At 39.3% G+C, this 72,089-nt stretch overlaps 1 protein-coding gene across 1 annotated transcript; it reads right to left on the reverse strand.

Moving 5' to 3' along the window:
* Positions 1–35,575: 35,575 nt before the first annotated feature.
* LOC113327590 (pentatricopeptide repeat-containing protein At5g66520-like) lies at positions 35,576–36,575 on the reverse strand. Its single transcript, XM_026574767.1, has 2 exons — positions 36,551–36,575; positions 35,576–36,456 (listed from the first exon to the last, which is right to left on the reverse strand). The coding sequence occupies exons 1-2, from the start codon at positions 36,573–36,575 to the stop codon at positions 35,576–35,578; spliced, it is 906 nt and encodes a 301-aa protein (XP_026430552.1).
* Positions 36,576–72,089: the final 35,514 nt, after the last annotated feature.

Below are 72,089 nucleotides of genomic sequence, written 5' to 3' on the forward strand. Positions count from 1 at the left end.
AAAGTCATGAATGTTTCAATCACTTTGAAAATTTCTTTGACGAGAAATAGTGTGACAACTATATAACGTCCCCTAAGAATGTTTCAATGATTGGAATGAGAGTTTAGATTACATAACCAATGTATTCCTTGAACCGAAGTTTTCGAACTTTGTTGATCAAGAAAACCGGAAGTATGGCAAGTGCCAAGTCCGCGAACTCAGTCCGCGAACTGCCGAAGTTCTCAATCCCGAGAATTTCTGCTGGAGTTGACAAACTACTTGCGTGAGCCAAGTCCGCGAACCCAGTCCGCGAACCGGCGTAGTTCTCGAACCCGAGTATTTCTGCTGGAGTTTGTAAACTCTATCCGGTGTCTTAAGTCCGCGAACCTAGTTTGCGAACTTGAGAAGGTTATATATCCAAAGATGATTTCTGAACTTAATCTTAAAAGACTAAGGAATGCTTTTTTTTTTTTGATAAGTCAAAAATTGTATTGAAAATAAAAATATTTACAAGATAGTTAGTGAGAAAAGAGGTCACAGCAACCCCAAAAACTCACAAAACTATTTAAATCGAAAATAAGATACATTTGGTAATTCAATTGAATTTAGAAAAACTGGACGGCGACATAATTTATCCTTACACCGTAGTCCAATAAACATCCACTCTTCGCCATTTTATCAGTTGCAAAATTTGCTTCACGATAAGTGTGCACAAACATAATAGAATCGTAAAGAATCTTGGCATCAACCCATCTTTGTTGCGCAAACCAGGGCACCTTATCTTCCTCCAATACTATTATCACACTAGACGAATCAGACCGAATCAAAATATTTCTATAACCCCATTGAACTGCCCATTCGATCCCAAGAAGGATCCCATACAACTCTACCATATAATTTGAAATAACTCCAAGACCAATGCACATCACGCCAACCACTTCACAATTTGCATTCCTAGCAACAACTCCTGCCCCTTCCACCCCCGGATTACCCCTGGAAGCACCGTCGCAGCACAACAAAAGTTGATTATGCACAGGAGGATACTAGAGGCACTCCACAGGTTCCACAAAATTCACTCTTCGGCATTTAACTCTGAAAAAATTCAGAATCTAGAAATCCTCAGCAGTATTGAACATAAACCCCTTCATTCTTGACGAGTAATCATGGATGAGATTGAAAACTCGCTTCTTGAAAAAAATTCCATCACGCCTTTTTCTTCTCATACACCATCTTGTTTCGTTGATACCATAATTCAGAACGCAACACCAAAATTGAAACCAACCACAGGTCCTTAACCATTCTACTACATCCTTTCGCTGCCTTGTTAGCAGCAAATAAATTATAATGCAGAGTAAGATTGAATATACCTGCCAGCCACTCCCAAGCTTTTTTCGCAAAACTACAGCCCCAAAGAACATGCTTCAAAGACTCATCCTCAGTTTGGCAGACGCTGCACCTAGACGCCAAAGCTATTTTGAATCTGCTCCTTACTTTGTCCAGAGTTGCACATGCTCCCCGGACAAACTTCCAATTTTGAGCCGCCAAAGAAGGGTGAACAACTCTCTTCCACAACAACCTAGCCTCCTCCAGAATCGGGTATTTAGCTCTCACAATATCCCTTGCAGACTTGACAGAAAACGAACCTTTGAAATCTGGCATCCAGATCTTCTTATCACTGACATTACGTCGTCTTGCCAGTTCCTCCAGCACAACACCATCATTCGTTAGGTCTTGCAATTGAACACCCTCCAACTGCCACTGTTCCTGCACAATAATATCACTAACTCTTGCATTTCTGTCAAGGTCAGTGCGGTTCAAAACTTCCGCCGACGCTTCAGTTCCATACCAAACATCATAAAAAAGTGAAGTCGCTCTCCCATCCCCCATCAAAGATTTGGTATTGAGAATCACATCTTGGTGCACCCAACGAATTCCAAGAAGAATCGAAGATTTAACTCCAGCCAATTTAAGCCGGCCATCTCTGTAAGTGAATTTCGATTCCAAGAACCTAGCCCATTTCTTCTTTGAAGCTTTAATACTCCACCACAACTTCATGATCAGCGCCTTGTTCATAGTACTTAAGCTAGTAAGCCCAAGACCACCTTCCAGCACCGGACTGCAAATCTTGTCATACCCGACCACAAAGCTCTAGACAAGTTTGAATCTCCCGACCAAAGGAAATTCCGAATCACTCGTTCACATTGTTTAACAAATTTAACAGGCCATTTATACACAACCATGTTATGAATCGCATAGCTCGAAAGAACAGTTTTAACAAGAACCACACGATCTTGAAAGGAAATCATCTTACCTTTAAAAACCGACAATGATCCTTAATTTTGTCCACAACATTACTTATATGACTATACTTCACCACTCCAGGCATCACCTTAACCCCCAAATAACGATCCGGGAAATAAGTAACTCCCATCCTAAGAAATCCACAATTGTTTGACGTCTATGCAAAGACCCACCTCCAAAGTAAATTTTGCTCTTCTCCATACATATACTGAGCAGAAGCATGTTGATAATCCTCCAGCAGCTTCACCAAGTTTGTCAGACTCTTCATATTTCCCTTGCAAAAGATCATAATATCATCAGCAAAAAATAAATGAGTTGGAGCAATACCATTACGCTTCACCATATGAGTCATGCATTTATTTTGAAGATCTTAGTGATGTTTCTACTTAGAACATCCTCTATCAAAACAAATATAAGAGGAGAAAGAGGATCCCCCTGACGCAAACCCCTATTAATCTTGAAGAAACCCTCTGGACTCCCATTAAGAAGAATATAAATTCTAGCAGATTTCAGAATATTGTGAATCCAAGTACACCAATCCTCCGAAAAACCATACCTTCTAAACACCTCCAAAACAAAAGACCAACTGACTGTATCAAAAGCCTGAGAAATATCAAGTTTAAGACCCAGATTACCATCTTTCCTTTTAATGTGCAGCTCATTCACCATCTCCGAAGCCAAACTAATGTTTTCATGAATATTCCTCCCCTTCATAAAAGCCACTTGTTCCTCCGAGACCAAATTATCCAAGACTTTACCAAGTCTAGTATCCAAGATTTTCGTAATAATTTTGAAGAAAAAATTACTTAGACCAATAGGTCTATATTTCCTTAAACTATCCGCACCTCTGACCTTATCCAGTAAAAGAATGAGACTAGAATTAGCCCCATTAGGAATAGATTTGTTATTCCAGCAAAAAATAATAGCCTTAGTTAGATCTTGATGAATTAAATCCCAACAGTGTCTATAAAAACACCCCGAGAAACCATCCGGACCTGGATCATTATCCGCACCCAAATCAAAAACTGCCACCTTAATTTCCTCCATAGAAGGAACTGAATCCAACATCTGCCTTTCCTCTAAAGATATAGAATTATGTTCATAATCAAACAAGTGATCATCGATCTGAGAATCTTCCCCATTAAATTTGTTCTCATAATAAAAAACAACATGGTCTCTTAATTGGTCCGGCTCATTGATAAGAGACCCATCATCTGCCACCAACTCCGAAATAGTATTGGCGCTTCTACGGGTATTGATAGTACTGTGGAAGTAAGAAGTATTACTAGAACCCTCCAAAATCCATTTATTGCGAGACTTTTGCTTTAACATAATATGATGTTGCATACGCACTTCATGGACAGCCACCAGCGCATCTTTCATCACATTCTGTTTAGAAGTATCAAAAGGATCCTCATCCGAATTTCTACTAGCCACTTCAAATTTCAGTTGAGCCTGTTTAATCCGTGCATTCACATTGCCAAACACCTGTTGATTCCACAACTTCATATCTACCTTCAATCTTTTCAGTTTGAAAGGAAAAATAAAATCAGGATTACCAAACACCGGAGCATTCCAAGAAGCCTCAACCATCCTCAAAAAACCAGGATGCGAAAACCACATTTTCTGAATTCTGAAAGAAGCACGTCTCGGCCTAGGAGAAACAAAAGGATAACCAATAAGGGTCGAATGATCATAAACTTCCCTAGGAAGAGCTTTACAACGCCAATTCGAAAATTTAGTTAACCAAGGTTCATTAATAATAACACGATCCAATAGACTATTCTCCTCCATCCAATCACTGAATTTCATTAATACTAGAAGTAAGAACTCCTCTACCCCCTTTCTTCTCATCATTGCGAAGAATACAGTTAAAATCACCAATTACCAACCATGGAGTTGTAGAATCCACCGCATATAATTGACCCCATAATCTTCTTCTAAAAACTTGGATATAACTGGCATGAACAAAAGAAATATGAACCCCTTCAGTTCTCACCGTAATGGCCTGCCTTCTCACATTTAACACCACTGGTTCTTCAATATCCTCACTCCAAAATATCCAAAGATTACCAATAGAATTTGAAGAAGAATTATGAATTGCCTTCTTTACATAACCAGCTAAATTAAGCCTTAACATAACACCATCTGAGTAAGGAATTTTCGGCTCAGCTATACAAAGAATAATTGTCTTAAAAACTCTAACTAACTCCCGTAACTTCAAACCAGCCTCCACCTTCGCCACCCCATTAACATTCCAACAGAGTACCCACATTAGGAAATAATTTTTTTTGGTTTAATAGTTAACTTTGGATTCTTGATCAGAATCCTTTTTTCAATAACTGGAGAAAAACCTTTGCGTACACGGATTCCCAACTCATTAACCTCAGAGTCCGAGTCAGACTTAGATGTTGTACTTTGTTGAGAATCACTCTGAGAAGCATGTTGTTGTGCGCTAGACATACGCACACGACCAGGCTTTCTGGTCTGTTATGGAACCTCTTTCTCCACTGGTATCTCACACCATTTAGAGCCCTTGACGCCTGAAACTGCTTTCTCTGGCATGAGTTCTTCATCCGAACTTTCACCCTCCTGGTTGCTAATCCCAGCTCAGCATTCAAGACATCAAATTTATTTGGCTAAATAACCATAATAGTTTCATTTAAAGCATTGTAGATTGGGGTATCCACAATATTATCAACCACCGTATCTTGAATCCGGGTCGTAGTTTCAACGGGAGCAGAAGAAGAATTAACATAGTTCTTATCATTACTAGAGTGATTAGTTCTTGCCAATTCACCACTCGTTCCTGACTTAGCTTCAGTTGTAGTTTCACCCACTAACAACCTGTTAGCTAATGCTCTTTTCGTAGCTAACGCATGTTTAACTGTCTCAACAGCCTCAGACGCTGCACGAAGTTGAGCTTCAGAAGCATCTAATTCAACCTCAAGCTGCCTGGTATCCTCACCAACAACATTCTCCCCAACATCATTCTCTCCAACCGCATTCACACCAACAACATTCTCCCCAATATCAGCTGGCACACTGACATTGTTACCCGTACCAGTGTTTGCAGCAACTTCAGCATCACCTGACTTGTCAACGCCACTAGTACCTTCCTGAGTGCTATTCTTCTTACGATTTCGAGATCGCTTCTTACCCTTTGATGCCTGCCATTCTTGATTAGCGTCATTCTTCGCTTCATTCTCCTTGACAGGATCATCATCCTTGGGTTTCCGTTTACACTCCTTAACAGTATGACCAATAATATTGCAGTGCAAACACAATTTAGGATGCTTAGGTATATCCAAAGTTTGCCAGAAAGTACGACCACCAGCAGTAAGCAGAATCCTTCTAGGAATGTGTTTTGCGAAATCCACATCTACAAGCACTGAAGCAAAGATTCCAAACTCCAGATTTAGGGTTCGCTGGTCTACTACTATCGGATTACCAACTGCTTTACCAATCGAAAACAACGATCTCTCTGTCCATAACTCTGCATGAAGACCTGGTAAATGCACCCATACAGCTGCATGGGAAGTATTTTGTCTTTCAGGATCGAAACCAGGATACCAACCCATCAAACGCAGCTCTTGTTGATTAACATACCACTTCTTGTTACGGATTCTGGCCTTTGTTTGTTCATCACGAAACATAAAAACAAAGAAACCCTTACTCATGGACATAAGCCTAACAAAATTAGGTTTTAGCTGCCATTGAGTAACTAGGCTATTCTTCACTTCCACAAACTTCAAACCCGTGAAGTTAAGTCTCGCAATAAAACTAAATTCAAAAGGTTTACAACCTTCCTGGTAAAAATCAGCAAGGATTACCAAAGATGGTTCTCCATTGATTAACGTAGGATTTGGTAAACTACTCACATCAACAGCCGTAGGCTGTACAGTTTGACGCACTTTCACTTTTCCCGCAAAGGATTGAATATTTAAACCATTCGTAATAAGTAACACAGATTCTTCAGCCATCATTAATCCAAAGATTAATCAATAATTGAAGAAAATTTGAAAAAAACGCACAAAAACCTAAGAAAATCGCCAGACTTTCTCTCTCCTCATCTTTTATTTTCTCGTGAAGTTTTCACGAAAAAAAACACTAAGGAATGCATTTGCAAACTGTGGCTATTAAAGTTCATGAACCGATTCGAGTGAATCAAATCATCTTTGCTTCAATTGTGTCTTGTGTAGTTACATAAGATTTCCTTGCAATTGAACAACTCTCTTAACTAGTTCATTTGAGTCAATTGAACTAGTTATGGTGAAGAAGAACATGGTTGATATGAAACGCTCATATGGTTAACCTCTTTGGGTAGACTATTGTTGAACCAACAATGTGCACGTTTGGGTGCGGTTAACAAACCTAGAAGGGTACAGTCATTTGTGTATGACAAGCTAAGTTTTCGATCTAACGGTTGAGAAATATTAGCTTGAATCTAAATCAGGTTTTCATCTAACGGTGGATATTGATTTCTTTGTAATTAAGGAAAAACCCTGATTTGAAAGGCTATATAAAGGAGACATTTAGCATTGAGAAAACTAATCCCCACACGTCCGTGTGATACTAGTTCCTCTGCTAGAGTCGCTTCTCCTTTAACCTTTGGTTTTCTTATTCTAAAACCAGGTTAACGACTTAAAGACTTCATTGGGATTGTGAAGCCAGACCGATACTACTTTTATCGTAGTTGTGTGATCTGATCTTGCATCTTCTATCGTCACAGTACAATCATATTGATTGGCTTGAGATCGTGAGAGTTCTCCGATAGGCAAGATATAAAAAGTAATCACAAACACCTTCGTCTCATCGTTTGTGATTCCACGACATCTTGTTTCGCTACCATACAATTAAGATTGTTGTGAGGTGATTGATTAATCTAGGCTGTTCTTCGGGAATATAAGACCGGATTATCAATTGGTTTCTGTTCACCTTGATTATTATCAAAAGACGGAACAAAAACTTTTAGGGTTTTTCTGTGGGAGACAGATTGATCCTTTGATAGACTTGTCTGTGTGAGATAGATTTGTTTATTGTTAAAGCCTGCGATTTTGGGTCGTATCAACTCTTAGTTGTGGGTGAGATCAGCTAAGGGAATCAAGTGCGCAGTATCCTGTTGGGATCAGAGGTGTAGGGAGTACAAATGTACCTTGGATCAGTGGGAGACTGATTGGGGTTCAACTATAGTCCAGTCCGAAGTTAGCTTGGAGTAGGCTAGTGTCTGTAGCGGCTTAATACAATGTGTATTCAATCTGGACTAGGTCCTGGGGTTTTTCTGCATATGCGGTTTCCTCGTTAACAAAATTCTGGTGTCTGTGTTATTTCTATTTCCGCATTATATTTGTTTATATAATTGAAATAATACAGGTTGTGTGTTTGAATCAATCAATTGGGAATCCAACATTTGGTTGTTGAGTGATATTGATTGATCCTTGGACATTGGTCTTTGGTACCGTCTAAGTTATTCCTTGTGTTTGATTATAGACTCGCTGATTTCTATTAGCCTGAGTGAATCAAAACAAGAGAGATATATTAACTCCTTGAGATACTTTTACCTAGATTGAGTCTGGTTGTCTAGTTGATTCTCTAGTAAGTGTTTCGGAGTTAGTCCATACAGATTGCTAATCGAAATATTGGGTGGTGTTGTTAGACCCCCGCTTTTTCAATCAAAATTTGATGCGTGTCGTAAGTGCAATCAAATGAATAATCCTATTTCCACACAATTAACTGGTAATATAATGGAAGTAAGGATCGTTCCCACGAAGAGCAGTGAGTTTTAGTTGTCAAAGTGTCACAAAGGGGGTTTTGTTTTAGATTGTGATCAAAGTAAATAATCAAAGCAAATAAAATTGTATTGTAATCAATAAAGAGAGATATGATCGAGGAATCCTTCTTCGTATATAAACCGTCAATGAGTTATTATAATTTCCTACTCGTCGTTAATCATAGATTATCACCAACCGTAGAATAACAGCTAGATCAGTGTTATCCCCTAAACTCCTTATATCACTGGATACAGAAGTTCTCGCCTACCAGATTCTATTCAACAAACCACCAAGTAGTAGATCATTTAAGGTGTAATCCAATCGAATTCTTTATATTTTGTGAATTTATAGATTGATCCTAATAGTTAGACTCTTAGATCAAGGTCCACTTTTTAGTGTTGTTTATACACACAATCGCTCCACAGAATCCCTCTGCAAGGTTTTGTGTTCTCTACTTGTGTACAAGTTATTCGACGATTACTTATCTCCTAACTCAATACTAGCAATAGATTGAATCAACAAATCAATTTATTTGGCCACCTAAACAATCTATCAATCAATCATAAATATTAATTGGTATAAACAAACGATAATCATATGAAGAACTTCAAAGTAGATTAATATAATAACTCAAATCTTGTTTACAACTTAGAATTCATCCTCGATCAATAGGTGTTTAGCTACTCATGGATGTAGAAACATCCATGATATACATATGAGAAAAGTAAAGAGATGACGTTACGATTGATAATCGCTCCGTGTGATATTTCTTCTCTCCACACCCTAACAATTTCCTGACTTATGATGTGATATGATTTCATATAACCTAATACCTTTTTATAGGTTTTACATTGCTTGGCGTTCACGTATTGGGTTCGGTTCAAGAACCCGACCCAAAATGACGAATTAACGTTCCCAGACGTGCCCTTAGGCCTTCCAAGATGTGAATACACGTTTCCCATTTGATAAGTTCGCGTACCCAGTCCGCAAACTTCAAATTCCAACAGAAATTTTCGGAAATAAGTCTGCGAACTCGGTTCGCAAACCCAGTTCGCGGACTTCACTGTCTTCGGTATTCAATAAAAACTGTTTTGTCCACAACTTCTTCATCCGAACTCGGAATGACCTCATTCTTTTTGAATTATTTTTATATTTCAATTCTCTTGAAGATGATGATGAGAAATACTTAATTTGAATGAGTTAAGCTTGGTCTTTGTCCTGAGTCTTGATTTTGAGCGTTTTGCTCCTTTTCGTCGCACTTCTTCCACTTCTCTTGGACTTGGGAAATTGGATACTTAAAATACTTCTCTTACTAGATATTTTCATAACTTTATAGCTCCTTTGTGGATGATTCACCTATTATAGGCAAACAAGAGAAAACAAGAGTAATAATACGAAAATATGCAAGAATAATAGCTAAAACAAGTATGGAATGGACACTAAAATCATATGAATTATGCACTTATCAAATTCCCCCACAATTATCTTTTGCTAGTCCTCGAGCAAACTAAATAAAACTAATCCTAAATACAACAACTCCATGTCGTGAGGATACAGTTACTCTTAGCATGAATAACATGCCTTTAAACCCCTAGGTGTCCCTAGTGGACGAATTATAGTCTCGTGAGGGTGTACAAGAGGTATACCCACAAAACCTACTCCAATTTCTCTCCTTGGAAGAACCGCTAAGGATAGACACAAAGTAGAAAGCCATATAATTATCTTGCATATGTTCTTTAGCTACAAACATCCCACATACATTCCAATCATCACACAAGAAATTACTTGCGTGTGACATTCAACCTGCTTGCAAAACTCTACTAAGATAGTCATCGTACTTGTTGCAACGTTTATCACAACACTCGCATACTGAAATCACATGGATAGATAAGAAAATGAAAATAGAAAAGTGAAGTGTGCAAATGTTGACTTCAGTGAAAGATGTTACCCACAATACTTGTATGAATGTCGTCAAAGGATATATATTTATAGCGCACTAGTTGAGAGAAGCACCCATTTAACCCGACCTCATGATTAGATATTCTAAGCGCATGTTCCTTTTCAGCAAGTATGTGATAGTTTCCTTGGATCCTGCACTCCACGCTTGCTTAGGCGACGGAGACATAGAAAACGTTTCACACATACTGCTATCCAAGTGTCAAGAACCTCATCAATAATCTTTTGACTTGCTATATAATGATGATATGGTTTTTGTTTTCATCGACTATGATTATCCGCGATTCCGAACCTATCATTTATTAATGTCAATAAAAGAAGAGGAGTTTTTTTTTTCCGGCTCACTCTTTACACTTTAAGAGTGTAAGAAAATTATGTTATGGGAATTTTATATACTCAACCAATGATTACCTTGATACAACATCCATGGCAGTATTAGGATCCCACCAAATCACTTTAGAGAAACATAAACTGCAAAAATAAAGAGAAAGTGATTCAGTAATGATTGCGAGGATGACTACTTCAAATTACTACCATAGTTTAGTTTCACATTCAATTATAAACATATATATTTAAGGATTGAAATAAATGGAACTTAATCTATAGCCGTAAGAACTGTAAGAGGTGTAGAGTGTCATCCTAAATAGCTCATAATTAACTCGAAAAGAAAAGTTTCAAGGATGCAAGAAATCAAAGAGTATTATTTGTTATGTCCATATGCAAATAGTATGATACTAAATGCTCCCCCACACTTAAACTCAACATTGTCCTCAATGTTCAAAACCGAAAATTCTGAAATATGACGTAACAACAAATTAAACTCGAAAACTGTACCAATGGGTAGGGAATTAGGAAAAACATCCTAAACGAAAGTTGTTCGCCTACATCTTTTCTATAAAGTTTCAAAAGGGCACAATTTTCGATAAAAGGTCTGACTTTGATGGCCTCCGGACTGACTGTCATGCAATCTGAAAAAGTTCTGGAAAAATACTGAAACTCAAATGTCCAGGCCTATCTCACCAACTTAACAGACTTTGAATTCAGATTTTCTTTTTGGAAAATAAAGGTGAGTCTGTCATCTTTAAAATTTGGGGTCAACCACTCAAATCGGACTTCGTATGAAGTCTCGAGAGCTATTTTCGTGACAACTGCGCAGTCAAAATTTTCTGACGAGAATTCGTCAAAAACTTTCATTATAGATATAGGACTTGTAAAATCCAAGATGGGAATGCAAGATATGATATGCAAAACTAAGAAAATTAAAAACAAAAGGGATAGAGATACAAAACCGATGGGTTTCCTCCCATTTAGCGCTTAGTTTAATGTCCTCAACCCGACTTGGTATTCCGTCAATTACTCCTCCAGAGGGAGATAATCATGAAATTCTTGCACATCCATATCCACATAAGCAATGCTTTCATAATATGGCTTCAATCTATGGCCTTTCACCTTTAAATTTGTTCCATCTCTAAGACTAGAAATTTCAACTGCGCCATGAGAATAAACATTAGTAACAAAATATGGTCCAATCCATCTGGACCTTAGCTTACCAGGAAATAATTTAAGACGAGAATAAAATAAAAGAACTTTTTGCCATACAACAAAATTCTTTCGAGAAATCATCTTGTCATGGAAAAGTTTCGTCTTTTCCTTGTATATACGAGAACTCTCGTAAGCATCATTACGTATTTCCTCTAGCTCATTGAGTTGTAACTTCCTTTGTTTCACCGCATTGTCATAATCCATGTTGCACATCTTTATCGCCCTATATGCCTTATGTTCAAGTTCAACCGGAAGATGACAAGCTTTTCCATAAACCAACGATATGGAGACATACCAATCGGTGTTTTGTACGTCGTTCTATATGTACATAATGCATCATTAAGCCTATAACTCCAATCTTTCCGTGTAGTGTTTACGGTTTTCTCAAGAATGGATTTAATCTCACGGTTTGAGATTTCGGCTTGTCCACTAGTCTGTGGGTGGTATGGCGTACCAACCTTGTGTGTTATGTTGTACTTCTTGAGTAGAGCATGAAAGGATTTCTGAAAATGCGAACCTCCGTCACTGATAACCAATATTGGTGTACCATTCTAGAGAAAATATATTCCTTCACAAACTCACAAACAACTTAAGAATCATTAGTAGGGGTGGCTTTAGCTTCCACCCATTTCGAAACATAATCCACAACAAGAAGTATATAAAATTTTCCATTAGAATTGACAAAAGGACCCATAAAATCAATTCCCCACACATCAAATACTTCAACAACAAGAATTGGCGTGAGTGGCATTTGATTTCGAGCACCTAGATTGCTCGTTCTTTGACATCTATCACAAGATTTGCAAAAAATATATGCATGTTCAAATAGGGTAGGCCAATAAAAGCCACTTTCAAGTACTTTAAAAGCGGTACGTTTAGAACCAAAGTGACCACCACATGCATACGTATGACAAAAAGTAAGAATAGAATGAAATTCAGAATTAGGTACGCACCTGCGGATGATTTGATCAGAACCGTATTTCCACAAGTAGGGCTCATCCCATGCATACTGCTTGGCTATTTTCTTAAGCTTAAGCTTTTGAAAATTAGACATTGTACTAGGTACTTGTCTAGTAACCAAGTAGTTCACTATATCCGCGTACCAAGGTGTTGAATCTTCGATTGAGAAAAGTTGTTCGTCTAGAAACCGATCTTGTAAAGGAAGTTCTTCTTCGGAAACAACAAGTCTACTAAGGTGATCAGCAACAGTATTTTCAACACCTCTTTTATCCTTTATTTCATAATCAAATTCTTGCAATAGTAGAATCCACCATATAAGTCTTGGCTTAGCTTCTTTCTTCTTTAGTAGGTACCTAAGTGCTGCATGATCAGAATATAAAACCACTTTTGAACCCACTAAATATGATCTAAATTTTTCTAGTGCAAATACTATAGCCAAAAATTCTTTCTCAGTGGTAGAATAGTTGATTTTTGCATCGTTTAGGGTCCTAGATGCATAATAAATCACATGAGACAGCTTATCTACTCTTTGACCCAAAACGGCTCCAACTGCATAGTCACATGCATCACACATTAATTCAATTTATCAACAATTCTTTCAATTTATCAAAGGCATCCATGCACTCCTTGTTGAAGTCAAAATAACCTCTTTTTGCAATAATCTGCACATCGGCATTGAGATTTTGGAGAAATCCCTGATAAACCTCCTGTAAAAACCTGCATGACCAAGAAAAGAACAAATTTCCCTCACCGAAGTGGGATATTGTAAGTTTATTATTAAGTCTATCTTTGCTTTGTCAACTTCAAGCCCTCGAGAGGACACAATGTGACCAAGCACTATGCCATGGTTTACCATAAAGTGACATTTCTCCCAATTAAGAACAAGATTAGTGTCTATGCATCTTTTAAGCACAAGTTCAAGATTTTGTAAACAAAAATCAAAGGAATCACCATAAACACTAAAATCATCCATAAATACCTCAAAAATGCGCTCCACATAGTCAGAAAATATACTGACCATACACCTCTGAAAAGTTGCAGGTGCATTGCAAAGACCAAACGCATTCGTCTATAGGAAAACGTACCAAAAGGACAAGTAAAAGTAGTCTTCTCCTGATCCTCCGGCGCAATAACAATCTGATTGTAGCTCGAATAACCGTCTAAAAAGCAATAATGTGAGTGTCCAGCTAACCAATCTAACATCTGATCAATGAAAGGCAAAGGAAAGTGATCCTTTCGGGTTGCTGTATTAAGCTTTCTGTAGTCTATGCATACTCTCCATCCTGTTTGAACTCTTGTAGGAACAAGTTCATCATCTTGATTTCTAACAACAGTGGCACCTGATTTCTTAGGCACCACTTGAACCGGGCTAACCCATTTGTTGTCAGAAATCTGGTAAATCATCCCCACACTTAGTAATTTGAGGATCTCTTTCTTAACGACCTCCATCATTGGGGGGTTAAGCCTACGCTGAGCATCACGTACAGGCTTAAATAATCCTCCATTAGGATTCTATGCATGCACATGGATGGACTAATGCCTTTGATGTCAGCAATTTTCCAACCAATAGACGTTTTGTGCTCTTTCAGAACCCTAAGTAGACGTTCTTCTTATATTGGTGTGAGTTTCTTTGCAATAATCACTGGAAGTTCTTATTTATCACCCAAGTATTGGGTGGTCTAACAACACCACCCAATATTGACAACGTTATACCATCCTCTAAGAGCAGTGCTCTAACGTTATACAGTGTTGTAATATAAACTCTCATACGTTATACAACCTTTGGGATCATTGGAGTACTTGGAAGTGACGAAGATTTCGAGGAATGTTGAAGATTAGACATGTGGAATAGGAGCAACTAAAGTTTCATTATCTTTTTTGTATTCCATATGTATTGATAGTTTTATCACTAAAATTGACAAAGGGGGAGATTGTTAGAGCACTGCCCGGTCAAACTCGCATGCGTTTCTATCTCAAGCATGTTTGTAAATGTTAGTGATCAAAACTATAAGTCTTGATTTCTAGTCTCTTATAGCTAAGTCTCGGAGGTTGAGCTCAAGGACTTCATGGTGATTCATCATACAAGTAGAAGATCTACACAAGGAACCGGTGGAACTTCTCGACAAAAAGGTATGTGGAGACTTGAACTTATCTGTCACTCAAAAGTCTATCTATTCTATTTGAAAAAGCGGGGGTCTAACAACACCACCCAATATTTCTCTTAGCAATATGTATGGACTAACTCCGAAATACTTTGTTAGAGAATCAACTAGACAGTCAGACTCAATCCAGATAAAAGTATCTCAAGGAGTTAATATCTCTCTCTTGATTTGATTTTTACTCAAGCTAAAAACAATAGCGAGTCTTTATCAAATATAAGGATTAACTTGGACGGTACCAAAGACCAATGTCCAAGTGTTAACCAATGAAATCAACAACCACAAGGTCGGATCTCTAATCGATTAAACTTTAACGCACAACCTGTATTATTTCAATTATAAAGATAAACAATATAATGCGGAAAATGAAATAACACAGACACCAGAAATTTTGTTAACGAAGAAACCGCAAATGTAGAAAAACCCCGGGACCTAGTCCAGATTGAATACACACTGTATTAAGCCGCTACAGACACTAGCCTACTCCAAGCTAACTTCGGACTGGACTATAGTTGAACCCCAATCAGTCTCCCACTAATTCAAGGTACAATTGTACTCCTGTGCCTCTGATCCCAACAGGATACTGCGCACTTGATTCCCTTAGCTGATCTTACCCACAACCAAGAGTTGCTGCAACCCAAATTCACAGACTTGATAATAAAAAAATCTGTCTCATACAGAAAAGTCTATCAAAGGATAAATTTGTCTCCCACAGAAAAATCCTAGGTTTTTGTTCCGTCTTAAGATATGAAATCAAGGTGAACAAGAACCAATTGATAATCCGGTCTTATATTCCCGAAGAACAGCCTAGATTAATCAATCACCTCTCTACAATCCTTCCTGATTACACATGCGGTTTGTCGAGGAATCACAAACAGTGAGACGAAGATGTTTGTGACTTCTTTATCTTTCCTATCGGAGAACTCTCACGATCTTCAGCCAATCAATAGATTGTACTCTAACGATAGAATATGCAAGATCAGATCACACAACTACGATAAAAGTAGTACCCGTCTGGCTTCACAATCCCAATGAAGTCTTTAATTCGTTAACCTGGTTTTAGAGAAGAAAACCAAAGGTTAGAGGAGAATAGACTCTAGCGAGAGCACTAGTATGACACAGACGTGTGGGGATTAGTTTTTCCCAATGCTAGATGTCTCCTATATAAAGTCTTCAAATCAGGGTTTTTCCTTAGTTACAAAGCAATCTATATTCACCGTTAGATGAAAACCTGATTTAGATTCAAGCTAATATTTCTCAACCGTTAGATCGAAAACTTAGCTTTTCACACACACTTGAGATATACGTTTACTGGGTTTGTGAAAACCGTGCCCAAACGTGTACGTGTATGTTGGTTCAACATAGTAACCCAAAAGGTTAACCATATGAGCATTTCATATTAACCTTGTTCTTCTTCACCATAACTAGTTTAATTGACTCAAATGAACTAGTTAGAGAGTTGTTCAATTGCTATGAGATCTTATGTAACTACACAAGACACAATTGAAACAAAGATGATTCGATTCGATTGAATCGGCTCATGAACTTTATAGCCACGGTTTGCATAAAGCATTCCTTAGTAATTTAAGATTCATGTTCAGAGCACATCTTTAGATCATAACCCACTCAAGTACGCAAGCAAGTTCGCGGACTTAAGGCAACCGGTAGAGTTTCCAAACTCAACAGAAAATCTCGGCAAGGAGACTTCCGCCAGTTTGCGGACTAGGTTCGCGGAATGAGTTCGCGGACTAAACACGCAAACGAGTTTTTGGAAAATCCCAGCAGAAATTCTCGGCAAGAGAACTTCTGTCAGTTCGCGGACTTGGCAAAGCCAATTCCTCCGGTTTCTCTCAATCAACAAAGTTCGCAAACTTCGGATTAAGGAATAAGATTTAAACACATATGTGTTACCACACAGTGCTTATATCCATCATTGGTTATATTGACCTAAACTCTCATTCCAACCATTGAAACATTCTTAGAGGACGTTATATAGTTGTTACACTATTTCTCGTCAAAGTGATTGAAACAATATGACTTTCGTCATTAGGTGAAGATAAACCCGATCAAAGCGAAACGCTTTACCAACACATGATTTCGAGATATAGATAGGCGAGATATACTCGGTTCGAAATATCAAATGTGTATGATCCAGTCTATATAGCATACGACTTTTGTCTCATAAGAAGTAGGAGATAGAAGAGATATACTTTTAAGTGATAGATAAGTTCAAGTTTCCACATACCTTTTTGTTGATGAAGTTCCACGGTTCCTTGATTAGATCTTCGTCGTTGTATGATGAATCGCCATGAAGTCCTTGAGCTCAACTACACTTTTCTATCCTATCCGAGACTTAGCTATGTAGGCTAGAAATCAAGACTCATAGTTTTGATCACTAACATTGAAAAACATGCTTGATATAGCAACGCATGCGAGGTCGACCGAGCTATGCTCTAACAATCTCCCTCTTTGTCAATTTTAGTGACAAAACTATTAATACATATGTAATACAAAAAAGATAAACTTTAGTGGCTCCTATTCCATAGTCTAATCTTCAACATTCCTTGAAATCTTCTTCCTTCCAAGTACTCCAATGATCCCAAAGGTTGTAAGTTTAGCATCACCGTTGTTGAAGATTCGTAGCTATAACTATGAGAGAAATCGATATTCTCGAACATCATTATACAGTGACATAGTATTATTATGTAACATCAAAGTACAATTGCATCACGACTTTAACACTAATACTACGGTGATATGTATCACTCCCCCTTAGTCAATACTCCATCTCACATGGAAACCACTCCCCCCTTACACAATGATCCAAAAACCATATGTATATGTAGTAGAACTACACATTAATTCTCCCCCTTTTTGTCAATAAAATTGGCAAAGGTACAAGAACGGGATCCTAATGAAATTTCCGAGAAGAGACGTTTCATAGACTAAAAGAAAAAATACATACCAACTTAATTTAGATGCAATCATAAAGCCGAAGCTAAATGCATTCATCAAGGAGTTTTAAGATACAAGATAACCCCTATAAAATTCCACAGCCGCACACCCCGCAAGATATTACCATTAAGCACAAGTTCAAAAGAACTCTCCCCCATTTGATGTCATTCCCGAGAGAACAACAAGAGCGACCTTAATTTCTAAAGAAAAGAAGGATTTTTAATTGGACACCAAAAACCATAGGAATGATTTTCTCTATCCAAAACTCAATCAAATTAATCACAAGTAAACCCATGATTAATTTAATTAAAATACACAACTAAATCAAACCACAAAAGTGATCAATTTAATTGAAAGTGCTCAACATAAGTAAACTTACGGAGCTACGACTAAGGTAATCATACGGAGATGACTAACTTAATTGTTCACATACTCAACATAAGGAAAACCTTACGGAATATACGACTACATTAACCAATAGAAAATGATAAGTATAGCCGTTCATATACTCAACACAAGGATTTGTGGAATATATGAAACTCAACTAGACTAATTACAAGAGAACCCATAATTAATCTAATTGGAATACAAACAACCAAACTAATCACGAAAGTAATCAATTTAATTGTCAAAAGATTTGCTCAACAAAAGAAGACTTTCGGTGCAAATAACTAAATAACCAACCAAGATGATTAATTTAGTTCATAATGCTCAACATATAGCATCTTATGGAACAACCAACCAGACAATAAGAAAAATCGACTTAGTTGTATCGTGCTCAACATAGGACACACAATGGAGCCTTCACGGTAATACAAAAAGAATGGATCAATGAAGATCAATACCGTGGATAACATACAAGGATCTATTGTATTTTCCATCATAACGACATAATAGACTTTATCCTTGTCACACAAAAGATTTTATCCTATTTTCCATCAAATACATGATTGAATAGGCAAAACTTTTGTATTTGTCAAAAGTCCATTCGTCCTTTCATCAATACGAATACCAATTCATGAACGACTTTACTTTTGACAACATATGGGACCTTCAAGTTCACGGATGCAAACAATACATTCCCATAATCAAATTGCAATATCACAAAATCATAAAGATCAATATTGCAATAACATCATCCTCCAAATATTTTTAGAATTTAATAACTAATACACCTAAAAAATAACATAAGAAGATGAAAACAAAAATAGCTATGTGTAGTCACAATCATCGCTATTGAAAGCACTAGTTATTTTTCCAACTAAACCAAAAATAAGACATACTAGGAAACAATTCCTTTGAGAAATTATTTATGCCATCGGGACATAAGGTTCACGGAGATAAGTGTCAATACCCATGAACTGTCTTGGCTGAAGAGGTCGAATCAGGGTCCTCTGAATTTCCAAGGATTTAGACACGAAAGTCTTTATTTCATAAATCTCCCTTCTTATTTCCTTGAACTCATCAAGAACATCAGAAAACTTCTGAGAGTTAGAAGGAACAACCCTCGGTTTTCTTGTATTCCTTCTTTTTCTTTTCAGGGACTTAGAAACAGGAGATTTCTCTTTTTCCTTGATTGATGGCTTAACAATCATGTTGACATCCTTTCCATCTGATGACATAGTGCTTTGAGAACAGTTATGAACAACTGGATTTGTGTGATGGAATCACTTAACTCAACAAGCAGTCTTATAAAGGATATCAAACGGAAAAAGGAATGTAGGGTTCGAAACCTATTGACAGGTTTGCATACGCCCAACTCTAAAACCATATAAAGAGTAGAATTGTCGACAATAGCCCTTTTCTTTTATTTGATAGACAAAAATAACAAATCTAAGAAAAGAAGGAAAAAAAACTGTTCTGAAGCCTGGATCAGTACTCAATCTTGTCTCTTTTCGATCACGCACATGAGACAATATTTACCTAACAACACAATCAAGTTGTGTTGCGATGAACAACAATTTGTCCATATTTTTCCTCATGGGAGGAATCCTCTGATCTCTGTCTATCAAATTGATTTGACCATATTTTCTTTTCAAATGGTCTTATTCTATCCCTGGAAACCAACTTCTTAGACGAAGATAAGATCCTACATACCTCGGTGGTCTTCTGAGCAAGTTTCAGCTTTCTTGCTAATCGATCTTCTCTTCGTTGAAGTTTGCTTGCGCGCCTTATTTGGTGCTTTTATTTGTAAAACCTTGATAATTCATGTCCCTTCATCGAAAAACGAGCACGTCAATCTTGGATAGTATTCAGGCATCTGAGATGTGCAAGCAGCTAGACATACTGTTGATCCTAAAACATCACTGATAGGGTTTCTAGCTACCGCATTCAATGAATCTTCCAGCTTGATTGGGTTTCCTTCTTCTCTGAACCCATTGAGGTTGATATATGTATTGTTACAAGTATCAAAATCGATGTTTTCACAAAGAAGCCCAACACTTGATTTTCTATCTTCATCAGAATCATAGGTTTCAGACATTTCATCAAGTGTTACAGCTAGACCTTTGTTCCCAGTGTATTTTCTACGATTTGGGCATTCGTTAGAAAAATGGCCAAAACCTTTACACTTAAAGCACTAAGGCATGTCCTCGTCATCAGCCTCATCAACATCCCTGTTTTTAGGAGGTACGCGACCATGAGGTTTGTCTGATGACTTAAGTTTATCTCTTGAAAATCGTTTACTTCTCTTCTACAGAAGATCCCTAAACTGTCTTGTGATCAAGGAGACTGATTTGTCAAGATCTTCATCCGAAAAATCATCCTCAGACTGATCATCCTCATAGACATGAACACTTTTACATTTGAGAAGTAATTTGGTGTTCTTCTGTGCTTTAAAGGCAACATCCTTACCGACTTTGGATGTATACTCATGGTCAAAGATCTTTAGCTTTCCAACCAAGGTGTTTCTGGAAAGATTATCGAGGTTATTCCCCTCAACGATGGCATGCTTCTTAGACTCGTATCTAGATGGCAGCGATCTGAGAATTTTCATCATAATGTCCTTTTCAGGAATAGTCTTACCCAATGCAAAAGATGCATAAACAATTTCAGACACTTTGTGATTAAACTCATCAAATGACTCTTCATCTGCCATACGAAGGTTTTCCCAATCGGAATTAAGGTTTTGAATTCTAGCTTCCTTTTCACTGGAGTTACCTTCAAATACGCTTTCTAAGATATCCCAAGCATCTTTAGACCTAGTGAAATTAGACACATGGTGTTGAAGACTTGGGGCAATGACATGTATGATAGCATTTAACCCTTCAGAATTCTGCTTTGCAGCAAGAATATCGGCAACATTATATTCACCAATATTCTTGGGAACATTTACGTCTCCAACTGCAACAACAGGCGCATCATAACCATTGACAACATATACCCATGATTGAAAATCACGCGACTGGATGAAGGCTCGCATAACAATTTTCCACCATAAGTAATTAGAGTCATCGAAGACTGGTGGTACGTTAGTAGAGATAACACCTATGTCCATAGAGTCAGATTGCTACAAACACAGACTGATGAGGTCTTAGTATGTTTGCCTGCTCTGATACCAATTGAAAAAGCGGGGGTCTAACAACACCACCCAATATTTCGCTTAGCAATCTGTATGGACTAACTCCGAAATACTTTGCTAGAGAATCAACTAGACAGTCAGACTCAATCTAGATAAAAGTATCTCAAGGAGTTAATATCTCTCTCTTGATTTGATTTTTACTCAAGCTAAAAACAATAGCGAGTCTTTATCAAATACAAGGATTAACTTGGAAGGTACCAAAGACCAATGTCCAAGTGTTAATCAATGAAATCAACAACCACAAGGTCGGATCTCTAATCGATTAAACTTTAACGCCCAACCTGTATTATTTCAATTATAAAGATAAATAATATAATGTGGAAAATGAAATAACACGAACACCAGAAATTTTGTTAACGAGGAAACCGCAAATGCAGAAAAACCCCGGGACCTAGTCCAGATTGAATACACACTGTATTAAGCCGCTACAGACACTAGCCTACTCCAAGCTAACTTCGTACTGGACTATATTTGAACCCCAATCAGTCTCCCACTAATTCAAGGTACAGTTGTACTCCTACGCCTCTGATCCCAGCAGGATACTGCGCACTTGATTCCCTTAGATGATCTTACCCACAACCAAGAGTTGCTGCAACCCAAAATCACAGACTTGATAATAAACAAATATGTCTCACACAGAAAAGTCTATCAAAGGATAAATCTGTCTCCCACAGAAAAACCCTAGGTTTTTGTTCCGTCTTAAGATATGAAATCAAGGTGAACAGGAACCAATTGATAATCCGGTCTTATATTCCCGAAGAACAACCTAGATTAATCAATCACCTCTCTACAATCCTTCCTGACTACACGGGCGGTTTGTCGAGGAATCACAAACACTGAGACGAAGATGTTTGTGACTTCTTTAGCTTGCCTATCGGAGAACTATCATGATCCAATCAATAGATTGTACTCGTACGATAGAAGATGCAAGATCAGATCACACAACTACGATAAAAGTAGTATCGGTCTGCCTTCACAATCCCACTGAAGTCTTTAAGTCGTTAACCTGGTTTTAGAGAAGAAAACCAAAGGTTACAGGAGAATCTAATCTAGCGAGAGCACTAGTATCACACAAACGTGTGGGGATTAGTTTTGCCCAATGCTAGATGTCTCATATATATAGTCTTCAAATCAGGGTTTTGCCTTAGTTACAAAGCAATCCATATTCACCGTTAGATGAAAACCTGATTTAGATTCAAGCTAATATTTCTCAACCGTTAGATCGAAAACTTAGCTTGTCACACACACTTGAGATATACGTTTATTGGGTTTGTGAAAACCGTGCCCAAACGTGTACGTGTATGTTGGTTCAACATAGTAACCCAAAAGGTTAACCATATGAGCATTTCATATTAACCTTGTTCTTCTTCACCATAACTAGTTCAATTGACTCAAATGAACTAGTTAGAGAGTTGTTCAATTGCTATGAGATCTTATGTAACTACACAAGACACAGTTGAAACAAAGATGATTAGATTCGATTGAATCGACTCATGAACTTTATAGCCACGGTTTGCATAAAGCATTCCTTAGTAATTTAAGATTCATGTCAGAGCACATCTTTAGATCATAACCCACTCACGTACGCAAGCAAGTTCACGGACTTAAGGCAACCGGCAGAGTTTTCCAAACTCATCAGAAAATCTCGGCAAGGAGACTTCCGCCAGTTCGCGGACTAGGTTTGCGGACTGAGTTCGCGGACTAGGTTTGCGGACTGAGTTCGCGGACTAAACGCAAACGAGTTTTTGGAAAATCCCAGCAGAAATTCTCGACAAGAGAACTTCCATCAGTTCGCGGACTGAGTTCGCAAACTGAGTTCACGGACTTGGCAAAGCCAATTCCTCCGGTTTCTCTCAATCAACAAAGTTCGCAAACTTCGGATTAGGGAATAGGACTTATGCACATATGTGTTACCACATAATGCTTGTATCCATCATTGGTTATATTGACCTAAACTCTCATTCCAACCATTGAAACATTCTTAGAGGACGTTATATAGTTGTTACACTATTTCTCGTCAAAGCGATTTTCAAAGTGATTAAAACAATATGACTTTCGTCATTAGGTGAAGATAAACCCGATCAAAGCGAAACGCTTTACCAACACATGATTTCGAGATATAGATAGGCGAGATATACTCGGTTCAAAATATCAAATGTGTATGATCTAGTCTATATATCATACGACTTTTGTCTCATAAGAAGTAGGAGATAAAAGAGATAGAATTTTGAGTGATAGATAAGTTCAAGTCTCCACATACCTTTTTGTTGATGAAGTTCCACGGTTCCTTGAGTAGATCTTCGTCGTTGTATGATGCATCGTCGTGAAGTCCTTGAGATCAACTATACTTTTCTATCCTAGTCCGAGACTTAGCTGTGTAGGCTAGAAATCAAGACTCATAGTTTTGATCACTAACATTGATAAACGTGCTTGATATAGCAATGCATGCGAGGTCGACTGAGCTATGCTCTAACACTATCTCCTACTCTTTGAGACAAAAGTCGTATGCTATATACATAGACTAGATCATACACATTTGGTATTTCGAGCCGAGTATACCTCGCCCATCTATATCTCGAAATATGTTATGGTAAGATTTTCGCTTCGACCAAGTTTATCTTTACCTAGTGATGAAAGTCATGAATGTTTCAGTCACTTTGAAAATTGCTTTGACGAGAAATAGTGTGACAATTATATAACGTCCTCTAAGAATGTTTCAATGATTGGAATGAGAGTTTAGATTACATAACCAATGGATTCCTTAAACCGAAGTTTTCGAACTTTGTTGATCAAGAGAACCGGAAGTATGGCAAGTGCCAAGTCCGCGAACTCAGTCCGCGAACTGCCGAAGTTCTCAAACCCGAGAATTTCTGCTGGAGTTGACAAACTACTTGCGTGAGCCAAGTCCGCGAACCCAGTCCGCGAACCGGCGTAGTTCTCGAACCCGAGAATTTCTGCTAGAGTTTGTAAACTGTATCCGATGTCTTAAGTCCGCGAACCTAGTCTGCGAACTTGAGAAGGTTATATATCTAAAGATGATTTCTGAACTTAATCTTAAAAGACTAAGGAATGCATTTGCAAACCATGGCTATTAAAGTTCATGAACCGATTCGAGTGAATCAAATCATCTTTGCTTCAATTGTGTCTTGTGTAGTTACATAAGATTTCCTTGCAATTGAACAACTCTCTTAACTAGTTCATTTGAGTCAATTGAACTAGTTATGGTGAAGAAGAACATGGTTGATATGAAACGCTCATATGGTTAACCTCTTTGGGTAGACTATTATTGAACCAACAATGTACACGTTTGGGTGCGGTTAACAAACCTAGAAAGCGTACAGTCAATTGTGTATGACAAGTTAAGTTTTCGATCTAACAGTTGAGAAATATTAGCTTGAATCTAAATCAGGTTTTCATCTAACGGTGAATATTGATTGCTTTGTAACTAAGGCAAAACCCTGATTTGAAAGGCTACATAAAAGAGACATTTAGCATTGAGAAAACTAATCCCCACACGTCCGTGTGATACTAGTTTCTCTGCTAGAGTCGATTCTCCTTTAACCTTTGGTTTTCTTCTTCTAAAACCAGGTTAACGACTTAAAGACTTCATTGGGAATGTGAAGCCAGACCGATATTACTTTTATCGTATTTATGTGATCTGATCTTGCATCTTCTATCATCACAGTACAATCATATTGATTGGCTTGAGATCGTGAGAGTTCTCCGATAGGCAAGATATAAAAACTAATCACAAACACCTTCGTCTCATCGTTTGTGATTCCACAACATCTTGTTTCGCTACCATACGATTAAGATTGAGGTGATTGATTAATCTAGGCTGTTCTCCGGGACTATACGACCGGATTATCAATTGGTTCCTGTTCACCTTGATTATTATCAAAAGACGGAACAAAAACTTTAGGGTTTTTCTGTGGGAGACAGATTTTTTTATTATTAAAGCCTGCGATTTTAGGTCGTAGCAACTCTTAGTTGTGGGTGAGATCAGCTAAGGGAATCAAATGCACAGTATCCTGCTGGGATCAGAGGCGTAGGGAGTACAACTGTACTTTGGATCAGTGGGAGACTCATTGGGGTTCAACTATAGTCCAGTCCGAAGTTAGCTTGGAGTAGGCTAGTGTCTGTAGCGGCTTAATACAGTGTGTATTCAATCTGGACTAGGTCCCGGGGTTTTTCTGCATTTGCGGTTTCCTCATTAACAAAATTCTGGAGTCTGTGTTATTTCTATTTCCGCATTATATTTGTTTATATAATTGAAATAATACAGGTTGTGCGTTTGAATCAATCAATTGGAAATCCGACCTTTGGTTGTTGATTGATATTGATTGATCCTTGGACATTGGTCTTTGGTAGCATCCAAGTTATTCCTTGTGTTTGATTATAGACTCTCTGATTTCTATTAGCTTGAGTAAATCAAAACAAGAGAGAGATATTATCTCCTTGAGATACTTTTACCTAGATTGAGTCTGACTGTCTAGTTGATTCTCTAGAAAGTGTTTCAGATTTAGTCCATACAGATTGCTAAGCGAAATATTGGGTGGTGTTGTTAGACCCCCCGCTTTTTCAGAGATATAACTCTTTGATATACTTTTTCTTAAGATTGACTCTGACTGTCTAGTTGATGCTCTTGAAAGTATATTGGAGTTGTTAGAGCATTGTTCGGTCGAACTCGCATGCGTTGCTATCTCAAGCATGTTTGTCAAGTTTAGTTGTCAAAACTATATGTCTTGATTTCTAGACTACTTATAGCTAAGTCTCGGTTTATGAAAGTTTAGTGTAGTTGAGCTCCAGACTCCATGGCGATCATCTTACGAAGACGAAGAACTACTCAAGGAACCAGTGGAACTTCATCCGACTAAAATTTATGTGGAGACTTGAACTTATCTATCACTCAAAAGTCTATCTACTCTATCTCCTACTCTTGAGACAAAGTCGTATAAGTATGAAAGTTTTCATACATACACATTTGCTATTTCGAGCCGAGTTTACTCGCCTATCGTTTTATCGAAATATGTGTTGGTAGGCTTTCGCTTTAACCACTTTTCATCTTTACCCGTGATGAAAGTCATGATGACGTTTCAATCTTGAAAATATCTTTGATGACGATAGTTGTGAATAACGACTGTTATAACATTATAGAAGAATGTTTCAGTGATTGAAATATAAAGTTGAGATTACGTAACCAACTATGGATATAAGCATATATAGTGTGTTCGCACATTAGTGTATAAATCCATGTGCTGGAAACCAAGTGTGTGCATATGTGTGCATACGGTATTGGTGAAGGAGACAGGTTGGTTCCAAAACTTCCGGTGGGTTTGTAAGTTTACAAACTGTTAAACCAGTCACCTTAGGTACGCGTACCCACGGAAGTTTTCGACCGAAAATTTCTGCTGAGTTTGTAAACTCAAATCCGGTAGATATGGTACACGTACACGTACACGTACCCGTACGCGTACCCAAGCTGGTTATATTTCTCAAATCGGAAGATCATGAACTTAAACAATAAATCAATAAGGAATTCAATCTTTGCAAACCGTGGCTATATTGTAGATGAATTGATTCAATTGCATCAAACCGATTTTGTTTCAATTGTGTGTATTCATAAAGACCTAAGCAATTGAACAACTCTTCAACTAGTTCTTATGAGTCACTTGAACTAGTTATGTGAAGAAAATGAATACGGTTAATATGGAAGTGTTCATATGGCTAACCATTGGTTAACTATTTGTGAACCAACTAAGTGTACACTTTTAGGTACGATTACTCAAACCTAAATGAAATACATTTCATTTGTGTGTGACAAGCTAAGTTTCGATCTAACGGTTGAAAGATATTAGCTTGGTTAAATCAGGTTTTTCATCTAACGGTGAATATTGAATGCTTTGTTACCAAGGTAAATTAGATTGCAAACCCTGATTTGAAAACTATATAAAGGAGACATCTAACAACTAGAAAACTAATCTCCACACCTCTTGTGTGATACTAGTTGGTTTTGCTAGAGTCGATTCTCATTTAACCTTAGGTTTCTTCTCGAGACCCTGTAGGTTAACGACTGAAAGACTTCATTGGGATTGTGAAACCAGATGAAACTACTTCTCTTGTAGGTGAGCGATCTGATCTTGCCATTTTCTATCGTACGAGTTCAATTGAATAATTGACTTGAGATTATATCTCCGATAGGGCAAGATAAAAAGAAATCACAAACATCTTCGTCTCATCGTTTGTGATTCCGCAATATCTAGTTTCGCTACCATACGATTTAGATTATTGTGAGGTGATTGATAATTCTAGTCTGTTCTTCGAGAATATAAGTCTGGGTTATCAATTGGTTCCTGTTCACCTTGATTTATCAAAAGACAGAACAAAATTCTTAGGTTTATCTGTGGGAGACGGATTTATCTATCATCATAGACTTTTCTGTATGATACAAATTTGTTTATTAAAGTCTTCGACTTTGGGTCGTAGCAACTCTTGGTTGTGGGTGAGATCAGCTAAGGGAATCAAGTGCGCAGTATCCTGCTGGGATCATAGACGTAAGGAGCGCAACTGTACCTTGAATCAGTGTGATATTGATTAGGGTTTAACTACAGTCCAGACCGAAGTTAGTTTGTAGTAGGCTAGTGTCTGTAGCGGCTTAATACAGTGTAGTGTTCAATTTGGACTAGGTCCCGGGGTTTTTCTGCATTTGTGGTTTCCTCGTTAACAAAATTTCTGGTGTCTGTGTTATTTCTATTCCGCATTATATTTTGTTATATAATTGAAATATCACAGGTTGTTCGTTAAGATCAATCAATTAGAATATCCAACCTTTGGTTATTGATTTAAATTGATTGACACTTGGATATTGGTCTTTGGTACCATCCAAGTTTATCTCTCTAGTATTTGATAAAGACTCGCAGATTTTCATTTGCTTGAGTATAGATCAAATCGAGAGATTGAGATATTAACTCTTTGATATACTTTTATCTAGATTGAGTCTGACTGTCTAGTTGATTCTCTAGAAAGTATATTGGAGTTAGTCTATACAGATTGCTAATCGAAATATTGGGGGAGGTTGTTAGACCCCCACTTTTTCAATTGGTATCGGATCAGGTAAACACGTTAAAGACCTTATAAGTCTGTGTTTGTAGCGATCTGATTATGGACGTGTCTATCTCTAATAACGTACCGGTTCAGAAATTACCAGATGATTCTAAAAGCTTGGATTCACCTGAGAGAACTGTCACATCTAAGTCAATATCTAAACATTCTCTTGATGTAAAAACTGTTGATTGGGAAACTCTCCTAGAAGAACAGTTGGATGAACTTTCTGATGAAGGTGATTCAGATATTGATAGAGATGTTGACGAGGAAGTCTTAGAGTATGTTAAGTTTTTGGATTCGTGGAATATGAAGAAGATTACAACTTCTCATGTCTTACCTCTTCTGACTCCTCTATGTCGAGAAAACAAGAAATTGAGAAGATGTTACGTATGTGTTTATTTTTCGCATCGTTCTAACGAATCGATCCTCAAGGATTCTGAGGAAAACCTACGTATAAAGTCACTTGAATGTGATAATCTTTACCAAAAGTACTTTTTGTTGGAAGAGAAACCTACAGAATCTGAAGCAAGGTTTAACTCTCAACAAATTAGTTTTGATGACAGAGAAAGTGCTTGTCTCGCTCGAGAAAAACTCCTTGAGGCTGATTTAGCTGCTTCTCATGATAAAATCAAGATGTTGGAAGATGACTTGAAAAAGTTCAATACTAGTTCAAGCAAATTAGCCATTATGCGAGGAGAAAGTAAAAATCATCGTGATACACGAGGATTGGGCTATAAGGGAATAGATGCTCCAAGTATTAGCAAAGAGGTAAAATCTGTCAAGGCTAGTGATTCTTCTCAACAAAAGGTTTCCACTGATGGCAAAAGTGAAATACCTTCACCGGCAATTAAGGTTCGAAAGAGCAAAGTATATCAACCTCCAAAGTCAGCACATATGGATCGAGGTAAGAACATTCCTTATGTTTAACACTATTGCAGAAATTAAGGTCACCTAGAAAGGAGATGTCGTTTCTGTATAAGGAATGAGAAACTTCATGATGTTCTTGTTTGGGAATCACAATAAGTTGTGAAACCATGATCATATGTTAAGGCTAATCCCCTTAATGTTACAAGTTGTAACTGTCCAACCTTTAGGCGAAGGAATCAGTGCCGTGATAAACCTATTTTTGCCTATAAACGTCATACGAATCCTTTTCACAATCGTAATGGTTATCAAAAGGATAAATTCGTAAAGACGGAGACAAGATCCGATGTTCCCAGTTGGAGAAAAACTAACTTGAAAAATAATAGTAAATCCAATCCTCTTTCGAGAAATCTTTAAGAGAGTAACGGGAAGAACGTTCCGGTTGTTTCTAAACGCATTCATAAGTGGGTTCCAAAGAAAGTCAATGACACTTTGAGTGTGAAAAGGAATGATCTCCCAGAAAATTCCATGACTATGGAGAAGGCAGTATCCATGATGTTGGAACTTAAAAAGTTCTTTGGAAAGATGGATTTGGATGTGAAAGGTTCTAAAAGTGATATGTTTCATGATAATCCAAAAGTCACTTTTGGTGAGAAAGACATTGTTCACCTCAACACAACTTGAATGTGTTTTAAGTGCATCCTCACCAAGGAATGCCCTGTTATGTATACGGTGAGGGAAGCACGAAAATTGTGGCGCACAGTTTATGTTTGGTAAGGATGTAGAATTCAATTGGATTCATCTAAATAGGTATGTCTATAAATTTGAGCAAGATTTGTGCTTTTATTTGCTTAGAGAACTTATAATGATTCACGTACCTTTCTCATCGTTCTTTTCTACCTAACTTGATCTGTGTTTAAGGTTCTTAAATGTTTAGGTTTGAAAATAATAGTTCGGGATGTTTGGACTACATGGTACACATACCAGGTATGCATAACATCATTTAAAATAAAAATCCAGGGGTTTAGGTACGCATACCCGTTTGCATACTGCTCCAGGATACGAAAATTCGTTTGCAAACCCGTAGGCATACTTGACTTCGATATTCGATAAATTTGTTTTGGTCGTAACTTCTTCGTCCGAACTCGGAATGACCACATTATTTTTGCATTCTCTTCCTATTTGAATTACCTTCAAAATGGTGATGAGAAATCCTAAATGTGAATGAGTTGATGTTGGTCTTTGTCCCGTATCTTGTTTTTGAGTGTTTTGCTCCGTTTCGTCGCACTTGTTCTACTAGACTTGGGCACTTGGAGTAATTCTCTTCTAAGCTCATTTGTAGCTTTTACAAGAATGATGTTGGTGAATCACAAAGAAGGAAATTCAAGAATGGGCAGTAGTACGCATTGCTATGGGATTCTTGAATGTTCACAATCATCTTATGTGAACTATGATGCATGGTCTTTAATGACTTTGTATGTTCTTCTTTGTTAAGAAAATATTTTTATACGCTTTTGGTAACCACTCTTGGTGTAAATCCGTGCAAAAAAGATTGATACTACCTTCTAAGGACAAAATTGATTTTTGCAGTATTAATCTTTATGGTTTTATATATTGCAATATGTTATGGGATATGTGTGTTTGCATCCATGAACTATGATTGTCCCATACCCTGTCAAAAGTTATGACTTTCATATGTCGATATGCATGTATTGATAAGAGAATGATGAACATTTGACATGAAAAAAGTTTTAAGCCTATTATATGTCATTATGCAAATATTGATGGAAGATAGGATGAACTTTTGTTTCGAGGATTATGTCTATTATATGTCGTTATGCAAATAGTGATGAAGATAGAATGAATCTTTTTGTATTCCGCAGTATTGATCTTCCTTGATCCATATTTTATGTATATACTGTGTGGCTCCATAAGTCTTCTTATATGAACATTTCCAACTAAACAAATCATAGATTCGTTTGTGATTAATTTGGTTGTGTATTCCGGTTAAATTAATCATGGGTTCTCTTGTGATTAGTTTGATTGAGAATTTTTGGATACAAAATCATTTCTTATGGTTTTTGGTGTCCAAAGAAATCCTTCTTTTCTTATAAAAGTAAGGTTGCTCTTGTTGTTCTTTCGGGAATGACATCAAATGGGGGAAATTTCTTTTGAACTTGCGCTTAATTTCCATATCTTTGTGGGGAATGCGGCTGTGGAATATTTTACAGGTTATCTTGTATCTTTATAAACTCCTTGATGAATGCATTTAGCTTCGGCTTTATGATTGCATCTAAACAAGTTGATATGTACTTTTCTTTGGTCTTGAAGCATCTCCGTGGAAATTTCATTAGGATCCCGTTTTCGTACTTTTGCCAATTTTATTGACAAAAATGGGGAGAATTAATATGTAGCTCACACTACATATACATATGGTTTACGTGTTTTACGGATCATTATGTAAGGGGGAGTGGTTTTCATGTTGATATGAAAGTATTGACTAAGGGGGAGTGATACATATCATCATAGTATTGTTGTCTAAGTTGTGATATAAGAACTTTGATACTATGTAATAATACTATGACACTGTAAACAATGATCGAGAGCTTTTGTTTTCTCATTGTTATGGTTACGGATCTTCAACAACTATGATGCTGAATTGAACATCTATGGAATCATGGGAGTACTTGGAAAAGACGAAGTTTTCGAGTAATGTTGAAGCACCAAGGAGATCAAGCATGTGGATGAGAAGCTACAAAGTTTTATTTATTTTGTAATCCATATGTATTGATAGTTTTGCCAATAAAATTGACAAAGGGGGAGATTGTTAGAGCATTGCTCGGTCGAACTCGCATGTGTTGCTATCTCAAGCATGTTTTTCAAGTTTAGTTGTCAAAACTATATGTCTTGATTTCTAGACTACTTATAGCTAAGTATCGGTTTAGGACAGTTTAGTGTAGTTGAGATCTAGACTCCATGGCGATCATCATACGAAGACGAAGAACTACTCAAGGAACCAGTGGAACTTCATCCGACTAAAAGGTATGTGGAGACTTGAACTTATCTATCACCTCAAAAGTCTATCTACTCTATCTCCTACTCTTAAGACAAAGTCGTATAAGTATGATAGTTTTCATACATACACGTTTGCTATTTCGAGCCGAGTTTACTCGCCTATCTTTCTCTCGAAATATGTGCTGGTAAGCTTTCGCTTTAACCACTTTTCATCTTTACCCGTGACAAAAGTCATGATGACGTTTCAATCTTGTAAATAGCTTTGATGATGATAGTTGTGAATAACGACTGTTATAACATTATAGAAGAATATTTCAATGATTGAAATGTAGAATTGAGATTACGTAACCAACTATCGATATGAGCATATATAGTTTGTTCGCACAATAATTTATAAATCCATGTGGCGGAAACCAAGTGGGTGCATATGTGTGCATACGGTATTGGTGAAGGAGACAGGTTGGTTCGAAAACTTCCGCTGAGTTTGAAAGTTTGCAAAATGTTAAAACAGTCACCTTAGGTACGCGTACCCACGGAAGTTTTCGACCGAAAAGTTTGTGCTGAGTTTGTAAACTCAAATCCGGTAGCTATGGTACATGTACCCGTACGCGTACCCAAGCTGGTTATATTTCTCAAATCGGAAAATCATGAACTTAAACAATAAATCAATAAGGAATGCAATCTTTGCAAACCATGGCTATATTGTTCATGAATTGATTCATTTGAACCAGTTATGTGAAGAAGATGAATACGGTTAATATGGAAGTGCTCATATGGATAACCATTGGTTAACTATTTGTGAACCAACTAAGTGTACACGTTTAGGTACGGTTACTCAAACCTAAATGAAATACATTTCATTTGTGTGTGACAAGCTAAGTGTCGATCTAACGGTTGAAGGATATTAGCTTGGTTAAATCAAGTTTTTCATCTAACGGTGAATATTGAATGCTTTGTTACCAAGGTAACTTAGATTGCAAACCCTGATTTGAAAACTATATAAAAGAGACATCTAGCAACTGGAAAAACTAATCCCCACACCTCCTGTGTGATACTAGTTGGTTTTGCTAGAGTCGATTCTCCTTTAACCTTAGGTTTCTTCTCGAGACCCTGTAGGTTAACGAATGAAAGACTTCATTAGGATTGTGAAGCCAGACGAAACTACTTCTCTTGTAGTTGAGCGATCTGATCTTGCCATTTTCTATCGTACGAGTTCAATTGAATAATTGACTTGAGATTATATCTCCGATATGGCAAGATAAAAAGAAATCACAAACATCTTCGTCTCATCGTTTGTGATTCCGCAATATCTAGTTTCGCTACCATACGATTTAGATTATTGTGAGGTGATTGATAATTCTAGGCTGTTATTCGGGAATATAAGTCCGGGTTATCAACTGGTTCCTGTTCACCTTGATTTTATCAAAAGAAGGAACAAAACTCTTAGGTTTATCTTTGGGAGACAGATTTATCTATCATCATAGACTTTTCTGTATGATACAAATTTGTTTATTAAAGTCTTCGACTTTGGGTCGTAGCAACTCTTGGTTGTGGGTGAGATCAGCTAAGGGAATCAAGTGCGCAGTATCCTGCTGGGATCATAGACGTAAGGAACGCAACTGTACCTTGAATCAGTGTGATATTGATTAGGGTTTAACTACAGTCCAGACCGAAGTTAGTTTGTAGTAGGCTAGTGTCTGTAGCGGCTTAATACAGTGTAGTGTTCAATTTGGACTAGGTCCCGGGGTTTTTCTGCATTTGTGGTTTCCTCGTTAACAAAATTTCTGGTGTCTGTGTTATTTCTATTCCGCATTATATTTTGTTATATAATTGAAATATCACAGGTTGTGTGTTAAGATCAATCAATTAGAATATCCAACCTTTGGTTGTTGATTTAAATTGATTGACACTTGGATATTGGTCTTTGGTACCATCCAAGTTTATCTCTCCAGTATTTGATAAAGGCTCGCAGATTTTCATTTGCTTGAGTATAAATCAAATCGAGAGATTGAGATATTAACTCTTTGATATACTTTTATCTAGATTGAGTCTGACTGTCTAGTTGATTCTCTAGAAAGTATATGGGAGTTAGTCCATACAGATTGCTAATCGAAATATTGGGTGAGGTTGTTAGACCCTCGTTTTTTCAGGAGTTAGTCCATACAAATTGCTAAGATAAATATTAGGTGAAGTTGTTGTACCCCCGCTTTTTCATAAACCATAGTTGTATCTTACAGGGGGTTAGTCCTCGAGTGATTTCGGGGGAGTTGAGTGTATTTTAAATCTCAGGAATTTTGAGAGAGTTTGAGAGAGTGTAGGGAGTTTGAGAGATTTTGGTGTTTTTGAGTTCAGGGAGTTTGGGGGAGTGTAGGGAGTTTGAGAGAGTTTATTAGAGGGAGTTTGGGGGAGTTTGAGAGAGTATTTAGAGGAGAGTGGTTGAAGAAATAGTGATGATGTTGTTGAGAACTTGAGATTATCAGTCTAACAGAGAGAGAGAAGGGGTTCTCTTACAGTGCATTGATCAAAGAGAGCTTTCACTTACACTCCTGTTACACTGAGCTTGCTGGCCGATGCCATCATGGTCCATCGATTTACTCACTCGTCACCAGTGTCAGTCTATAGGAGGAACAATCAATTATCAAAGTGGTAACTGTTCTGGAAAATTAGAGTTACATACTGCTTGCTTGAATTCTTGATGCAAACTGTTCTGGAATGATTCCATTTTTCAATTATTTTGTTCTGTCTGGACTGCGAAGTCAAATGGCGTCTGGAATTTTGGATGTGTCAAGATGGAAAGGGCTGGTAACTCACAATCAATCTCGTTGGGGAAAGCTTCACAATCCATCAATGTAGCAGTTACTGAAGTTGTTTCATTATCAATTGCCAACAAAATAAACTCAACCCGTCATTTGTCTTCACATCAGGATCATGATGATACTAGAATCTGCCTGCCAAAATTAGTGATGAGATCCAAAATATGGTGTCTGAAACAATTGTCAGCCCAACACTCGAAAGTCGAACTCCTATAGTGATTCTAGTAAGTGGTACAATTTAGAGTCCAAATACAATTTTCGCTTCATGATTTTCATCTTTGGGAATGTGAAATGTACGAGGAAACCAATCCCACGTAAAAATGTAGTATTCTTCCGCTTCCTTTATTGACTCATCAATTTGTAAGATAATTTGTAATGCAGGTGGGTATGATTTATCCCCAACGACAAATTCATAAGAAACACACCATTAACATCAATCAAAATACAACCTGGACTTTTCCTTGAACCGGTTTCCTTCATTTCTCCATTCACCATAACAACACCATACCATCTCTTTGCTGCTAACTCTCCCGCTTCGACATTCTTATGAACTCTACATGCGTTTAAAAGTGCACCTCATATAGCTTTCAGTGGCATATTGTTCACGAAATCAACCTCTTGTGCAATCAATCCTGCCCGGCCTAGAAAATCGACCACACAACCGAAGTGTTCAACTGTGGGTTCAATCCCGAACTCGGATTTTATTCTCTTGAAATACATTAACCCTTCCTTGACCAATCCTGCATGAGTGCAACCAGATAAGAGGCCGAAAAATGTGATTGCATTAGGCTTAACACGCGATTCCACCATGTTTTCGAACAATTCAACAGATCTCTCTCCAAAACCATGCATTGTTATGCCAGAAATCATTGTTGTCCGTTCTCCCACAAGCTTCTCCTTAACCCCTTTAAAGAAAAATACCCCATCTTCGACGCTCCCACACTTAAAATACATACCAATCAGTGCAGTATTTATCCGACTGTCAAATCGATTTCCATTCTTATTCCTAATATAAGAATGAATCCATTTACTAGTATCTAAACTTCCCAAATCAGCAGAGGCAGAAATGACACCCATAACAGTAGAATCATTAGGCTCCAACCCCTGAATTTGTAACTCACGAAATAATTCCAATGCTTTGTTAAACCGTCCCTTTCTAACATAACCAGTAATCATCGCACTAAATGAAACAACACCCTTCTCAGGCATTTCCTTGGACAACTCACATGCAGTTCCCGTTGACCCGTGATTAGCATAACAAGAAAGCAATGTAGTCCAAGTAGCAACATCTCTTTCGAGAATTTCATCAAACAGTTTACAAGCAAAACTAAATTTATCATTCGACCTGTGAAAATGGATTAATGAACTCTGAACAAATATATCAATATCAAACCCATGCTTAACAGCTTGACAATGGGTTTCTTCGCCTTTACTAATGACACCAAGAACCGAACAAGCTTTGAGTAGGAAAAGGGAACGTGTATTTATCAAGTGAGGGTCGTCCGTTTCTGTGCATTTGGTTATACATAATGAATGAATCTTTTGGATTACAACTTGAAGAATAAGCTCGTATCATAGTGTTGTAAATGATTTTGATCGAAAATTAAGCGTGCGTAATGGCGAGTAGACGGGTTAGAAATAATGAGTTTTCGAAGGTAAATTTATTGGCTTTGGAATCCATTGATCTATAATGTGACATATCCTCTTCTTTCTCCTATGGTTTCCTACGCACCAAACTCCTTCCCAAATCTCTACTCTTTTGAGAGATTTGTTGTGAGACCAAAATACACTAAAAACTCCTTCGAACTCCCCAAAGCAACCAACTCCCTAGTATTGTAGGGTTTTATGACTAACAGGGAGTTCAAGAGCTTTTTTTAAACTCCCCAGCGACTAACAGGTGTTTTCTAGGGAGTTTAGGAGACTCCTCTAAACTCCCCCACGACTAACGGGGATTTGAAGAGACTCCCTCAAACTCCCCCACGACTAACAGGAGAAAATCTAAATATATTAAAATCTCTCGAACTCTCCGACGACTAACCCCCTGTTAGTCGTGAGTGTATTATACACGAGTAGTTGATCGAACTTGAACATTTAGCTTGGTGTGAATGACTTTCTTCGTTAGCAGTGGTAGAACGAAACAATCTCCAATAGTTATGATCAGAAACAAGGCGAGCAAGGAAAACTCAAAGTATGTTCTTTTTTATGTTTTGCACATGTAGCCCCCCAACAGTACCCGGGAGCGTAAAAGTTTTGTTTGGATAAGATGTCACCTGGACATATTTCCGCTGCTAAGCAAGGAGGGCATTAATGATTCCAAAGACATGCCAAATACAAATGATGACTTCTTCGAAATATTCTACATGACTGTTAGGGCTCATCCTGATCACGTGACGACTCTTCTTCCTGGCCCAGAGGGTGTAGAATCTGTACCATTGATCTCTCTGAAACGTGTAATAAGGTTCTATCTCCGGAAGAATGAGCATCCAGCCTCTCCAGTGGATTTCAAAATTTGCCAAATTATATTCGGTATTCTCTAGATAAGGTAGAGGCAGTCCCCACGAGAAATAGGTTCGGTCAGATAAATGCAGGTGGCACAAATAATCTTTCTCAACTTCTTCCGTAATTTTAATGCTCTGGGAAGATGAATGCCTTTGTTAGATTTGCGCTAGCTGCAGGTAGCCGGGATGACGATGCGCTCAAGATAACTCTAGAAGAAATGGAGAAATCTAGTAATATAGAGTCGCTTCCATATGACAACGATGAAAACCGAACAGATTCAGGATACAATGACAACGAAGGCAGCATCTCCATTATTTGGGATGATGTTGCAGGAAGGACCGAGAGGTAATCCAGGGATGGAGGCGACCGATGATATTGAGGATGTGACTGCGCCCTCGACCCTCAATTTGATGCTCTTCTTGTAGATCATGTGTTAATTGGAGGGTTCACCGTGTCATCTAAGTATGCCGAGTTGTACGCACGAATATGGAACAAGTATGGACACATTTCCACGACCAAATGTGTGGTATGACCTGGCATGTTGCTTTTGAATGAGTGATCGCAAATTGAGAGTGTCACCAAGACATGTGTGTAAACTTCGGGTTTAATGTTTTTTGGTTATGTGAAGGGATTTCCAAAATCCAAAATTTGCGAACTGAAATGGATAGACTTCCTTCCATGAATCTCATTAATCATAAGGAATCGGAAATTTGAGAAGTTGTCTCAGGAGTTGAAATTGAAGCAGGAAGCTCTTCGGGGTACGAAAGGTGTTTTCTATAGGAAAGATGAGACGTTCCTTTGTGGTTTGATTTGCAATTGCTTTTTAAAGACTATAGGTTTTTGTTTTGTGAAAGAAATGATGCTTCACTTGGCTAATAGACTGAAATCCTAACTATGAATGCAAATTGGTGCAAACATCTAGAGGAATTGTAAACATTGTATGAAAACAAGGGAAATACTAGGAAATGACAACATAACGTTTTATGCACTGACATGAGCCATCTAGCGTGTATTTCTACTCCTTCCAGCTTGTCAATACCAAGGATCTTGCAATAGTCACCTTGTATGATTTCGGCAACTAAGTAAGGCTCCTGCTACTTGACCTCCATATTTCTTATCCTCGATCAAGACTTCTTCTAAACATTTGATAAAATATTGACAAGGACCATATCCTCTTCACGTCGCCTAATCGCAGGTGAGTTGATGATCAGATCAAGTCCCCAATTATTGATGAGATGAGGATTAGCCGGCGTAAAAGAGGTTGTTCGATAAGAATTATTTGTGCATGGAGCCTCTGGATGTACGATCTTGCATTTTCAAGAGTGATACAACCGTAAGCACTTCTGGACTTCCCTTCATAGTCCCTGACTATGGTTGGACAGCGAGTAGCTCCTCGCTTTGGATTCCCTGCAACCTTCAGAGTCTGGATAGTGACAACGTTGAGATCAGTGCCTGCTTCAATTAGCGCCTTTCCAAACTCGACATCTCCAAGATAAGTAGTGGTTAAGACCCCAGTTATATATGCCAATCATGTCTTCCAGAAGAGATTTGGGCTTGTGGGAATTTTCATCGATCAAAGGTAGTCTCTTGCCCGACACAACACAATTTAGAGCGGAAAAGATATCTTGACGTTGAGCCTTGGATAAATAGAGAATTTCACATACATTCTTTATGGTTGACTGTACAGTTTTGTAGATGGAGTCCCCAGAAGATGGTCTTTGTATACTCCTTCAGTGCCCAGTTGAAGTTTCCCTGAGTCGATCTTCTCCTGGAAGATGCGTTTCAATCTGTTGCAGTCGCTTGTAGGATGGTTGACGAACCTATGGTGGCGACAGTACTTGGGATATTCCATTTCGTGTTTGGTTGGAGGACGTCTGATATGAGGTAGTTTGATGACGCCATCTTGTATCAAGACCTCCAAGAATCACCTCCTCGACTGGAAAGGAAAAATCCATGAATGATGGGTTCTCATTTGACCTTTGTGAAATGGGAGTCGGACGCTTAGATTGTTGATAGTCGTTCCCCAGATGCTTTCTCTTACCACCCTCACTAGTGATTGATTGGAGGTTGGATCTTTTATTATAAGGACGCCCGCTTTCCTGAACATCTTTACGAGCTTCTTCATTCTGGGACGGTTCGGATCGACTGAGCAAAGCAGTGGATCTCTTAGCAGCTTCTGATGCAATATGGGAATAAATATTTTCCAAGAATGATGCATATATTGGAGTCACCTTTTCATCGCAAGGACTCTGATGAGGATGTGATAAATTCCACGGGACTTCTTCCTGAGTTTGGGGAAACATTTCTTGACCTTCATGAGCAGACAAGTTAGGTTGGTGGTTACCTTTCTGTTCAACGTGAGTATAAACTTCATTTTCCTCACCAGGAATATGAATCTTGGAAGAAGGACTACTACCATCAGTATTTATCCGCAATGAATTGTTGATAGTGTTTCCCGCAGAATGAATACATGTTGGTTCCTTTGATAATTGATCTGTGAGGACTTTCAAAAGCGTAAATACTTCGTCTTGCGTCTTGAAAAAATTAGCTTGGTTACTGACAATATCATTCAGGATTTTTATCAAATCGTGAATAGTTGTTAAATGTTGAGAATCCATAGCCTCGACAAGGATTTTGAATGAAAGAACGGATTCAGAAATAACATGTGAGGTATTGTCGGTGTTGGGAGAAGTAAAATTGGGATTGAGAATTTGTGAAACATTTCTAAGATCAACCATCTTGAGAAATTGAGGAAATTGAAAATGAAAAATTGAGAAATTGATTTTGCAACCGAGAGATTAATCTCCCACTGTGGTCGACAATTTGTAGTAGGGTAAAAACTGATTCTGCCGAAAATGGTAAATTGGGTGTGCCGCCGAGAAACGAATCTAAACCCTAAACAAATGTATTGCACATAAGTACTTTAGATTCGAGAGATGAATCTGTACAATTATGTCCTAAACCAATAAATGGTCGTTCCAGTCTTGCTTCAGTCACAAAATGAAGGAAAAGGGTTGATCTTAGGGAGGGAAGCAAAGAAGGTGTTCAGAATGATGAACTATGAAAGTGTGGTTGTTTTATGACTTGTATCAGAGTGTTGAACCCGTTTGCAGAATGTAAGCTGTAAGTTCTTGGTGTTTTATGGATACTTGCGTTAATGAACTGTTATCGGTTGAAATAGATTGAAAATCTATTTATACAAGTCATAGTCGAACACACACTGATCTCATAGGAAGTAGAAGTAGTTTAGTGATGGAGAAGTAGAGATCGTGTAAAATGGTAAAAACCACGTCCCTACTATGAGGGGAAGAATGGTTGGTTTTACTCCCACTACTTCTCTACCACCACCAACTGTCCGCCTTTCCCGACACTTTCTCGTAATGGGCGTGTTGCGCGCCACACGCTGTAAACCGACAGACAAATACCCTGATGAACATCCCCCAGTTTGTGACATGTTGGATGTATCGAGTATTTTGTAGAAAATATGTAGAAAGTTACATGAGGAATGGAACAAGTCCTACATGGTAGTTACTGGGTCTTGCTTGCAAGACCTAATTATTTCGACCAGTCACGCGCAAGCTAGGCGGTAGGCAGTCATATGTGACAAGTCGAGTCGTGAGACTTTCCAGAAAAAATAGCATGCAATGCTTTTAAATCAAATAATTAAGTTTATTTGTGAAATCGATATTCATAAAATATCGTTTGTAATCGATGCACATAAAGCATGGCTTTTAAGCAAGCAGCTCAAAATAATCGATGCTCATGAAGAATCGTTGTTTAGAGCTTGTTTTAGTTAGTCGCGGAAATATTTAGGTTTTGAGTTCATTTAGAACAGTCCGACAGTAAAATTTCAGGAAGAATTCAGGAGGAATTCTGTCAGTTTTCAACCATGACCTAGCTTGTCTTTTAAGTTGTATCTTTTAGCTCGTTACTCCGATTGATGTGATTTTTTAGTATGTTATACTAGACATCCATACGAAACTTTTGACATATATCTCATGTCCAGATTCTTTACGATTTGCTCCCAGATGTTCGGACAACCTTGGGTGACCTTTTGGATGTCGTTCAACCTAGTTAAAGCGATCCGATTGATGGGAGCGGAGCTTGCAGCGTAGAAGCGATATCATTATCTGATAGAAAAGAGCAGCTTGCAGCGTACAAGCGATGTGGTTGTCCAATAGACAAGAGGAGATTGCAGCGTAGAAGCGATGTGATTAGCCTATAGAAAATAGGAGCTTGCAGCGTATAAGCGATGTGATTGTCCAATAGAAAAGAGGAGCTTGCAGCGTAGAAGCGATGTGATTCGATTTGAAAGAGGAGATGGCGGAAAACAATATGAGGCAAGGTCGGTCGGTGATGGGAGGAGCCAGGTAGGGAAAAACGATGGCCAAGTTGCATGGTCACGCCTCCTTTCAATACCTTCCAATTTGGTCACGATTTCCCTTTTTTCTTATTTTCCAACTTTTGGTAGGACTCTGCTCCTATTGGTTCCATGATGGACCAATTTTCTAGTTTTTCTAGGTTTAGTCTCGAACAATAGGGATCGAGATATTGTGCAGGCCGCAACAAACCTAATTTTTGTAAATTGATAAAATTAGGTTAAAAAATTGAATTTTTCCAGTTGACACAAAATTAATCAATTTTGGTGAATTTTGTATGTTGATACCAAATCACTAAAAAAAAATTATCTCGGAGAGCAACGCAGCGTGCTTCTGATTGAGTATCTTCATGCGCATCTTAATGTTGACATTTCGGGAAACTCATGCTACCTAGCTGCGAGTAAACATTAATTGTCATATCATGTCAATATAAGAGTTCAGCATGGAAATATAGCATAGGATAGATACTCAGCAGGCTCCGACATTAATGAATAATGTAGCTAGGAGCTTAAATACTCATTAGGCTCTATACTAGTGAACAATTCATCTAGGAGCTTGAGTTCCAATACAATATGAAGAGAGGCATATTTACTCATCATATATATTTTGATATATTCTTCAAATTCCTTGCGGAATATAGACATATCAAGGTCTACTACTTCTGATGTCGGGTCAGGTAGACAGATTTTTACAGTTTTCGCCCTAATCTAAAAACCACCATCAACACCAGCGCTTCCGTGAATATCGCTCGATATTATCTCTAGCGCCAGCGACTAGTTCTTTATCGCTTATCAAATTCAAAACTTACCCCAAATTTTTTTACACAAAAAAAATTCTCTATCTTCTCTATCTAATTTCTCTCTTTCTCAATCTAATTTATTTTTTCCTATTTTTCCAAATATCACATTTTCAAACCCAACTTGATTCGGCAACTTGCTTTTTCAGGAGTAGTGCTTGAAGGTGCCGTTAAGAAGATATGTGATAGTTATAAAGAAGTAAGTAAGAAGCAAAGAAGTCTTCAAGTTTTGGATATTAACCAAGTCATAACTGCAACTAAGAAAAGGCAAAGAAAAATTTAAGGAAAGGAAAATCAAGGCAAAACAAATTTGAATCCAACGAAGAAGAAGAACAAAGGAAACTCCGTTCATGAGCGCATTGATTGGAAGTTAAGTGAAATGAAGAAGATTAACAAGATGAAGAACATTGTTCCTAATTTTTATTTTTAAATCTATCTTTCAAATTATTATTGTCTAGTTTTATTTTATGTCTTGTAAAAGGACTATCAATGATTAATGCAAAGTTCAATTTGAAATTTTGCAAGGAAAAGTTGAAAATTAAGCTTAATTCTATTCTTAATCCAATCTTACATTTAATTGTATAAACAAATATTAAAACTTAATATTTGTTGTAATACTTAAAATACTTTGAATAGTTTAATAGTTAACTTAAAACATAAATAAGAAACTAAAATATAAATATTAAGTGGACAAATAAGAAATTAAAACATAAATATTGGACAATATTTGGGAAAGTATCTTAAAATTTCGAAACAACTTCCAAATTCGAAGTCTTTTTCGTAGATGCGACAATATTCCGCACGACACCTTGGTCGAAGATCCATCATGGTTTCACCACTCCTCAGGTGTCGACTTTCTTTTGTAAGTAAAACAACATACCTAATAGCTTCCTTATTGATTATACTGAAGCGATGACTCAACCCTGTAATATCACGATTGTTGAGGTTCATTGTTTGTTCTTCAAATTTTCCAAAAATCCTATACCAAAATGGTTGGGGATTGAATTCATCAGGGAATAAACTCTCAGTTAAATCAACATAATTCCTGCAAATACATCATCTTCCGCAATAGTAAATTTTGGTACTCGCTTCCTAATTCGAACTCGCACATTGGCACGATTAACAACTCTTTGATTTTCGACATCATGTTGGTTTGCTACTGTAGATGGGGAAAAACGATTTTCTGGTTTTTAAGGAATTGAGAAGACGACCGTACGGAGGAGACTCCTCGAACCGAGCGAAATGTTAAACCTCACACAGATGCACCGCTGCAAAGGGGGTGCTTTAGATTCAAGAGATCAATCTGTAGTACTCTGGCCTAAATCAAGACAATGACCGTTCCAGAGTAAATTCGGTCACAAGAGAGGATGGGTTGATCTGTAGGAGGGAAGCTGAGAAATGTGTGGAATCAATGGTAATCAAAGATTGTAGGTGTGTCAATTCTGAATACGATAAGCTCTGAGTGATTGAAATTTCTCAATTGAGAGTAGTTGCTCAATTGATGAGTTGATGATCTCGTGTTTGTCGATGAGACGTGAGATTGATGATACTGATGATGCTGATTCAATCATGATTCAGAGACTTATTTATATTGCTGGAATTTTTAGACAACATAATTCCATGAAGTGTGACAATTGATGGAATCAAGGAGTGGGGAAGTGGAGACCGTGTTTGAAACCAGTTGCTCAACGTGTGGAGACTTGGTCGATTTTCCACCCACTACCTCGTGAATTGCTTCAATTGATTGCACGACTTGCTCACATTCCATCGTGTGTTTGAACACACGTGCCATAGACCGCCAGACCAAAACCCTAAGTGATATCCCCCCAAGTGACACGATTGACGTCTCGTGGTTTGTTAGTCAATTGATGACTTCTTGGTTTGATGGGACGATGAGTCCATGTAGTCGTTGAGTTGAACATGATGTTCTGAAGCTCATGAATTGAACATGTCATGAGACAGAGGTATAGTTCTTACGATGAAGTGAGCAAGTATTGCTCATTCGATGGATCGTTGAATATTTATTGTTGAACCAATATTGAGAAAATATTCCTCATCTGAGCAAGTGCTGCTCATGTGATGAATTGTTGAATATTTGATCGTCTGAGCATGTGTTGCTCATCTGATGGATTATTGGCAGCGTACCAAAAATATTAATTAGAATATTGGTCGTTGAACCGAGCATGATTAATAAAATTAATGACCATGAGGCCGTCGTAAAATTATTAAGGTTGGAATCTGGAATGATGATCCTTGGATTCAGAAACCCTAATTTGATCAATTGATGATCAATTCATGGTTCGTCAGAATTTCAACCATGGGACGAAGGAGGGAGTGACTACATGGACCGTGGGTCAACCATGTAGTGTCCATATGCTCACGTGAGCAAATACAAATAACTCATGAAGAGTTGACAATTTTTTGGTGAAAGAATGATCAAATGTTGGCTTAATCATTTATTCAAAAATGTTCGTCTGAGCCTTAGGTGAGAAAACCTAATTAATTATGACGAGGTGAGGGACCGACCATGGAGTCATGAAACCGGCCCTGGGTTGTCCTGTGACCGCCTGACGATCACTTCATGAAAATACAAAGTGTTTGGAAGAGTTTTGGACCTAATACGAGCAATTGTGCAAATTAGGTCAAAACTATGAAAATTGATGGGACCGGCTTCCGTGAGCCGAAGAGCCAATATTGGTCGGTCAAGATAGCGTGCTCGTGTCCCCAAGGCGTCCGCGTCTCAGTCTTGAGAATTTTGATATTTTCTGGCGTGCAATTGAGCATCCATTCGAGAAAATATGCCAAAATTAGGGTTTCGACGAAACTGAGGAAAACACAATGAGATGATGAAAAATAATTATAAAATAAGGAATGAGGAGGCGTGGGACCCCCTTGGTCAAGGCATGGTCGGCCGGTCATGACCACGATCCCGTGGTGCCTTTTCCTTAATTTTATAATATTTTGATGATTTTATGAAAAATTCATGAATTTTGAGATATTTGATGAATTTAGGGAGTTTCCATGAATTGACGGAGTTTTCATGAGTTCAAGGAAGCAAAAAAATATTAAAATAATAAAAACAAGGGCGTGTGGGACCGTGGAAGGCATGTCCGGCCGGCTAGGACCCGGTCCCATGAGTTTCCCTAATTTTTTAATATTTTTAGGTATTTTGATGATTTGAAGGAATTTTTCCTAATTTGAGAGAAATACCATGACATCAAGGAATTTGATGAATTCAAGGAATTTGATGAATTCAAGGAAAACTAATAATAAAACAAAGGGGCGTGTGGGACCGAATAGGGCATGGCCGGCCGGCCAAGGCCCGGTCCCACAAGTTTTCATAATTTATTTTATTTTATTATTATTTGATGATTTGTGCAAAATACCATGAAATCAAGGATTTTTTTCATGAAATTAGAGAAATAATAATAATAATAATAAAATAATAAGGAACCGTGGGGCGTGGGGCCGGTTGGGACCAAGGCATGGTCGGTTGGCCAATGGTCACGCCACACACTCCTTTCCTTAATTTTATATTATTTTTTATGGATTTGAAGTACCATGAAACCGAGAAGTTTCCTAGGGAAGAAGGAGATTTGATAAAATGGGAGAATTTTCATCAAATCATGGAAAATAATAAAAATGCATTAAAAATATAAAACTGGCGTGGGATTGACCACGACACGGTCGGTCGGTCGTGTGTCCGTGATCCCAGCACCCTGGTCAATATTTTTAATTATTTATTATTTTCTTCTCTATTTTGCATAGGTTCATCGTTTCGTTGTATTTTTGAAATACTCGTTCGTGCGGTGACTGTTAGTGTATCATCGTTGAATACACCTTCACCATTTGAATCGGGGCTTACTTAGAGGTAGCTCAGACGCCCGGTCGTTGATTATTTATTACTAATTGTGGAATTCGGTGGAGAATAATTCACAAAACTGAGCAATAAGATGTTTATTATTAATTCGTAAGATCAGCTGAGGATTCGACTACGAATTCATAATATAAAGTGAGCATTACCATTCCATGGGATCGTAGATTCGACCATAGAATCGTAGTAATTAAGATTTATCTATTACCATTTATGAGAGTTGTGGATTCGATCATGAAATCGGAGTAATGAGATAATATAGTTATTGTTATTCTATGAGATCAAGTCGTGGATTCGATCATAGAATCAGAACAATCGTTATTACCATTCCATGGGACCAGTCGTGGATTCGACCATGAAATAGGAGCAATTGTAATTAGGAATAATTAACTTTGTGGCTCTATACTAGCAGAGCAAGCTGTCTAGGAGAATTAATTATCCCGATATGAGCTTGCCGGCAAGTCATATCCTTTATATAGTTAGGGTAAACTTGTTGTTTGTTCCTGAAGACGTTATCGCTCTATACTAGCAGAGCAAGCTGTCTAGGAGCCGTCCATCTCGTGATGCTATATAGAAATAATTACTGAAAGTATTCAGTATTCATGAGATATGTCGTTGTCCAGTCGTGAGACTACATATCTACATGTACTCTGAGAGAAAGTACTTTCCGTTGAGAATTCGATGAGAGACCCATGTCTCGATACTCACGTCTGATTGCTGAAACAGAGCTTCGTATAATTATGAGTTTACGAATTTAGCCTTTGTCGAAAATCCACCATCTACATTAACTCCCCTGCTTACTGAGTCAGCATTAACTGGTGATTTTTCGGCCATAAATAATAATACCAGTAATTGAACTTAGTCGTAAGTTGAGACATTACCGGATTTAGAGAGCATGAGCAAACCACGTCTTGATGAAGGCTTCAATGTCATGATTTGAGCGTCGTTTAGTGAGCATAAATTGGTGTTGAACCGCTGGTTTGGACGACGAGTCCGTGGTCGGTTAGGATTCGCGGGTCGGGCCCAATAAGGAAATCCTTAGAAAATTAGGTTTTGGAAATAAAATTGATATAAAAGGGATTATTCGTTTTTTTTTCCCACGACCATCTCTCCATCATCTCTGCACCTTCACGCCAGCAGGAGAAGATTCCCGCCGCTGCCGGTCGCCGTCGTTGCCGTCGTCGGCCAATTTCCGGCCGGCGCTCCCAGGTACGTTTTTTTTTTGTTTGCTGATGTTTATGATCCTCATGAGTTGTTCATGCTTTGATCATGATGAAGTTATATACATGTGTGTATATTAGTGTGAGCTTTATGAAAAAACCCTCGTTTTTTGAAAACGTATGTTCGTTCAATCGTTAGTTTTGAAAACTAACTATAATCCCTGATTTAGGAGAGATTTTTTTTTTATATGAACCTAGGTCCAGTGATAAAACTTAGTTTATGAGCTTTCATGTGTACCACGGTTTTATCATAAAAGAAGTGAATTTTCATGAAATCGGAATAATCCTTCGTTTTAAAGACAAATAACGATGACATGAAGAAAAATATGTATGATGAACTTGTGTCCAGTGATAAAATTTTGCCTATGAGATTTCATGTAAATACAAAACTTTATCATATGTATGAGATGTGAGCTTTCACAATATTTTTGAAATAAACCTTCGTTTTAAAGACAAATAACGATGATACGGAGGAAAAATAATTTTTTTTTATATATATGCAGCCGTGACATATATTGTGTAAGATATGATGATATATTTTATTTGCATGAATCAGATAAAATTCTTGAGAATTTATGTAAGCAATGTTGCATTAATTGCTGTTTTTTCGAAAAATCAGAAACGTGGGTTTTGAGGAACCTTCGAAGATAGACAATATATTTATGATGAAATATTTTATTGTTGTAAACTTCATAGGTCAGTTGTGTGAATGTTCACATTATAAAAATTGTGTCCGTGATTTTATGAAAAATCAGTTTCGAAGTTAATAAAGTTTCGTTCGTTTTTGCAGTTTTCGAAGAGACGAACGATTTTGAGGCGTTAACTCTACCGTTATTATCACTATTGTTAGTGGAAGTATAAAAGGTAAGAGTTACCATTTTTGCTTGTATTTCCTTGATTTATATCTGGAAGACATACTTAAGTAGGATGTAGTGTGAACCTTTACAGCTACTCAGCAAAGATGACCAATTCCCAAGCTGACGACGCCTCGAGGGAAGAGATGTGCGTTGATGATGGTATCTCCAGAGATGAGACATGCATGGATGAAACTTCCGTTGGGGGAGACGAAGACGAAATCCCTGGGATTAAGAATGTCCCGAACATAGATGATGCATTCTTTGAAAAAGATATTCCAGGAGCTGAGCAACATTTGAAATCCCCAGTGTATCGTCTTTTGATAAATCCCAGAACTGTTACTCAGAAGAAATTGGTGACTCCTAAGACAGTGATTTGATTTTGTCTTGAACGAGGGATCTTCACCTCATCAATCATAGAGTTTAAGCTTTCTCGACGACCTTGGGAGAAATTTGTCGGCTGGGCGAGGCATATGTTGGGTTTTCCTCATGTGAGGACTATGCTCGACCAGGAGCAGGTGACGAGAGTTATTCAAGCTTCTGGAGAGTTGTTCATTTATCATGACACAAGTGGTATTGTGGCTCTGTTTGCTCGCTGGTGCATTCCCACTCACACTTTCATATGTAGATGGGGAGAGTTTACCATTCCCTTGGAAGACGTAGCGGTTCTGATGCATCTCCCAATCACGGGCAATCTTCCTGGGGATCTTTCAGATGAGGAGACCGTCGTTTCTCATGTCTTGACAGCTGCAATGGAGAAAGCGAATAAGGCTGGTAGTAAAGGATGCTATGATTCCTGGTTGACACACTGGTGACCCAAAGACGAGGTTTTTGATAAACCCATCGACGGTATGTTACCTATTGCTGCTTTCTTATGTTTATGGTTGTCCAGAGACGTTTTTGAAGACAGTGGAAACTTGTTGAAGCCTTTTGTGATTCCCTTTGCTATTAAGATGGCTCAAGGTGAGCAACTTCCGATAGGTAGTTTATTCTTAGGCTCCTTGTATTACAACCTGGACTCCTTGATTATAGACTCCAGTGTGTCGAACGGCTCTATGAAGATTGAGTGTTATGCCAACATGATGTTTTTTCAAGCTTTGATGTGGGGGCATTTTAAGAATTATGCACCTACTCCACGTAATGTTCTGCAAGGACCGAATACTGATGCGCGCCATACTTTCCCTGAGAAAGATAATGCTAGGATCATGCGTTGGTCCACAAAGCAGCCTCGTTCTAAAATACGCTTTATTGATGTGTTAGATGAAGAATCCGAGTTCAATTTTCGCCCGTGGGTGTCAATCTCTGATTATGTTTCTCAGACGATGACTTTCAATACTGGAGAAAGCACGAGTTTGACGTTTGGTGCGCATCTGAGTGATGGAGAAGATCTTTCATGTTGAGTTGCACCCCTGGTCATTTGCTATCAGTCACGTTTGGAGAGCTTTCAGTGGAGGATTATAACATTGATAGAGCAGCTCGACAAATGGGTATGGATCAATGTTTTCCAACCATACGGAGAAGGAAGCCATCAGTTGAGCAACTCAGGACTCATTTGGATCATACTCACGTGGATGGGAGTAGCTACTGGTTTCCTGGTTCTGATAGATTCGCCTATGTAACCCCAGGTTATGTAGAATTCTGGGATCAGCAACTTGGGTGTTTGCGTGGCTTTGTAAGATTTCCCAGACCTCCATTCAAGGATCTTCGTTCGGCTGAGATGATTTCCAGTCGACCAAGATTGAAGTATCTTTCTGGTGATAAACGAAAGTCGTCTCCAGGATGCTCTCGGGTATGTTTCTTCATATAATCTTCACGAAATTATAAGAACTGTATTCTGATTATATTACTGGATTTCACCACAGGAAGGTCGTAATATACGACCTCGAATCGGTGTAGATTTCTCAGAGACTGAGGCGGTTATTCATGGCGGAGAAGGCAGGCATAAAGGTTATAAGTTGTTACCCAATACCGTAAAGTCCCCAGTTGGTGCTTTGGTGAGTTCCCAATATTTATCACCGTGACTTTCATTGCTATTAACATTAGAATCATGAAGCCAATGTTGTTAATTTTGTTGCAGAATTTTACTCCATCGAGTCTTGAAGGTCTTCAATTTTCTGCTACTGAACAAGCAATCGCTGATTTGAGTGACGAAGAAACTGTAAGTATTTCTTCATATGTTCAAATGTGGTGCTTCATGGATGAAAATATTGATTGTAAAGGACGTGTACAGGAGGATGTCTTCATGGAGATGGAGAATTCTGGAACTCAATCATCCTCTGGGAAGGGGAATGGAGGTAATTCCCAAGATTCGGAGCCGGATGGAAGTGATGTTCCTCTTGTCGTTGATGTGGACAATTCCAACCCCTTGGACACTTCGGTGACTCCTCAAGTAAGTATATATCCTGTATATTCTTCATAGAAGTATAAAAGTGCTGATTTGTGAATGAATGAATGAGAACCCATGTGAATATATGAAAACTTAGTCGAATTTCGTCGTCAGAAAATTCAGAACCCATCTTTTTAATAGAAACACTGTAGAATCTTCGTCCAGAGTCGAATTTTGATGATCTGCATGTGAAAATTCAAGCCCGGAAAATTTCCAAGATTTTGCAAAGAAGATTTTTAAGTTTTGAGCACGTTCAGAGCCTGAAAAAGGCGAAACAGTAAACTTCCAGGAGACTTCCAGAACTTTTTAAGATTGCGCATCACTTGATATTTTGGCCACATCTACCCGCTCGTTCATCAGATTGTCATGAAATTTTGACATGTCATAGAGGACATCCATACAAATAGAATGGCATATGACCCATCCTCAGATTCCTTGTATATTTCTCCCAGTCCGTCTCTTAGTACAGGGCAGAGTTCAGTTTCTTCAGACGGATTCATCGTAAAACGTGTTTTCATGACTTTCATGTTATTTTCTCGTGTCTTGAATGTAGTATGATGAAATTTGATGATATTGATTTGCTGTTATACTGTGTTTCATAATCTCCTTCGGCTTCATGACTCTAACCTCATGTAATCTTCGTATTAGGTGTTAAATGCCGAAGTTGAGGATAATGGAGCCAATGATGAGAACTCTAACCCTTCCGAAGTTATTGATGAAGAGACAGCCATCCCTGCACTTCGAGGCCATGAGAAGGTCGCTGCTGTCGTTATGGAAAACCATATGGTTGTTGCCTCAGTGATAGAAGAAACCGAGATGGCAGCGGAGGATACCGAAGGAACTGTTGCTTTGGTCGTGGAAGCCGCTCCAGTGACTGAGAACCTATAATAGTGTATGAATATCCAACTGCTGGGGTTGCTTTCGATACTACCTTTAACACTTCACTCCCGTATTATGAACTGGTCGGTGGATTCAGCGTTCCCATTGGATATGCACGCTTGTATGAGACGATATGGAAGAAGTTTGGCCACATGATCGTTGACATGAACCCTGGGCGTGCTTATGCCTTAACCATGAAAGTAGGGCTTATCTTATGTGTCGTGAGTGATATGCATACGAGACCCAGGAATACTGTGACTCCAGATATACTCTTTGATTGGGAGTTTAACTTGGAGAATTCAGAAAGACTTGGCCTCAACGTGAAATGGCTTCGTAAGCAAATAAACGTTATCAAGGATTCATGTGAGAAGAACATACCCTTTCCAAACGATGCTGTGAAGGAGAAGGAGGACAAGATTGCCAAGCTGACCGAGGAGTTGAACAAGGAGAGGGCGGCTTTGCAAATCTTGAAGGATGCTGATGAGCGAAAGCCTTTTCTTGCTGATCTCTTGAACTTCTGAACTTCTGAGAGATGTGAGGTTTATACTTGGGTTTTGATATTTATATGGTTTTGGATTTACTAATGGTTAAGGATTTTCTTGTAGATTTGAAAGAGATTTTCTTTTACGAAATATGAACTGAATTTTGATAAATTGCTGAATTCAAATACTGATTGCAAGTATTGCAAATGTTTTGAAGGAATTGAAATACAAATGAAAGAAAATCTTAAATGTTAAATCCCAACGCCATGAGTGCTTCAAACGCCCAATACCTTAAATGTCCAATAATTTCAGATAAACGCCTTGAGCCAATTTTCGTGAATTACTGGTAGGGTTCTGCCATCTGTGTTGGTCAATTTGTAGTATCCTCCGGCCACGGACTCAGCGACCATGAATGGTCCTTCCCAATTGGAGTTCCTTGTAGAATGAAGACCGCGCTGAATGGCTTTGAGAACCAGGTCCCCTTCATGAAACTTGTTAGGCTTGGTCGATCGTGCCTTGAATATCTTCCGCTGATTCGGAATTCCGTGTTTGATGGAATTCCACGATTGTGGCCCATATGGACACTCGCGCGGAAGAGAGTATCCAACATAGTGTTGATAAGGATTTTTGTGGCAACATAAAAAATCCAGCCAATTATTGTGATAACTCAAAAAAAACTCATAAACCCGACTAATTTGCAAAATTAGGGTTTCGCGCCCCACGTAGTATACTAGACCTCGTTGGTTCGAAACTATGCTTAGCCAAACTAGGTAACCAAATCCTCCACAGTGCAATAAAAGTGTGGTTGTGCCCTAGCATGCCGACCCTCTTTCCATCGACCAATCAGGTCGCCTTAAACTCACCACGCGCACTAGACGAGTGGTCGCGCCCTAGCTTGCCGGCCCCCTACTTTCATTGACCAATTAGGTTGCTCAAAACCTGCCGCAACCTCAAAAGAGGTCGCTATACTAAGTCGTCTTCCCAAAAGCGCCAACTTCCCAAAACGCGACAACATGCCGCACATGCCAGACGCGCATGCCAAACGCGCATGCTGCACGTGCATGCCATACGCGCATGCCAAAATTTCCATGCCATCGCATACTACACGCACTAATTAGGGTTTTGACACGCCAAACCCTAATTTGGGCAAGTTGCTACCTAATTTCTCCACAACGCCAATTTTAGCTTTGGCCATGACGCAACTGGCATATCGCTATGCCGCGGCTACTAGCATGGCACCATACCACGGCTATGACATTGGCATGCCGCTATGCAAACAAGATGCGGCCATGATCAATGGCCATCTTTCCTACTGAGAGGCAAATCTTAGCCGTCCAAGTTTGCCACCAAACCGCAAGACTTGTGGCAACTTTTTGGCCACAACGCCAACTCCTTTGGTTTGTGCCGTCAAACCCATAATTGGCCACGCCACCGTGCCAAAAAGCATGCGCAAGCCATGCCAGTCACGCTACCACGCCTCTGGCCACCAACGGAAGGTAGCCATACTCAACGACTACCCTTCCTCCTGAGATGCAAATCTCAGCCGTCCAAGTTCGCCACCAAACTGCAAGACTTGTGGCGACCTTTTGGCCGCAACGCCAATTCTTTGGTCATGGCGCCAAACCCTAATTTGGTCGCGACGCCAAATCCTTTGGCCGCGCCACCAAACTCATCGAACGCCAACGCAAGGCAGCCACAATCAACGGCTACCCTTGTTTCATAAGATGCGATCTCGACCATCAAAGTTCTTCACCAAGCCGGCGAGCTTGTGGCAAGTTCTAGGCGACCAACCAAGACAAGCCTAATAGCATCACACACTATTTACTTACGGCAAGCCTCTCAATTTTAAAATTGCCACACGTAGCAAAGCGCTACACGTTTTCCATGAAAACACTCGAGACATCAAAACATGTCACAAATTGGGGGATACTCATCAGGGTATTGGTCTGGCGGTTTACAGCGTGCGGCGTGCAATACGCCCGTTACAAGAAAGTGTCATAAAAGTGAGGTGGTTAGTAATGGCAAGAAATAATGGTGAAACATATCTTTCATTATGGAAACATCAATTCCAGGCGTTACCCGTTACCGCTTTCTTCCACCATTCAATCGCTTCCACTTCCTACGAGACCAGGGTACGTTTTATTGCGACTTGTATAAATAGGTCTCACCTATTTCCACCAAACGACAAGTTTTGGTCAGCAGAACAATATAACATCCAGAAATCACCTAGTAGCTTTTCATTCAGCTAGCCAGTTCGACTTTCTGATAAAAGTCACAAAACCACCACACTTCCAGAATCAACTATTCTGGTCTCAACACTTTCCTCGCTTCCCTCCCTAAGACCAACCCTTCTTCTTCACTTTGTGACCGAAGCAAGCCTGGAACGGCCATTTCTTGGTTTAGACCAGGATTGTACATATTGATATCTCGAATCAAAAGTACTCCCGTGCAGTACAGTGTTTTGGGTTTAGATTCGTTTCTCAACCACACACCCGAAATTACCAAAATCCGCAGAAACGCTTTCACCCACAAACAATTGGAGACCACGGTGGGAGATTAATATCTCGGTTACAATATCAATTTCCAATTCCCGATTTCATCTTCAACCTGATCTCAAGATGGTAGAACTCAGGTCCGGATCAGCAACAAACCCTGAGAACACTAGCGCTGAAATCATCCCTGGTACTAACGCTCCTTACAGTGGAACTAATACGCCACCTTCCAATACCAGCGGCGCGGAAAATGTTCCTACAGGTGTTACACCGCCGATCACCAGAGACAGAGTCGTTGCCACCACTCCCAACGTGTTTTCAAGTGTGACAGCTCCAACCGTCACCAGAGCCGCTGCTACTCCACCATCGGGACGAGAGACTGGAGGAGCCAGAAGAAGCCGACCTCCTCTTACCACTGTTGATTTGAAGGAAAGACAAAAGGTTCTCATAGGCTCAGACAGACATGGCTACAACTCAGAAGAGATACCTATTTTCCTCAAGACACTAACGGAGCGGCCACCACAAGAGTCACGTCAACCCCAGCTGGAGCTGACAAGGAATACTTTTAACATCTGGTGCATGCACTTCAGCAGGACGCGCGTTTATTGATGAAGAGGCTCGCGTTGCTCTTGAACGCCCAGTAGAAGGGAATCAATAATCCAATTTCATCACATGTGAAGATCAGGAACGACTTCTCCAAAATTGAGGCAAAGAAAATCAGCAACCCTCCTGAGTTCACAGAGACCCTCTTCCTGTCAGAAGCTGCATGATTTCTGGGGACTTCGCCCACAAAATCGTGCAGTCTATGATGAAACATTTATGTGAGATTCTATATTTCTCCAAGGCGCAGCGTCAAGACATATTTGCATCCCTCAACCGCACTTCATCAGGAAAGCAATTGTTTCCAGCCAGGGAAGCCGTTCCCAAACCCCAACCTCTCCTGTAAAGCACAATTGATAGATGGAACCGGGGACTCCTAACCACTGTTCACTTGAAGGATGTCGAGTTTGACAGCATGCTGACTGACGCGGCCTCCGACTTCAACATTGTAACCGGCAAGGCTCTGAGAGTTGCAAGGGAAAATCAAACAGAAGAAGCGTATTCTTTAACATGAGAGAAAAACATGACTTGTCGACCAGCACTATTTGTGTCGTCTTCCCATATGCCATATCGTATCAAGTCGTTTTTCGAAGTCAAGGCTTAACAGCGCCCTCACTAGAGTTTTGTCCAGGAGCCGCTTCAACGTTCTCTCCAAAAGTCTCTCCGCTTCAACGTTCTCCAGCAGCGGATCCGCTTCAACGTTCCCTCCAGCAGCCGATCCGCTTCAGCGTTCTCTCCATAAGCTGCTCCAGGATCCGAAGCCGAAGCATCAGCGTTTTACTCCATAAGCTTCAACGTCCTCTTCAAGAGCCGAATCCGCTTCAACGCCTCCTTCATGCCAAGGATCTTGTCGTAGCCGCCACTCCTCCCTTCCAAGGTTCATGCCCGTAGCCACCACACTCGTCCCTGTCAAGGATCGTGATCGCATCCAGCCAAGGTTCATAGTTATGGCCACTTTTGCTTTATCCCGTCAAAGACTTGGGAATTTTATCCGTCTGTCAACCCGTCATCGTCCTGATGTCATCACTAACGCCTGATGCTGCTTACTCATGGGGGAGCCTAAAATACCCAAAGACCAATCATGCGCGAAGGACATGCCTAGCAGAGACAGAGCTAAGTAACTATCCTTAAACTAAATGTTTTATATCTATTAGGCGTATTTAATAAATTTTAAAATATCTTAGTGTTGAGACGTCTAAATTCCTCAACGCTCACTACTGTGTTGCTAGGCAAGCTTCCTCAACACATTTTCCTCTTGGTGTTGAGACGTGCAAATTTCTCAACACCACTACTGTGTTGCTAGGCATGCTTCCTCAACACATTCTTCCTCTTGGTGTTGAGACGTGCAAATTCTTCAACACCACTACTGTGTGACAAGGCATGCTTACTCAACACATTCTTCCTCTTGGTGTTGAGACGTGCAAATTCCTCAACACCACTACTGTGTTGCTAGGCATGCTTCCTCAACACTTTCTTCCTCTTGGTGTTGAGACGTGCAAATTCCTCAACACCACTACTGTGTTGCTAGGCAAGCTTCCTCAACACATTTTCCTCTTGGTGTTGAGACGTGCAAATTCCTCAACACCACTACTGTGTTGCTAGGCAAGATTCCTCAACACATTTTACTCTTGGTGTTGAGACGTGCAAATTCCTCAACACCACTACTGTGTTGCTAGGCAAGCTTCCTCAACATATTTTCCTCCAGGTGTTGAGACGTGCAAATTCCTCAACACCACTACTGTGTTGCTAGGAAATCTTCCTCAACGAATTCTTCCTCTTGGTGTTGAGACGTGCAAATTCCTCAACACCACTACTGTGTTGCTAGGCATGCTTCCTCAACACATTTTCCTCTTGGTCTTGAGACGTGCAAATTCCTCAACACCACTACTGTGTTGCTAGGCATGCTTCCTCAACACATTCTTCCTCTTGGTGTTGAGACGTGGAAATTCCTCAACACCACTACTGTGTTGCTAGGCAAGCTTTCTCAACACATTTTCCTCTAGGTGTTGAGACGTGCAAATTCCTCAACACCACTGCTGTGTTTCTAGGCATGCTTCCTCAACACATTCTTCCTCTTGGTGTGGAGACGTGCAAATTCCTCAACACCACTATTGTGTTGCTAGGAAAGCTTCCTCAACACATTTTCCTCTTGGTGTTGAGACGTGCAAATTACTCAACACCACTACTGTGTTGCTAGGCATGCTTCCTCAACACATTCTTCCTCTTGGTGTTGAGACGTGCAAATTCCTCAACACCACTATTGTGTTGCTAGGCAAGCTTCCTCAACGCATTTTCCTCTTGGTGTTGGGACGTGCAATTTCCTCAACACCACTACTTTGTTGCTAGGCAAGCTTCCTCAACACATTTTCCTCTTGGTGTTGAGACGTGCAAATTCGTCAACACCACTACTGTGTTGCTAGGAAAGCTTCCTCAACACATTTTCCTCTTGGTGTTGAGACGTGAAAATTCCTCAACACCACTACTGTGTTGCTAGGCAAGCTTCCTCAACACATTTTCCTCTTGGTGTTGAGACGTGCAAATTCCTCAACACCACTACTGTGTTGCTAGGCATGCTTCCTCGACACATTCTTCCTCTTGGTGTTGAGACGTGCAAATTCCTCAACACCACTACTGTGTTGCTAGGCATGCTTCCTAAACACATTCTTCCTCTTGGTGTTGAGACGTGCAAATTCCTCAACACCACAACTGTGTTTCCAGGCATGCTGCCCCAATACACACTCATCTTGCTGTTGAGACGTGCAAATTCCTCAACACCACTATTGTGTTGCCAGGTATGCTGCCTCAACACATCCTTTATCTTAGTGTTGAGACGTGTAAACTCCTCAACACTCACTATGGTGTTGCAAGGCATACTGCCTTAACACATCCATCCTCTTAGTATTGAGACGTGTAAAATCCTCAACACTCACTACTATGTTGTCAGGCATACTGCCTCAATACATTATAGTGCTGAAGGCTCCACCACCTCAACACTCATCTTAGTCGTTCAAAACAGCGCCATCTTCTCCGCTCCATAGACAGCGCCAACAGTCCGCTCCACAGCCGGCGCTAACAGTCCGCGTCCTAGACAGCTCCATTCACTTTTCCATAGCCAGCAGCGCCATCTACCTTACTGTAGCCGGCCAACACCCGTTCTGCAGACCAAGTTGCAGTGCTACCTCTGCCGATCAGTATCCAAAGTTGCAGCGCTGACGCCAACCCACTATGGCCAAGCCGAATTTATGCAAATCCGGCAACACAAGGATCACAAATTCCTCATGCCTTCCACCAAAGGTTAGTTTAATTTCCTTGGCAATCTCTTCACGTCTTGCTCTTTCGATTTTACTCTTGTCTGTCGCCATCTCATGCTTACCCCGCAACAATGCCACTGTTACGTGCTAAGCAGGGGACTTAATGTTATGGTGGTTTTTAGCTTAGGGTTAAAATCGTAAAACCTTGCATCTGACGTCACTCTGCAAGGAAACAGTGTCGTGAGTGCTAACCTCTCCACCAACATATTTATTGATCCATTCAATATATTTACATGAAATTTATCCAGACTGGCGAATGTAGCAACCATCCCAAACACTCTGTAAATTTCGGCACCTCGCCAATACAAGACTCGCTGAGTACTTTCTTGTGCTATGTTCCCCAGCAGAACCCTTAATATCGGTATGACATGACGGATTTGTGTTCACTCGCAGCGGAGTAGCATGAACCTCCAAGTACGAAAGTTAAGGCCATCGCACCAAATGCTCAGACGGAAAGCACACTGCATTCTGTAGATAAGGATTTTTGTGGCAGCATACAAAATCCAGCCAATTATTGTAATAACTCATAAAAAACTCATAAACCCGACTAATTTGCAAAATTAGGGTTTCGCGCCCCGCGCAGTATATTAGACCACGTTGGTCGAAACTATGCTTATCCAAACTAGGCAACCAAATCCGCCACAGCGCACTAAAAGTGTGGCCGCGCCCTAGCATGTCGGCCCTCTTTCCATCGACCAATCAGGTCGCCTTAAACTCGCCACACGCACTAGAAGAGTGGTCGCGCCCTAGCTTGACGGCCCCCTACTTTCATTGACCAATTAGGTTGCTCCAAACCTGCCGCAGCCTCAAAAGAGGTCGCCATACTAAGTCGGCTTCCCAAAAGCGCCAACTTCCCAAAACGCGCCAACATGCCGCACGCGCATGCCAAACGCACATGTTGCACGCGCATGCCAGACGCACATGCCAAATACGCATGATGCACACATGCCAGACACGCACGCCAGACGCACATGCCAAAAGTTCCATGCCATCGCATAGTACACACACTAATTAGGGTTTCGACACGCCAAACCCTAATTTGGGCAAGTTGCTACCTAATTTTTTCACAACGCCAATTTTAGGTTTGGTCATGCCGCAACTGGCATACCGCTATGTCGCGGCTACTAGCTGGCACCGTACCACGGCTATGCCATTGGCATGCCTCTATGCAAACAAGATGCGGCCATGATCAGTGTCCATATTTCCTCCTGAGATGCAAATCTCAACCGTCCAAGTTCGCCACCAGACCGCAAGACTTGTGGAAACTTTTTGGCCACAACGCCAACTCCTTTGGTTTGTGCCGTCAAACCCAAGATTGGCCACGCTACCGTGCCAAAAATCATGCGCAAGCCATGCCAGTCACGTTACCACGCCCCTGGCCACCAACGAAAGGTAGCCTTAATTAACGGTTACCCTTCCTCCTTTGATGCAAATCTCATCCGTCCAAGTTTGCCACCAAATCGCAAGACTTGTGGCGACCTTTTGGCCGCAACGCCAATTCTTTGGTCATGGCGCCAAACCCTAATTTGGCCGCGCCACCAAACTCATCGAACGCCAACGCAAGGCAGCCACAATCAACAGCTACCCTTGTTTCATAAGATGCGATCTCGGCCATCGAAGTTTGCCACCAAGCCGGCGAGCTTGTGGAAAGTTCTAGGCGACCAATAAAGACGAGCCTAATAGCATCACATGCTATTTACTTTCGGCAAGCCTCTCAATTTTAAACTTGCCACACGTAGAAAAGCGCTACACGTTTTCCATGAAAACACTCGAGACATCAAAACATGTCATAAACTGGGGGATACTCTTCAGGGTATTGGTCTGGCGGTTTACAGCGTGCGGCGTGTAATACGCCCGTTACAAGAAAGTGTCATAAAAGTGAGGCGGTTAGTAATGGCAAGAAATAATGGTGAAACGTATCTTTCATTATGGAAACATCAATTCCAGGCGTTACCTGTTACCTCTTTCTTCCACCATTCAATCGCTTCCACTTCCTACGAGACCATGGTACGTTTTATTGCGACTTGTATAAATAGGTCTCACCTATTTCCACCAAACGACAAGTTTTGGTCAGAAGAACAATACAACATCCAGAAATCACTTGGTAGCTTTTCATTCATCTAGCTAGTTCTACTTTCCGATACAAGTCACAAAACCACCACACTTCCAAAATCAACTATTTTGGTCTCAACACTTTCCTCGCTTCCCTCCCTAAGACCAACCCTTCTCCTTCACTTTGTGACCGAAGCAAGCCTGGAATGGCCATTTCTTGGTTTAGGCCAGGATTATACAGACTGATCTCTCGAATCAAAAGTACTCCCGTGCAGTACATTGTTTTGGGTTTAGATTCGTTTCTCAACCACACACCTGAAATTACCAAAATCAGCTGAAACGGTTTTCACCCAAAAACAGATAGTTATAAAGACAACTATCACATATAGGATGACTTGGTGCCTATCATGGATTTGTTGAAGATTCCTTCTATTCGGGTTTCTATAATCTTGACTAAATTTTTTATATATCTTCGCCCAAAAGCTTTCTGACGAAGAGTGGTTTTGAACTCGACTTTCGGCGTACCATGCTTTGGTGATTGCCAAATCTTCCGCGGAGTCAAATGATGCCATTTCTTGTATGTGGAGGTATGAAATGAGTATTTGTGGAGTATATGGAGTGATAGGGAATATAATGAGCAATTTTGGGGCAAATGGGGGACAAGGATGAGGTATCTATATATAGAGAATGACCCAAACAACTAGTTTTTTTTTTTTAAAAGTGAAATAATTTGTGACAATCGATCTTATCGAATGACCATAAGAACCAATTGTGTTTTCATGCTAAACATAATCAGTCTTTATGGTTGTCGAAATACGCCGATTCAGCGCATGCCAAAATTTTGAATTTTCTACGACATTAATCGGTTTATATATATGCACATGTAATTCGATTCTCGCTAGAAAAAGATACAGAAAAACAACATTTCTAAGGCATGAAGAATCTGATTATACTGAACCCCCCCACCCCACCCCACCCCCCCCCCCCCCCCACCACCCCACCCCCACCCCCCACACACACACATAAATTGATTTCATGATGGAACCTCGACAATCAGTTTATATCAGAAGTCGTGTAGCCCGATTGTTGTCCTGTATTTGCAAAACGGAATTTTGAGCATGTATACACTTGTTTTCCGATAAACCCATTATACACATAATTATAATTAAGACACTTTAAGTGCATTTAAGTTCAAACTATGATCATCCAAGAAATAAACCCTAGACCATCCAAAAAAAGTGTGAAAACCCTTAAAACTTAAACCACCAAAGGTCTTAAAAACTTAAAACTTAAACTTATAATATCTAAAAGAGAGCATCAACATCATGGAGCACCAGCATCAGGAGCAGCAACATCATCATTATCATCCTCAGCAGCTTCTGCATCAGCCATGGCCTGATATTCAGCCATTTCTTCAAACAGACTTTCCAAATGTCTGTCGCGATCCCTCCCAGCTGCAATCACATCCCTCCTTCTCTTTGCAAACTTGATGACCTCAACGAGCTCTTCCAGTGCAAGCTTGTCTACCAATGCGAGGGATTCTTCCAAACGGGTCTCACGACCATAGGCTAACTTGTAGAGGCTTCTGGGTACAATGGGTTGTGGGGGCCTGTGAACATCCTCCTGGGTGAGTTATCGTGAATAAAATGGTAGGTGGTCAAAGTCAATATCTACAAAAAAATAAAAATCTAGTTAATAAACGGTACATAGAAAAACATATGTAATCCGATTCTAGCCACAAAAACATACAAGAATTTCAAACATGGAGAATCGGTTTATGTGACACATATATAGAAACCGATTATGAAATAGAATCTGAAGAGACAATTCCACAATCGGTACATTAACAAGCAAAAAAAATCCGATTGTGGAAACCCAAAGTTCAAAAAAAAATTAGTACCCATAATTGGTTTATGCTAATGCACTTATAAACTGATTCTGGTGATGTCTTTTCATATTATGTTTTCAAACCCATAATCGGTCGATGTTAATCTTCATATAAACCGATTACTCTGCATGCTCTTTGTTGATACATGAAAAATAGTAGCCCTTAACAGGACTAGGGTGCCCCAAAAGGGGAGGCAAACCCAACAGAGACATGGGGACTAAGGCCCAAGTCCAATAAGAAAGTATCCATGAAATAAAAGGGACAAGGAAGGGATTAATAAAGAAGAAGGTGGTTACATTAAGAAGGTATGGCATTAGTGGTAATTAAGGAGGTTTAGGACATGTGGCATGATGTCATAAAAGGAGGGGCTTTTGGAAAGTCTATATAAAGAAGGACAAGGTACAATAGAAAGCAAGTTCTCTCTCATACCATTCCTAGAAAGTGTTGTCATTAGGTGTGACTAGGACGGGTAGAACAAAAATAAAATTCCACCCTCAACATTTGGCGACCACTCCCGGAGGCTCGTTCCTAGCTCATCATGACATACCTAGGGAATACTATCTCAGACGCGTTAAAGATTCAATCAGCCAGCCGACCCTCCAACCTGGATGAAGTGACGATAGAAGAGAACGAGGATAGCGAAGAAAAAACACTAGCTCAAAATACGGTCATGCAACCAACAATGCACGAACCCCAGAACAGAGAGGCAAGCGTTGCACAGGAGAACAACACACAAGCAACTCAGACACTGAAACCCCCATACCTAGCCCTACAAGATATACAGAAAGAGTTGGAAGAACGCGCACAAATGAAGAAGGAATTGGAAGATTGGATAAAACAAGCGGTAATAGCGGGCCAAAGCACCTTTGAGGGAGCAACAACGGGCGAAGAACACAAAAATGTAAAGTCCATGACAATGTCACAGGAAGAAATGGCGAAGTACCTAGAACAAAATTATCACGTGGTAAAGAAAGACAATCATCGTCTTGCAAGCATCCCCTACCCAGCAAGTATCCGCGAATACCAATATCCCGAAGATTACGCGTGCCCAAAATTCAAGAATACGACGGGCAGGGTAACACACAGAAACATATCAGTCGATTCTTATCGGCAATGAATGACAAGGTCTCCGACGGAAATCTGCGCCTAAGAGAATCTCCCAAGTCACTGACAGGCACGACATGCACCTGGTACGCTAACCTGAAGGCAGGAAGCATGGATTCGTGGCCAACTATGTCTGGTCTCTTCCTCGGAAAATTTTACTTGGCTAAGAGAAAGATCACGTCAATAGACCTAAGCCAGAGTAGTCAGCGGACATGAGAGGAAATATGGAAATATATCTTGTGGTTCCGGTGCCTTGCACTGGATTGTCATGAAGACATCAGCGAGGGATCTCTCGTCGAAATATACATACGCGGAATGATACCCGCTTTTAGGGGGAGCTTGATTAATTTCAGATTCCAGACTTTTGTCGAGCTCGAAGAGGAAGCAGAAAGGATTTCCGACTGCGTAGAGGAAACAAATGCAGACCCTGCGTAGCACTATGCAGTCCACGCTATATCCGAAGTACCGCGTAACGTGAGGTTCAACACCAACAAAGAGAGAAGGGACAAGTTCCGAACATCCGAGGGAGACCAAGGAGGAAGTAGATGGAATAGGCGAGACTCCAACCCACCACCCCCTTTACCATGCAGCAGAGAACGGGTAATCGAGCTCCTGAATCAATGGGTTGCAAGAAAGGAAATCTAGCTACCTCCAATAGTGGTGGACGTCAATAAAATGGATAAAAAACGCCGCCAAATACTTCCACTACCATCAGAGTTTAGAACATCCAACAGGGGAATGTTTTTCCATAAGTGGTATATTTGAACGAAAATGCGTAGCTGGGGAACTCGAGGTAACAAAACACGCAATTGAATGTAAAGGGAAGTTTTGCAAAAAAAAAATTTATGAGTAGCACGATTCGCAAAAGCCACAGGAGTGCCAAAGGCGCCTGGTCGGCTAAAAAATTTACAAAAAGCTACGGGCGTTCCAAAGGCGCCCGGTCGATTGACGAATTTACAAAAGGCTACGGGAGTTCCAAAGGCGCTCGGTCGGTTGACGAATTTACAAAAGGCTATGGGAGTGCCAAAGGTACCCGGTCGGCCAATGAATATACAAAAAGCTACGGGAGTGACAAAGGTGCCTCGTCGGCTGATGAATTTACAAAAGGATACGGGAGTGACAAAGCCGCCTGGTCGGCTGACGAATTTACAAAAGGCTACGGGAGTGCCAAAGGCGCCTGGTCATCTGACAAATTTACAAAAGGATACGGGAGTTCCAAAGGTACCCGGTCGGCCAACGAATATACAAAAAGCCACGGGAGTGCCAAAGGCGCCTGGTCATCTGACAAATTTACAAAAGGATACGGGAGTTCCAAAGGTACCCGGTCGGCCAACGAATATACAAAAAGCCACGGGAGTGCCAAAGGCGCCCAATCGGCTGACGAATTTACAAAAGGCTACGAGAGTGACAAAGATACCCGGTCGTCTAATGAATATACAAAAGGCTACAGGAGTGCCAAAGGCGCCCTGTCGGCTGACGAATTTACAAAAGGCTACGGGAGTGCCACAGGCGCCCGGTCGGCTGACGAATTTACAAAAGGCTACGGGAGTGCTAAAGGTACCCGGTCGGCTGACAAATCTACAAAATACTACGGAAATGCCAAAGGCGCCTGGTCGGCTGATAAATATACAAAAGGCTATGGGAATGCCAAGGGCGTCCGGTCGGTTGACAAATTCACCAAAGGATAAAGGAGCGCCAAGGGTGCCGGATCCTCTGCAAAAAAAGAAAAAAAAAGGAGGGAGTAGGCGCGTAACCAACGCCCTCCCCAACCTCTACAAAAAAGAGGAGGGAGTAGGCGCGCGTCATCTTCGCCTTATCCCATCCCACCTTTACAAAAATATAAGGAGGACATAGGCGCATTCAACAAATGCCCCATCCCATCCTACCCCATTTCCCACAAAAAAGAAAAAGGGGAGTAGGCGCGTTTAACCAATGCCCCATCCTATCCCAGGTAGTCACCAACGGCTTCAGAGGACTACCTTTGATACCCGAACTAAGATTGTTCGCGACGGCTATAGCATCATCAAGCATAACCCTTCTAGACGTATGCCGTATCCGGAGGTCCTCATAAGACAGATCACGGGGAGGAGATGGATCACGCAAAATAAAATTTAGAGCCCGACAATGCATAAGAAGTTGATACTGGTGAGCCCCCTCAGTAACCGCCTAACGTCACTCAAGCATAGGCTTCCGGAAAGAAAAGTTGATTCTTTGGTCACTCAGACGTGTTGGCCCCTTGAAAACAAAGTGGTCAAAACTCGCGGTAATATCTTCAACTTCAGAGCTACTCCAAGGTGGAAACCTGGGAGGAGCCTCCTGATCAAACCCAACTTGCCGAGTTGCGCGGTCGGGATTATAAGACATAGCGATAAACTCACCAGCGTAAAAACCAGGATTTTTTTTTGTTAAGTCCAAGGTTTATTATAACAAAAAAATGTAATTACAAGAATTACAAGATGGGAGGCTCAAGGCCTCCCCACCCCCACCAAAGGGGCAGGAAAACTCTAAAAGCTCATAAAATAAGCTCATAAACACAAATAAAAAACATAAAGTGAAAAACTAGATACATTAAAATCGTTTGCGCCCCTTGTTTCCAACTCTAAAATTCCTCTTCTTGGAATGAAGACCTGCAATTATTTGTGTCACCGAATCAAAATCCAGGAAGATAAGCAGGCAACACCGCCATCACCGAATAAAAATCAGACTTTGTCAAAGACTGTGTCGAGTCCAACTCTGTCAGCAATTACTTAACCATGCCATCATCCTGCTCAACATCTTCTTCACGATGAACTGCTAACACATGAGGATCAGGCGCGTATTCGGAGAGGTGCTCCCAAGACCACACTTGCATGAAAGAGGCTGGAATGTAAGTCTCAACCTTATGAGTCGAGTTAACTATATAAACATCGTCGCAAAACAGGTCCAAGTGATGGTACAAGCCGCCTAAAAACATCGGTGCGAGAAGAAAGGAGACACAACAGGATAACAACACCGCCATCGGCACGAGCTCACTTTTAATTGTATCTTGAGATCTATACTCAAATACATCATGGAAAAGCCGAAACAAGATGTAAGCGGCCAACTCATCACAAGGATTCTCCTCTTTTCCTCGAGGGGGTAAGACCTTCCCTTCCACCAACTGTGAATCCCAATACTTGATCCAAAGGGGAAAAGAAGCGCGCCGGTTGCGTTTAATAACCATTTCAGAGCTTACCTGAGATGAAGGGGTCGCTGAGCCGTGAACCGCTTCATAGGCACGAATAGAGCTAGCAAGTAAGCGCTCTCCTGTTAGGCACTTTGAAGAAAGTTTTTTTTCGTTGACCATTTTTTCCTTCCCTTTAGCAGCGGGAGATGGTGTCCCTTTCTTATCCGCGACTACAGCCTTTTCTTCTTTTCCTCGCTTGATTGGCATTTGATCCTTTCTCACTAGTTCATTTCGAGAGTCGTCTTTATAGTCTAATAGATAACCCCATAATCTCCTATCTTCTTCAGTCAAAGCTTGGAAAACAGTCGCTTCATCATATGAGTGACTGCCGTGGATAGGTAGCCCCGTGAGAGCGACTACATCCTCCAAAACTATGGTTGCCTCTCCCCATGCGGTGAAGAGAGTATGAACAGAAGATATCCAGCGACAGAAGAGCTGTGTCATATCGCGTTTACACCTCACCACTTCCCGTTTAAGAGATGAGTTGATAGCTTCATCAATGCCAGCCTCACGAAGGATCGTTGCATGGTTTGGATTAGAACGAATATAAGATGTCCAGTGCGGCCATATAACAGGCGTAGCGGACGAATAACGAATCTCAATCGAGGGGAGATCATAGTCACCGCGATTAATAGCCATGTGCAATGCCTTTTTGAACGAAAAAACATCCAAGGTATCTGACTCGGGGTGCATAACCCACCTAGTTCAGATGGATAAGGCAATACAGAAAGATTTAAGAGGCGCGAGATAAGGATATTTTCTAGAGGAACAGTGCGCTTACCACCATGGAGCCCTCTTCCAAAATTGCATACAACCTGCCATCTGCCGGAGGGGGTATACGAGTCTCGTCCTTCTACGCATATTTAGATTCTCCGGAGTCAGCGCTCATCACCTCCTCGTACTCCTTAGACTCCCCCTCGGACGAACTACTGCTGGATGAACTACTAGACATGGCGCGTGTATGGGTGTTGAAAAGGCGGGGGTATAACAACCATACCCAATAATTCGTTTGGAAATTTTTATGGACTAACTCCAATATACTTTCAAGAGAATCAACTAGACAGTTAGACTCAATCTTAAGAAAATTATATCAAAGAGTTATATCTCTATTTCTCAATTCAATCCGCAACCAAACAAATAGGAATTTGCGATCCCGATTGAATATAATAAATAACTTGGACGGTATCAAAAACAAATATCCAAGTGTCAATCAATTTAATCAACAACCAAAGGTTGGATTCCAAATTGATTGAACTTACGCACAACCTGTGATATTTCAATTATAAAGATAAACAATATAATGCGGAAAAGAAATAACACAGACACCAGATATTTTGTTAACGAGGAAACCGCAAATGCAGAAAAATCCCGGGACCTAGTCCAGAATAAACACACACCGATTATAAGTTGTTACACCAATTTTCTACTACCTATTCGGACTAGATGTAATACCTGCTTCAGTTGTATTCAAGCGCTTATAGAACTCCTAGCAGAACACTGATTCTCTTTAGGAATTCTTCTCATATAACTTCTAGCAGAACACAAATTCTCTTTAGAAGTTATTCCCGAAAATATTTTGGCCGAACAAAGTTATCTTCAAAATATATGACAACACGGTTGATATTTTTTGATCTTTTGTTTTCACAAAACACCGATTTGATTTCCCTTTAGATGTAAATCAAGGTTTTGGAAATCTTGTGTTTGTTTCGAACAACTACCAGATAAAAGTAGAGATACCGAAACAAACTTTTATATTAGGGTTTTAACTTACAATCAATATGCATACACACAAGGAGTCTGTGAACCTGATTTTCGTAAGTGAACTTGGGTGATTCCAAAGATCAATTTCCAAGTTAAGAAAAACCTAATAGTTATACAACAAGAACAACTAGAATAAATCTAGAGATATCTTGTTTAAAACTTCTTAAGTACTTTTACGATATACCTTAATCGAAGTTTTGTTTCTAGCTTCTGATTTCGACTAACAAGTGTTGGTATACGATCGGAAATCGACATCTATCAAAACCTAGGGTTTATGATCAACAACTCTTGAATGCTTTTATATTAGAAGAGAAAACCTTTGAATAGACAAGAGGTGAAAAATCTAGATTACAAGTTGTATAATCAATCACGAAGATTAAATCCAACTCGGCTTTGTGATTCCCAATGCAAAGACTTTTATCTCACTCTTGTTCACGAAGAACAAAGACATGGAAAACAACCTTATGAAGCTTACACAAATTTTCCAAAGAGGATGAAAACATGTAGCACTCATGAACCTTTTATTTATAGTGAAAGGTGACTTGAAAGCTACGCAAAGCTATTTTCCTTATTCAAGACTCTCCTAATTTTGGGAGTGTTTCCTAAGTTACAACTCTTTCCAAAATAATTAAATAAATAATTAATTAGCAAATATTGTATTTATGTGAATAAATCACATTTTAACTTAGGAAGGAATCTATAATACAAAACAACATGGGTTTTTGAGCTTGGACGGACAAATAACATTTTGGGAGACAAACAGGTGTTCCGACCATCCCAATCTCATCCCAGCAAAAGACATCTAGCGGTTGTGGTGTTTGTAACCTTCTTCCTTTATGGAGATATTAATAACCCTCTTAATAAACTGAAAAGATAAATGCGCCATTAAGAAAATAAATGTTACAATCATGTTTCAACCATAGAAAATTTTAAAAAATAAATCTTTGACCCATATCTTTAAAAAAAATAATAACCATCCTTTAATAACCTGGAAAATACAAACAATTATTCTTTATGCTCATTCTGTAAAGGAAAGGATCACAAAACACAAATAATAATTGTTCTTTAATCCAAAAAATGACTCACGAAAAATTTAATCTTACGTCATAGATTTGATTTTTATTTTAATTTTAGCAATCGATTGGTTAATGTTCTTTCGATTAGTTAAATGTCCATAACAAAAAAAAAACAAAAAAATTAGAGTTACGATGTAAAACCCAAAACACTAAGAATTTTGGAATCATTTTCTAGCACCTATAATAAATTTATATTCGAACGAGACATTTAACTAATCGAAAGATGAACCCTATTACCATCCATATCAATTCGAGCATTTTTGGGAACATTGAGCATTCTTGATCATGAGCAAGGCTATTTTTGCATCAGATTTGCCAAAAATAATTTGATCAAATCTGCAGCACAAACAAAAAAAAAACTGACCATGCAATTGAAAAATAGAACAACACAAACAAAAAGAAGCTAACCTCCCAAAAAGGAAAAAAATAATAAAAAAAATAAAAAGAACAATAAACACCAATTTGATGTATATCATTGATTCCAAGATGGATAACAAAGCTGACTATAGAAATCCTATCTAAGTCAGAGTATGATGAACGGTCCAGATAAAACTATCAAAAAAATAAATAAAAATGATCATGCAATTGAAAAATAGAACAACACGAACAAAAAAAAAGCTAAACTCCAAAAAAAAAAAAACTGATCATGCAATTGAAAAATAGAACAGCACAAACAAAAAGAAGCTAAACTCCAAAAAAGGAAGAAAAAAAAAGAATAAAAAGAACAATAAAAACCAATTTGATGTATATCATTGATTCCAAGATGGATAACAAAGCTGACTATAGAAATCCTATCTAAGTCAGAGTATGATGAACGCCCCAGATAAAACTATCAAAAAATAAATAAAAATGACCATGCAATTGAAAAATAGAACAACACAAACAATAAAAGCTAAACTCCAGAAAAGAAAAGTGATCATGTAATTGAAAAATAGAACAACACAAACAAAAAGAAGCTAAACTCCGAAAAAGGAATAAAAAGAACAATAAAACCAATTTGATGTATATCATTGATTCCAAGATGGATAACAAAGCTGACTATAGAAATCTTATCTAAGTCAGAGTATGATGAACGACCCAGATAAAACTATCAAAAAAATAAATAAAAATGATCATGCAATTGAAAAATAGAACAACACATACATGCAACGAAACAGCTGCTCCTTTATGACTAGCACATACATATTCCAAAATAAAAAACGACAAAAACATTCAAAATATGTCACTAATTACAATTATCAATGAGTATCACACACATTCACTCATTCCCAACTTATTTTTTGGTCAAATTTTTTGCTTAAGAGTATCAACATGTCAAACATGATTAGCTGCAACACCACAAAAACTGTTGGCCAAAACGTGTTTGCTTCCTTTTCGAGAATGCATTATTGCGATGAAAATAAACCTGCAGTACTTAGGTTTCGTGTTGCAAGAAAATATGAAGAGATTGATTTCATGGCGACCAACAAAGTCACTACTCTGGATTTACCAATGATTGACGAAAATGTGAGTATACAGTATTTCAATCCAACTCAAACTAAATTTTTTTCAAAGAATAAATATTAGTCATGCCTTCTAATCAATTTTACATCGTTACACAGGGACATACCATGCACGACATCTTCCCAAAGAAATTGATATGGAAGTTGAACATAGGACGATAATCCAACCGATCAAGGAAGAATTTCTTGGAGGATGTAATTACATTTACTTTTTATCAGATGAGGAATCAACATAATGGTATGGTCAAACACCGCCAATCTCCGGGGATCGTAAAAAAAAAATTATCTAATGCCAAAATAATAGAATTTACGTGATTTTTTATCAAAAAAATATCATTTTAGTCTGTTAGAGGTGCGAATTTATAATTATTTGGATGAAAATTATCTAAAGTATTCATAAAGACAAGTTCTCATGCGTCGAATTAAGTCTTATGATGGTGTGTGGTAATTATTACAATAATTATGATAACAAATTATACTTCTCATGTCGTGCCGTTACGGCACGGGTTATTTCTAGTCACAAACACTTTAATAGGGTACTCAAATATGTTTGGAGTAATAGCTATCTTGCCTAGATAAGGAAACATCGAAAACATGACAAACAATGGCTTCTAGTCATGTAATTGGGCTCAAGTCAGTGAACCGTTACAAACAGCTCATGGATTGTTTCCTACTAACGAACTGTAACAATTACAGAAACACTTATAATTGTTACTTTAATAAATCACTC

The sequence above is a fragment of the Papaver somniferum genome, unplaced genomic scaffold (genome assembly GCF_003573695.1).
Source record: "Papaver somniferum cultivar HN1 unplaced genomic scaffold, ASM357369v1 unplaced-scaffold_104, whole genome shotgun sequence".
NCBI lineage: Eukaryota > Viridiplantae > Streptophyta > Magnoliopsida > Ranunculales > Papaveraceae > Papaver > Papaver somniferum.

Bases quoted from the DNA above. Each gene is read 5' to 3' on its own strand.
- LOC113327590 (XM_026574767.1), bottom strand. From the start codon at position 36,575: ATGATACGAGCTTATTCTTCAAGTT. The intron at 36,457-36,550 runs GTAATCCAAAAG...TCCTACTCAAAG, and splicing joins ACGAGCTTATTCTTCAAGTT to CTTGTTCGGTTCTTGGTGTC.